This window comes from Mytilus californianus, unplaced genomic scaffold (genome assembly GCF_021869535.1).
Source record: "Mytilus californianus isolate M0D057914Y unplaced genomic scaffold, xbMytCali1.0.p SCAF_6, whole genome shotgun sequence".
In the NCBI taxonomy this organism is placed as follows: Eukaryota; Metazoa; Mollusca; class Bivalvia; order Mytilida; family Mytilidae; genus Mytilus; species Mytilus californianus.
Genome location: NW_026262712.1, coordinates 35,032,338 through 35,104,426, shown reverse-complemented (window position 1 = coordinate 35,104,426; position 72,089 = coordinate 35,032,338). Strand labels below are relative to the sequence as shown.

The 72,089-nt window shown below is 33.1% G+C and overlaps 1 protein-coding gene across 2 annotated transcripts; it reads left to right on the top strand.

The window, feature by feature from the left end:
• The first annotated feature begins 21,764 nt into the window (after nt 1-21,764).
• On the top strand, nt 21,765-45,208 carry LOC127705338 (cell death-inducing p53-target protein 1 homolog). 2 transcript variants are annotated; one of them, XM_052209651.1, is made up of 4 exons: nt 21,765-21,908; nt 38,230-38,492; nt 41,828-41,950; nt 43,730-45,208. In XM_052209651.1, the coding sequence occupies exons 1-4, from the start codon at nt 21,893-21,895 to the stop codon at nt 43,886-43,888; spliced, it is 561 nt and encodes a 186-aa protein (XP_052065611.1). In that variant the 5' UTR covers nt 21,765-21,892; the 3' UTR covers nt 43,889-45,208. The 2 variants fall into 2 exon arrangements, with proteins under 2 accessions (XP_052065611.1, XP_052065612.1); XM_052209652.1 differs by lacking the exon at nt 21,765-21,908 and adding an exon at nt 33,192-33,239.
• Nucleotides 45,209-72,089: the final 26,881 nt, after the last annotated feature.

Below are 72,089 nucleotides of genomic sequence, written 5' to 3'. Positions count from 1 at the left end.
CATTTTCCCCGTCATGTGTAACGAAATTATAAAATCTGTATTGAGGTCAATATTCAAATTGGACTCGCTTTTTCTGGTATAATTGACAGTTTGGTTCCACACCGTATCCTCTCGTAATTTTGAAGGTAAAAACATTCGCATCTGTAAAGGGAAGTTTATGGTTGGTCATCTCTTCTAAGACTATCAAACCAATATCTATAATTAAATGATTATTTTGTCCATGCCTTTGTAAATTTTCGGTAAATGATTATGACGGGACCAGTCATGTTTTTTTTTCTTGGTGTGGAGGGGTATGATTAAATGCAGGGGCGTAGGAGCCAGTAAAGGGGACCATTCCCGCTCCAAATACTTGCAAAAGTGAGGGGCAAAACTATATGCCCCACCCCACACACACACACACACTTTTGGCAATTTATTTGTTCTTATGATATAAAATCACTAGGAAAGAGGACATTTAGTTATATCTAGACTATTAGACTATCATTATAAAAATATAAATAATGGTCTTCTTATTGGTTTGTCACTTTAAGAACCCCCCTCCCCAACTTTTCAATCTTCTCCTACGTCACTGATATGTACAAAAGAAATAAGCAAAATGTCGTATGAAGTCAGATACAAAACAAAATTAATAAAAGAAACGGGATGGTAACAATCGTTGCCGTATAGTTATTCTGCACGAGTAGTCAGGTGAAGATCGAGGCGATAGCCGAGAGCCTTGACCTGACTACAAGTGCAGAGAAACTTTACGGCAACGATTGTTACCATCCCGTTTCTTTTGTTAATTTTTTTTTTTTGTTACCTTTGTTCTAGTACATATTCAAAGCATTTTTCATTAGAATTGATGACACTTAATTTCAGTATGCCAATTAATATCATATAGCTCACTGTTCAAAATCATCCCAAAGTAACTAACATTTAGGTAGGACGGAGCGAAATGTTTAAAACACTCTTATTCACTACCCCGGCAAAAAATGTTTGGACTCAATAGTATCTAATATCCGGGACGGTGACGGACCATCAACAGACAGATAAAATGTATGATTTCTGTTTATTTATTTGTTATTTTTATGATATTGAAAAAAAGAAATACACATATAACTGTTTTCGATTGTCTATTGACAATTTTAAACTTGACCAATAAAATTGAGAATGGAAATGGGGAATGATGTCAAAGAGACAACAACCCGACCATAAAGCAGACAACAGCCGAAGGCCACCAATGGGTCTTCAATGCAGCGAGAAACTCCAGCACCCGGAGGCGTCCTTCAGCTGGCCCCTAAACAAATATGTATACTAGTTCAGTGATAATGGACGTCATACTAAACTCCAAATTATACACAAGAAACTAAAATTAAAAATGATACAAGACTAACAAAGGCCAGAGGCTCCTTACTTGGCACAGGCGCAAAAATGCCCTTAAATGTAAAGCAAAGTACGATAATCATAACACAATGGAGATATATAGAACCGTTTATTTATAAAATTATTTATGAAATAATCAGTATAGCATTTTCTGAATGACCTGATACTAGTTTACTAATTTATACTAAGTATAATGGTAGAAGGAGGGGTAAACAAATTTTAACGATTGGTTATTGTGATCCATTACGCAGCACGAAAATTCATGCATCTACATTTGTCTTATTCTCTTGCTTTATAATAAACACTTAGTGTTCATAATAATTAATATTTTTTTTCAAATTAAAAAAAAAAAAAAAAAAAAGGAACGGAGAGCTTCAACCTCAAATTGCTTTACAACCTTCTCTTCTCTGGATTTCGCCGTTAAAGTACATGTATTCGTTTTTAAACAAAGCAAAATTAGAAAAAAAAAATGTTTCCGATAAAGCAGGAATTCAAGCGTTTGCGGATTCAAATAAATGATAAGTTGTCCTCTACAAAAACTGTTTTCCAACAGTCCATCAAACTCCTATTGAACGACGGATTTTAGTTTAGTAATACGATTATGTGTTATTTTCTATGAAAAACGTGGTCCTGCTTTGAGAAATTTTTAAGACGAAACCGGGCCGTACACGGAAGACAAAACCGGTTCCTTTAATTTTGACATGACCCATTTCTTTCGTTCCATGCACAGAAATACAAATATTGAGGTGCTCAAAGTGACTAGTCTTGTTATCTCCATGTTAATATCTTTCTTTTCGTACCTTTTTTTCGTACAATGTGCACAATGTATCGAGATACTAAACATATTCGACACAAATCGTCATTTTGACGTGCCTTTTTACTTATTTCTCCTTTAGTATAGAACGGTTGTAGAAAATATTACATCTCACAATCGAAAATAGGTTTATGTGTATTTCTATTCGTCAATATCATAAAAATAACAAAAAAATAAACAGAAATCATACATTTTATCTGTCTGTTGATGGTCCGTCACCGTCCCGGATATAAGATACTATTGAATCCAAACATTTTTTGCCGGAGTAGTTTAGACACAGTCTTATTGTGATTGTCTTTATAAATAACGCATATACTTTCACCAGGACAACAGTAATAGACACATTATCAAAATACAAGTAGGTGTTACATTTTTATTACTTTTCTGTTATTATAGTAGTCGAATCTAAAGCCCCAGTCACACTGTCACGTTTTGGCTATCCCGTTTTGCTACGTTTTCAAAACGTAGCGAAACGGCAATATACGTACCGAATCGTATCGATCCATACTTAAAACAGCTATATACGTAGCTATGCGTGGATTGATACATGATCGGTCCCGTTTGTATTGGGCTGCACAATACAAATGTGACTAAAAATAAAAACGTAGTAGGAAGATAGAAAAGCGCAGTAAAACGTAGAAGGAACGAAGAAATACGTATTAGAAACGTACCTGATACGTACTAAAACGTATTTGATTCTAATCACTAGGTGTTATTACGTTTTAGTACGTATCTGCCACGTTTCTTAGGTTTTTGCACGGTATATTACGCTTCATGGTAGGCATTACTAGGTTCCATTCGTTATCATAGGCGTTATTCTGGGCATTATTACGTGTCGATGCGTATTACTACGCATGTGTTTCTACGTATTATCAAACCACGTCAGAATTAATATTTTGTGTTTGCTCATTTGTATCATTTGTAATATTATTAATTCGTATATTTTAACTAATTTGATTCGTTCAGGGATAGTCACATGTTAAACTATATTTTCGAAGGTAGACAGAAAACGGCGGATAGCAAAAAGCATATTGCATAGCAAAAAGCATATTGCACGGTTATTTTTAGAATATCTAAAAACCGATATACTTTGTGACGTCATGTAATAAATTTCATGATATTGTTAAAAGTTTTATTAAAAAATATCTTTGATCGATAATTTGAAGAAAAAAAATCTTCAAATACATAGGATGTTAAAAAACAAACATAAAAAATAAATGAAATAACAACTAATATGTTATTATTGTCTAGGAGACAATATGATATCTATAAATTTCCAACAAAATCAAACGACGATTTTCATACAAATATGGTCGGAAATTAATAATATAACAATTATAGCCTATGTATGAGGTCAATACAGGATATATCGACCCAAAGAAGTATATCGACCTCGGACTTCGTCCTCAGTCAATATACTTCTTTCATGTCAATATATCCTTGTATCGACCTCATACCAAGGCTATAATTGTATAATATTATTAATTCGTATATTTTAACTAATTTGATTCGTTCAGGGATAGTCACATGTTAAACTATATTTTCGAAGGTAGACAGAAAACGGCGGATAGCAAAAAGCATATTGCATAGCAAAAAGCATATTGCACGGTTATTTTTAGAATATCTAAACACCGATATACTTTGTGACGTCATGTAATGAATTTCATGATATTTTTCAAAGTTTTGGTAAAAAATATCTTTGATCGATTATTTGAAGAAAAAAAATCTTCAAATAAATAAGATGTTAAAAAACAAACATAAAAAATAAATGAAATAACAACTAATATGTTGTTATTGTCTAGGAGACAATATGATATCTATAAATTTCCAACAAAATCAAACGACGATTTTCATACAAATATGGTCGGAAATTAATAATATAACAATTATAGCCTATGTATGAGGTCAATACAGGATATATCGACCCAAAAATCCTCCTTTTTGCATATACCCCGGCGGCGTTAAAAAATGAACGATATTCATTTGATAACAGTAAATTGGTGAAAAATACACTGGATATCAACCAATCAAAACCCAGGAATCTTACATAAGGTGTAATTATTTAAGAAATAATTCTTTCATGCCATACTTTATGCTCATTTTAATATGGGTAGGCATTATATCTGTCAATATTTTACACCTCGCTATTGCTCGGTATAAAGATATTGACAAATATAATGCCTAACCATTTTAAAATGAGCATAAAGCATGGTATGATAGAATTATTTCGATTTTGATATGAAAAATTAGAACTTTTGTACCTCGAAGCGGACCTATAATACACGTTCGAAATGCAACCATGTTGATATGATGAACCAAAAACGTTATAAAAAATCAACAGTTCCACGATAAAAAAATTAACATATATATGTAAACTTACTTTTAGAATGATTTTAATTAATTTCCTAGCGATCAACACTAACAAAAAGATCCATTTCGATCTTCGGCGTTGTTCAAAATACAATTGTTTCCAAAGCAAAAGAAGAACGTCATATTAGAATAATTAATGACGCCGTTTCATAGGTCAACGATCACATCGTAGTGACACGTGATACTGCGTAGATTAAAATAAATGGGCAAAACCATAGGAAAACGTGCGAAAACGTACTTCAGCCGTAGTGAACCGAATTAAAAACGTACTGAATAAAATTGATAATGGAAATGGGGAATGTGCCAAAGAGACAACAACCCGACCATAGAGCAGACAACACCCTTGTAATACGTAGTGAAACGTAGTAAAACGTAGTTTATACGTAATTAAACGTATTAAAACCTAGTAGGACGTGCCCCGTGTATTCATCGAAAAACCTAACAAACCGTAACAAAACGTAACAATACGTAGAAGGACGTTCCAAAACGTGGCATAAACCTAGTAAAACGTACGGACCTTTAAAAAATTACAAAAAAATACAAAAAATTACATGAAACGTAGCATTTCTAAACGTGACAGTGTGACTGGGGCTTTACAAATGGTAGTATTATAAATGTTATATTCTTGCCTTTAACTTTCATTGAACAATTAAAATTAATATTATTCTAACGGTTGATACAATTCAGATAGGGGATAATAATCTGATATTCGTGGGAGGGAGATGGGAGTATGAAAATGAATAATCTGGCCTGACAATAGCTTATAAAAATAACTTTGCCTATGACATGATTAAAATGAATATTATATCCCCCAAATTACAGGACAATGCAAGAAATGGTGAGGGAATGAAAATCAACGATTGGGCGGCGAAGCCTCGAAACATAAATAATACGGCTACGCAAAACTTGAAAATGAATATTCAACCGAGGGAAATTCCCCCTCCTCTGCAAGATTTAGGTCGTTGTGCACGTGACGGAAAAGACGGCACTGCTGTCTGTTACTAATGTACAAGATGTCTGCATGAAAATATCACATCATCAGATGTTGCGGATATATATATAGTAAAAAGCACATCGTGTGTACGAAGAGCTACTCTTATGAATTTTGTAATTCCTGGAGTGACCTCCGTTATTCATAAAGTATATTTAAAGTGCTGTTACAATTATTTCGATTGGCTGTTTCAGAATCTAAAGAATTGTGGGTAATTTAATTGTTCGTACTCCAAAATGAAAATAACGTCACGTCATTGGTTGACTTTTCATTGTTTAGGACGTTTTTAACCAATCACGACGTTTTGGTGTACACTTTTGAAAATATTACACAGAACGCTTTAGATTCTGAAAAGGCGAATTTCAAATTATTTTTCACTATATTGCTGGATATTCTCAGAAAAAGCATTTGATTATTTAAATTGGGATAAAAAGATAATGATCGCGTAATGCAGTTGGCTTAATGTTAACCAAAATTGTAAATTGTCATGGAAAATTAAAAAGCTGTAACTATACTAATTGTAACTTGGAAGAAAAAAACACTCAATGAATGAACCTCGATTCTAATCAACAAAAGGTACAAATAACCTGAAGTGTCATTATTTACCAGCAACATTGCATTTAAAGTCTGGGTACAAAAAGGATGAGGTGCAAAATTGTCGATTTTCTTTACCGATACAAAAATTATAGCGTAGAAACGTCACGTTCCGTAATATAGCGTTACTGATGTAAACAAGATTTCCACAATTCCGACTGCAAGGGATTTCCTCCTGTTAATGTGAGTTTCCGTGCAGTGTATAAGTAATTATTGTATGTAACTTGTTTATTTTATCAAGTTTTACCATTTGTTATACATTTTTCGTATTTGAGCATCCTGACAGTATCCCAATCGTGCACCATTGAAGCTAATGGAAGGCGAGCTGACGAGTGACAACAGAAAAAAATAAAAATGAAAATAAGTCACTGAGGTCAGGGCTGAACTAGTGAAAAACCATACCATGCCGTGCAAAAATTTCAGGTAACAAACCTATCTTGTTCGGATATTAGGGACAACCCCCTACCTTTCAAAGTAAACAGTCAAAACCCCTGCCAAGCAAAGATAACAGGTAAAACTTCTGTCATGAGGAGATGTTAGGTAAAACCCCTACCATGCAGAGAAAACAGGCAGTAAAAATCAAATCCCTGCCTTACACACTGGTGTCAACGTGATGATCGTAACTAAAATTACGATCATTCCAATATGGCGGACACATATTCAGGTAAATTTGATAAGACCGATTTTTCCACTTTAACAGCTTATTTTCAGATTTGTTTTATGTCAAGAAACATCTTTATAAGCATTGTCATTGAATCTTTTTTTTCCTAAATGATGAAAAAGCAACCAGAAGAACGAAAAACGAGATACAAAAAAAAAAAAAAACACGATGATGATCGTAACTTTTATTTATTTTTACAAGACCGTAACTACCATTGAGGCAAGTGAGGCAATTGCCTCACTAAAATTTCGACACTGATTTTTTTTTGTATTTGTTTATGGGCATTAAATACGAAATATAGTCATTTGTTTTCCTGTTTTCCCCAACTTTATACGTTCTCTTTACAGATAAACAAAATATAAATAATATGAAACCTGCATGGATTAGTTTTTGTCCATGTTTCTTTTACCTTAAAATTTGCATGAACATCCCGTAATCCAATTTTGACATTATTGAGGGACGATAGGACATTTAAAACGGTCAAAACAAGATTTCGTGTTTTTTAATTCGGGACTACGGGATTTCGTGTCTTTTAATTCGAGATTTCGGGATCGGAACCTTCCTACCCCTTTCATTATTCGATTGTCGACCTAAAATATCTTACTACTGACTATACTTCCAGAAATAATCTGAAATCACGGACCTACATGTAAACGGCGAAACCTCCAGTCCAATTTCCCCGTATCCATAAAACGAACCTAAAAATCAATATTCCTAGAATAACATAAAACGATATACTAGTTATATCCAATTTGCCGTATCCATAACATTAAAAGGTAGCATGTGGCAAAAAGAAAAAAATTAAAATTATATTCCTAAAATAACATAAAATGATATAGGGGGTACCACCATACCTCAGTGAATTCCGATGAAAAAGATATGATTATCTGATATTACGAGTGACGAGTGTTTGCTTTGAACGTTCATTTTCTGCCCTGAGACGACCGAAAACTTGGGAAAGAGCATGCATGCATGAGTGTAGTCCAAATAATTATGACGTATTGAAAGGCTATTATATTTTTTTCTGAGACGAAGGCGTCCTAGACAAAAACACAAAATAGCCTTTCAAGACGTCATAATTATTTTGGCTAGCATGAGTGACGAGAGACTGTGCGGTCTTGCCATGCGTCATATGTTCATCGCGATAAGGATGTTAGCAGACCAAATATTCTGAAACGATTTGACGAAACCGTCCATATTACTGTTACTATTATTATATAGTATGTATTTTTAACATTTATTCTTCAGGTTACAAACCAGCCACAAGCAATGGTCGTTGAAGGTAAAAGACCAAGGAATTGGTGTGTTCCCGCCGTTTTTGCATGTTGTTGCTTTTGGCCCATTGGAATATGTGCACTTGTGGCGGCAAACCATGTAAGTATTTATTACTCTTGATAAGGGGAACGACCGTTTGATTTTTGGGTGGGTTGGGGTGGGAGAGGAGGATTTTTAAAATATCCTGGCCTGGTTAGAGTTAAAAATAAAGGATTTTGCCCAATCACAGGATGACATGAAATAGTAAGCATGCGTAGCAACAAATGATAGTGAAATATCAATAAAGAACAAAATCCGCCTGGCCTTACGAAATATCAATTAGTCTTATTGTTAATCATCCGACATATGCGTTAAAGTTGAAGTTGTTGAATTCCTGAATAAACTAGTCATTAAAAGTATTCAAATTAAAAATATCGTTTCTATTCCTGAAGAGGTAAAAATGAATTACTTATGCCATAAAAGGGTTATTTTAAACCTTAAAAAGAAAAGATGGACTAAGACAAAAGCATAAACACACTTTCAAGGATGTTCATTCAAACATGCAAAACATAGGCATATAAATACTTGATATATACACACATAAACAAATGACCACCCCACAACGCTTTCTCGCGGAGGAACGTGTATTCTGACGGAAAAAACGTCACTACCGCTTTGCATTGCTATGTATGTATGTTACATATTATTTCATTTACAGCTAGCTATGTTGTCAAATGTGCTGATTTTTCTTTTTCGTTTTAGTTATACACAAATCTTGTATTACCTTTTCGATTATGATACCAAAATTGAAATAAAATTCTGAGGTCGAAGAGTAACAAACAATAGTCATGGAAACAAAATGACGAGATCGACTAATATTCCATCAAATATAACGCATAAATCTACAGACTTAACAACACTTACGTATACATTAAAGGACTGACCATTGGAAAGGAAAATATTTAAAACAGCGATATCATTCCTTTTTCCAGTTTTTGAATTGACTTCGCTTATTTTTATTCCATTCTATTCTATTATATACAAATGTGTACATCTCATTCATATATAATATAAACACTACTCGAGACTGGTGGATATGCAGATGTTTTTCAATTTGTATCAGCGGAATAAAAAAGGTACGCGGAAGTACTTTCAAAATAAATCAGTTTAGAAAAAGCAATTAAAAAGACTTTTATTGGACATCTGTGAAACTGATGATCACGGATATGTTCCAATTGTAGTTACCAAAGCCCCGTCGTCTATTTCTAGATTGTGACAACACAGAATTAGACTTATCACCGAATTCGTAATCAGCATGATCGACGATAAGTCTAATTAGGGCTTTGATTACGTCACATTGGGTGCCTTATGTGGAGTAGAATATGATGTACCCTCCCGAAACATATGAGACCTGCCCTGATTTTTATAGGGGTCATATTGCTATGTCTTGGTTTGTGGATTGACATTGCATTTTATGTTTAAACGTAGGAAGATAAATTTGTAAATTTTAATCTTTTCTTAATGTATAAATGAATTTCAACGAGTATTTGAAATTTCTAGTAGCATATGAAAACTTCTTTTATTATCTGAATATTCGTTTTACATTATAGCATATAATTTTACTCTAAAAAGGATGACAGTGTCTCATATGACTTAAAGGCAGGGATCTAATTTGGTTTTAAACTTAAGTTGTTATATTGTGTATAATAACGTATATTAGATTGTATAATAAACTATTTACATACTTACTTTCTTACTTTTATTTTCGTTGTAGGCAAACAAAGCAGCGGACGCAGGCGATTATGTCCTCGCAAATTCTAAAGCTAGAAGAGCCAGAAATTTTGTCATTGCTTCATTTGTGTTGGGAATAATTTGTTACGTCATCGCTGTTGTAGTCCGAGTGATTGTCAATGACAATGTGTCAGGTCATTGCCCCGAATGACGTTATATTCAACCTTCACATTCATTATCAAAAGTTATAAAGTACCACGTGACATTTTGTGAAAAGTAGATAAACATTCCATTACAGTGGTCCGGTTAGCTATAATCATAACTCTGGAATAATTTTGATTATGGTTGAAGATATCCGTACCAAATCGTTTATTATAATCTGGTCTTCCCAGACAATTTTCGTTAATTTTCCTTAAAGTAAATAAGTTCTTTTTGGTGCATTTCGTACCTAAAGATATACAGTATAGGCATCAGAATAAATTCAAATGTAGTATTAAATAGTGTATACTATTTTACTGCATATATAAATACACTTCGTTTAAAAATTCTACTGAACGTTAATTATCTAGCATCAGATACAATATGTTAGCATGTGCCTCTTGTTCTGACATTAATGGCTTGGCCAAGTTTATGTTGTCCATCAATATTTAAAAGTGTCTCCTTTTTATCAGATTTTGTTTGAATTTCTCCACACCTAAGATTATACATTGTACAAAACATGTATATATTATTAAAGGTGATCTGTGATACTAGTAGATACTTTTTTTTATTATAAATTGCATTAACTATATATAGATTTTAAATTTTTCTCGAAACAAGTCACACCTTTTTTTATTTCACATATAAATGAACAGCGTTTTGCGTGTTATTCAGATTGAATATGACAAAACAAAATCATTGAACTAGTAAGGAACGACAACGCTTCTACAAATTGAAGACAATTCATGATCCCATAAAAGACAAAATAATACTAATTTTATTAAATAATATAATGGCTGCCAATCAGGTAAAAAGAAAGCATTCAGTCCGAAGACTCAGTCTGGATAGTTGAACTTGTACCAGGAAAAAATATAAAAGTAAAAGGAAACTGTATACCTTTCAGTTTATGCATAATTTCAGAATTTGTTTTACGAAAAGTACTGTCTAGGGTAAATTTTACTAGCTGGACTGTCTTGTCTCAAACGGAAGTTCATGCATTGTAATTGTTTCACCAAGATTTTATATAGAATTATGAATATTTTTATAAAACAACTTTAAAACAATGTTGATATTGTTACTGTCTCCTCAAAAATTTATAGATAAAAGTATTAACAACAGCTTTATTCATTTTTCTATTATTTCTTTGAATTAACGTACCAAATGCATTCTGGGTAATATTTTTGAAATGCTAAATCAAAACGTGTTGATTGGTCAAAAATACCGGACTAACAATTACAGCACGCCATACTCGCACTTCGACTATATAGGACTCTTCGTTGGGCTTAAATAATTAAACTATTGGAAGACCAAAATCAATAACAAACTTGTAGAACATTGAAAACCAAAACTTTGAACAAGCTGAGTGTGATTAACAAAATACTCAATAATGGAAAATCAACCAATTATACGTAAACAACTGGATTCTGAAAAGACGAATCATGAGGGTTAGCGTTTCTTTCCGAGAAGTGTGGATATGATTTTAATCAAAGGAACAAGTACAAGTTACTTGCTATCAATGCGTGTAATAACCGACATACACATGTGTTTATATAAACACGAGGATCTTTACATCCAATAGATTTGTAACCAACGATCTGAGGCCAACATAGTCTCAATAAATTACAATCTTACGTTTCGTAGAAGGAGGATAAGAATTGCATTACGTATATTGCTTTTTTAAACAACAATTTAGAAGACATTCAAACATAAATTAAGAAGACTCGATTGTTGCATGAACGGTTTTTACTGTATCATTTGTGACGTCAGCATAATGTCATACTTATGTCAAATTTAAACTTGCATAAAATGGCCGATTATTACAATGGTGGCATAATGGTAGAATTTAATATCAGCAACAGCCCTATCCAAAAAGATAATCTACACATGTCAATTCATTCCATCTTAAAGGAAACTATTGTTTTTGGTAAGGCTGTGTCTCATACATAAATATTAATTACACGATCTAAAAAAGAGACATACGATTGAGGTTTTGACTTAAATGCAAACAGCTTAAAGGCTGACCGGAAATATATATATAAGGCATACATAAACAAATCGAAAAGTGATAGATGACGGATCGACTTATGTCTTGTGAACATCTATAAGTCATTGTAGTAGTTGTTCTCCAAGTTCGTTTTATTATTTTCTTTATCTGGCCGCTTTCAGTCGGATTATTCAGTAACTTAGAATTAGATGCATTCTTAGTAGTAATTTCAAAACTATACAACTCAACATTTCATTGGTTTGCAATGCCTTGAACAAATGTAGATATATTTGTTCAGTGTATATTCAATGGTGTTAATATGTCCTTTGATTGAGTTAAGCTGTTTCAGTTGATATTTTATAGTGTGTCTTTCTATGTTGTGATGTTACACTATTGTTTCAGAAAAAGGGTGAAGGTTTGGTACCATTAAAACGTTTAAACCCGCTGCATTTGTTTGCACCTTTCCTAAGTCAGGAATCTGATGTTCAGTAGTTGTCGTTTGTTGATGTGGTTCATAAGTGTTTCTCGTTTCTCGTTTTTTATATAGATTAGACCGTTGGTTTTCCCGTTTGAATGGTTTTACACTAGTAATTTTTTGGGGCCCTTTATAGCTTACTGTTCGGTGTGAGCCAAGGCTCCGTGTTGAAGACCGTACTGTGACCTATAATGGTTTACTTTTATAAATTTTTACTTGGATGGAGAGTTGTCTCATTGGCACTCATACCACATCTTCTTATATCTATATACCCCACGACGTTATTTGTTTTTGGTGTACAATAACTGAAATTACACACAAAATATTATAATGACAGAATGTTCGAGTTTTTTTATTACTAGAATATAATTTGACATTTAGTTCAAACAGGTATCTGTGAAAATATATGTTAGTACGACACGGATACCTGCAGCCTTTTCTGTTAAATGAACATTTCTTGAAATTCATATGAACAACAAGGTGTATTGGGAACAAGTTCAATGTTCATGATATTTTCTAAGTAATACATAATACATATAAATGTATAATCTTTATTGCAAAATGACACCCATTATTGTTAAGCAATAGCAAATAAAATACATACATACAAGAATACAACAAATAAACAATTAAGTGCCAATCTGTCTAAGAATCAGATAGTGGTGAAAACATGACAAACAAAAACCCGCTCAAGTTTACATTTAAGTTCAGTTTGTATAATGGTGAATGAATATAACATTCGCTTCCTTTTCCTGTTCTAGTATTTCAAGATATAATTTGGTTGAAATGCACTAGAAATTAACAATTAGGGGAGCTAACTCCGACTTTTTGACAAATTGTACATCCTCACGTAAATCATGAAAATTTATAAAAAGAAAAAAAGAAGGCACATTTGAAGTGAGTTGACATTCTAGCACAATGTGGTTTTAATTTCATCTGTTCAATATTTACAGCAGATATGATAAAGCAAAACAAATAAAACAAGACTAAAAAAGAAAATAAGCTCGTTCAGTTTCTTTGATGTCCTCATACAACAGCAATAGATCTTGCCTTGAGTTGGAGTCTTCTTTTTCCCCCCTGTAAATAGATACATTAGTGATACAAAACATTGCTATAAGTACCAGACAGAGTGACGTACCATTAATATGATATATAAACAATATAGATATGAAGATTTTGTATGAGTGCCAACGAGACAACTCTCCATCCAAGTCACAATGTATAAAAAGTTAGCAATTATAGGTCAAAATACGGCCTTCAACACGGAGCCTTGGCTCACACTGAACAGCAAGCTATATAGGGCACCAAAATGACTAGTGTTAAACAATTCAAACAGGAAAACCAAAAACGAGAAACGAGAAACACCTATGAACCACACCAACAAACGACAACCACTGAACAACAGGCAGCTTACTATCTTTACTGCATTGAATGTTTCACTGAAAGTGTTTCTGATACGTTTCTGTTATCGTCACTCTGACGTTGATATTAATAAATGGAGAAAATTTAACTAGCATAGAGCAAACTTGATATCATTGTGAAAGATTACGAAATTCTGATATCCGAGTATACATTTTATGGAGGTTTTTGCAAATAGAAGTTAAGTTTTAAACATTTAATTCAAAGCAAATGTACAAAATAAAAAGGCGACAGATACCAAAGGGACAATCAAATTTTATAAATCGAAGAGATACCGACAAATTCACGTCAAAAATTTAAACACGACCAAAATACAAACATAGATTGATTGTTGTTTGCTTTACATCCAGTAGCAAACATTTATGCATGTTCAGACCGTGAACAAATTAGTCATAATTAATACAATTGGTAGGTCCTCCAATAGGGGTCAACAAAGATGAAAAGTGGAAAATTCAAAATACCACTGGAAAAGGGGGTATATTGGATAGAAATAGAACACAAGCCTTGCATGCACAGGTGTTGCATGTTTTCCTTAACATGGAAAAACCGTGGCACTCTCTCAATACGTGGCATTTGATATAACGTCCCCATTCAATCTCCGACGCAGAAATCATATCCGTTCCGTTCTATACTACGTAACACTACATTCAATATGTCATATTAAATGAAATATTGCGACAATCGTCACTACTCGGCCATTCTCGCTAATAATAATATTGTAGGCGTAGCGAGAATGGTCGAGTAGTTACGATTGTTATTGCGAAGCATGTATGGAACGGATACGAACTCCGTCGGAGATTGACTTACGATTACAAATAAAAAAGGGTGCTCTTTTTGACAGCCGCGTTAATGTCTAACAAAAAGAATCTTTCTTTCAAAACCCGGAAGAAAATGTGGGTGCCTATAAATAACGAAAAGAAATAGAAACAAAGCAAAAAGAAACGAAATCAATGATAAAACCAAACGAAACGAAAAGAAATAAAACGAAACGAACTAGAAATTTATCGAATTTATTACATTAGTAGCATTGAATTACATTGATTTATTACATTGGTAGCAATGAATTACATTGATTTCCCAGTCAAATAAAAACCGATAATTTCACATGTGAAATAAACGTGGTTATTTCACTCTCTGACGTCATACAACAATAGGCGTTGTCAAGACGTCGATAACGTCGGATCAAAACAAATTGTGAATGCGTAGGAAAAAAATATAGTTCCTTACATTTTCTACATTAATTTCATTTAAAAAAGCCATTTGCCAATGTAATATAAAGAATAACTAATCAAAGAATTCAAATATCGAAAAATATTCAACTCGTGACCGAACAACACTGATAATTAACTCATGCGCTACGCGCAGTCGTGAATTAATGTGTTGTTCGGTCACTCGTTGAATATTTTTCTCTATTTGAATTCTTCGATTAGTTATTCTATAATTCCCAGTCAAATAAAAACCGATAATTTCACATGTGAAATAAACGTGGTTATTTCACTCTCTGACGTCATACAACAATAGGCGTTGTCAAGACGTCGATAACGTCGGATCAAAACAAATTGTGAATGCGTAGAAAAAAGATATAGTTCCTTACATTTTCTACATTAATTTCATTAAAAAAGCCATTTGCCAATGTAATAAAAAGAATAACTAATCAAAGAATTCAAATATCGAAAAATATTGAACTCGTGACCGAACAACACCGATAATTTACTCATGCGCTACACGCATTCGTGAATTAATGTGTTGTTCGGTCACTCGTTGAATATTTTTCTCTATTTGAATTCTTCGATTAGTTATTCTATAAATATTATAATGACGAAACGAAATATATATATATTTATTACATTGGTAGCATTGAATTACATTGATTTCCCAGTCAAATAAAAACCGATAATTTCACATGTGAAATAAACGTGGTTATTTACTCTCTGACGTCATACAACAATAGGCGTTGTCAAGACGTCGATAACGTCGGATCAAAACAAATTGTGAATGCGTAGAAAAAAGATATAGTTCCTTACATTTTCTACATTAATTTCATTAAAAAAAGCCATTTGCCAATGTAATAAAAAGAATAACTTATCAAAGAATTCAAATATCGAAAAATATTCAACTCGTGACCGAACAACACTGATAATCAACTCATGCGCTACACGCATTCGTGAATTAATGTATTGTTCGGTCACTCGTTGAATATTTTTCCCTATGTGAATTGTTCGGTTAGTTATTCTATAAATATTCTCTCAATTTTGCACTTCAAGCCTTAGAATGGATTCTTAATTAGAAGCATTGAATAAAAGTAATGAAGTGTTAAAATCCAGTGACAAATATTACATGCATATCGGAACGAGTACACGTTATGGTGTTTATGGTGTAAAATTGATTTGATTCATATTTCATTCATAAGTGTTCAATGGCACCATTCCGAATTGTATTAGCTTATCTGGCCAAAAGGGCCATCGGAACTTTTGCCATCACTTTCCGTCCGTCTGTTCAGGTAAAGTTTACAAATTTTCATCTCTTGAAACGTGGACCAAAATATAGCCAAACTCGCTAGAAAATTCCGGATCGTACATAGAAGGCCTTAACAAGAAATTTTCTTTTATTTAAGCTCGATTTAAAAACATGGCCCGGTAGACAGATGCATTATTTGATTCCGTATGTAAACCGAATTTTGTCGAAATTAATAAAAATGACTGTTATTACACGTTACACTTATTTATCTTAATAGGGGAACAATAACGAAATACATTATGGAATATCTATTTCACAGATGACGACAGATGTGTTCCAATTGTGGTAACCACAATTTCGTCCTACATTGTATTTCCACTGAACGTGACATCCCCGAATGAGACTTATCACGCACCGACCTTGTACATGTACTTACATAAGCAACACGAAGAGTGTCACATGTTGACCCAGATCTGCTTACTTCTTCCTTGAGAGTCCTTGAGATTACCCCTGTTTTGGTACATTGGTTCAAATCAAGTCCGTGTTGCTCAGTCTTGAGTTTTGAATTTTGTGTTTTATACACTTTTCACTTTTTTGCCATGACGTTGCTAGTTTGTCTTCTGTGACTTATGAGTTTTAATATTCCTTTGGTGTCTTCCGGCTCTCTAAAGAAAATAACAATTTGCCATCAAACAATGGTTCTAACCGCTTGAGTTGTCACGTGCCCACATTGGTGGCGTGCTTGCCAAAATTGCACAACTGAGGTGGCCGTTTCGATACCTGACCATGCCGTATGAGACTTATCACGCACCGACCTTGTACATGAACTTACATAAGCAACACGAAGAGTGCCATATGTTGATCCAGATCTGCTTACTTCTTCCTTGTGAGTCCTTGAGATTACCCCTGTCTGTGACTTATGAGTTTTAATATTCCCTTGGTGTCTTCCGCCTCTCTTAAGAAGATAATAATTTGCCATCAAACAATGGTTCTAACCGCTTGAGTTGTCACGTGGTGGCTAGCTTGCCAAAATTGCAGAACTGAGGTGGCCGTTTCGATACCTGACCATGCCGTACGCGTAGTCGGCAAACTTGAAATTTTTTATTTCTGCTTCACCACTATAAGCGGTATTAAGGAGAAAGAGCAACAATGTGTCTGCTCAGAGTAGGAATATAATGAGTCCTGATATTGTGAACTTTCGTCTTTTGGACTGTTTCGTGGTGCAGTAACACGTATAAAATCCACCTCATCATGCCTGTCTTGTACAAATCAGGGTTCATACTCAAAACGCCATAACGTGTTCTCGTTCCGATATGCATGTGATATTTGTCACTGGACGTTAAACACAAATTCATCACTATCATCCGAATGCTTCTCATTAACAATCCATCTTAAGATTTTAAATGCAAAAGGCGAGCATATAATTATATATAATGATATAAAATGTCTGAATACTAGCCAACGATAAATCTTACGGGCCGATGGATCATATAATTATGATACAGTACACTACAACATATAATATATAATATACAAGTCTTAAAGGGTACAACATCACAAGAAAAAAGGGAAATAATGAACAAATGTTTAATATTTCGGATAACTAATATCATTCATCAGTAAGATGTCAAATGATTCTTATCTTGACATGTGGTAGTCAAACTTTTTTTATATTTCAGAGAAGCCTTAGAGCCTGGACTGAAATTGGCTGTCACCCTTCGCCATCTCGCAACTTGCGTTTCTTATGCAGAGCTCATGTAATCATTCCGAGTGGCTAAAACACAATTTGCTTGTCCGTTCAGGAAGTTTTGGAAGCTGTAATACATGGGTACTCGGAAGAGGTGATGCCAGCCGTCATAAAATCCATACAGTGGCAAAAGATTGCAATGACTTCCAAGTCAAGTGGAATTTTCCTTATGCATGTGGAGCACTAGATGGCAAGCACGCAAGGATAAAGTACCCAACGAACTCTGGTACACTGTACTACAACTTCAAAGGATTGATTTCAATCATACTACTGACCATCATCGACGCAGACTACAAGTTCATAAAGGTCAGTGTTGTTGCTAATGGAAGTGAGTCCGACGCCCAGCTGTTCAACCAGTCTGAATTTAGGATATTGATTGAGGAAAACAACATCGGTATGCTGCGCCGTCACCTGACCCACTGCCTGGCGATGACAAAAGCACTCAATTCTTCATGACTGGAGATGATGCATTCCCTTTGAGAACCTGGATGATGAAGCCATACTCCAGACGTAACCTAACCAACGAAGAACGCATAGTCAATGACAGGTTAGTCTTTTATAACAAAGTTAGGAACTGCTTTTAGCAAAATAAAGTAAGGTTAGTTATAAAATATCATAATCCTTACATATATCTTTTGCTGTTTGAGTGTATCATTTTTTTATTTTTTTTTTCAAAACAATTTTTCATCATGGTATTCCCTTTTTAGTCTCTACCGGTACTGATGAAATGCAAAAGAAAAGGAATTCTATTGATTTAATATAACGACGGATTTTCAATTGTTTTATTGCTATTAATTTGCGAAATGAACAACAAAGTTATCAATAACTTGTGATAAAATTCTTGCATTTGAATAAATTTTGTATAATTACACATTGTTTGTTTTTACTTTGCAGACTTTCCCGTGAAAGGCGATTGGCGTAAAACGCATTTGGTATCCTTGCCATGCGGTTTAATGGCGCCTTCTTGGCAGCTTGAATCAGTCTCCAGAGACCATTGATTCCACCATTCTTGCATGCATTACACAGCATAATCTTCACAGAAATTTCTCGATTGCATGTTTATAAGGAGATCCCTAGAGTTATGGAAATCCTTAAGATAATAATAATAATAATAATTTGAACCTGTTTGTATTTTCTTATTTGTAAAATTTACTCTTCTTTTCATGAAAATGACATCACCAAATAAGACATGTCACCGGATTGGTAAGCAATACTACAGGTGCAACGTGTATTACAGCTTTTGTTTACCCTTCCGGAGCACCTGAGATCACCGCAGCAGGTTATGGGAGTTGATCAGATCTCCACACCCTTTTATAGAATCTTGTAGCAGTCATGTGTCCTCGTGTATGACCGAGTAGAGATCGAAAATTGGTCGAATTTGGTCGAGTAGAGATCGGGTATTTGTCGAGTTGGTCTGGTATAAAAAAACAATAGGAGTCGCAGGGATCGGGAAGCGATCGGGCATTGGTCGAGTTAATCTGAACCACAGATGAAACAGGATGGCGTTGGTCAGGAAGCGGTGGAATATTAGTCGAGAAAAGGTCGAGATGATCGAGTATTGATCGGTAAAATATTTTGCCCATGATTCCTTATTCTTAAAACCCCATCCAGACCCTTATGAACAAACGGGTTTGAAGGCTTCATGCATGCTAGATACTTGCTCGGAAGAATAAAACTAGATTATATGGTATAAAGGTTCAGTGTGTGTTCCCGAGCCCCTTCCGAAAGATGATTCCCGACCATACATTTAGGACTTGGGTGATGTGTTTTTAAAATATAGCGCTACTTAATTGTACTTAAAAGGATACTGTACCTATACGATCAAAGGGTGAAATTAAATGACGTTGGTCTAAAGGTCCATCAGTGATGCTGGACCAAGTTTTAAATGTGACACTAAGGAATATGGTTTAGAAAGGCGAAATATAACAGTAGATCAATTATATATATTATCAAAGAAACCAAAAGATGACACTGGTCTTAATGTTTGTTAGGATGAAGATGTGAAAAAAAGTTACATTGGACCAAACAATCATGGAGTACATAAGATAGAAAAAAGCGGTACTATTCAATATTATTTAAATGTATTTTTCGTAAAGATTATACTAAGAATGGTATTATTGTAGTTCATGGTAATATCGATCGCATCAAACAGTGATACTAGACCATATGTACTTGAAATCGAAGGCTGGAACATAAATGAAAGGTAAAAATCAACTTATGAAACCATACCTTTATACTATAAATTCTAATCTGTGATATCCTGATGCAGTGATGACAATAGCCATAGGCTGTACGGTTATAAAGACTAATGTAAAGATTCTGATCGACCTCATAAGTATAAAAAAGCTTGAGATCATTCGGACCCTTAGTTAAAAGAAACAATCGCAAAAAGAATTTAACCTACCGATATAGAAATCGTGCAATCCTGTACTGTAATATCGGCGGCTGTACATTTCAGAAGATTTCATTAAGCAATATCGTACACAGTGCGGGGAGACAAGACCTTATGCAATGCCTACAGCAAATGATAGAGTTTTGATACAGAAAAAAATAACGTTTAGTCGTGTAAATAAGCAAACTGATACTTAAAAATGAATCAGACGCAATGGTTGATCGACAACAGTAATTGTATATCATTTCCGTATAAGACTACTAATCGCCCCAAGCCTATGAAAAAAAGGTTGTGAATAAAAACAGACTTTAAAACATCTGCTGCAAACAACCAAATCCCACTGACTATAATTACTGCTACGGGTAATAGCCTCCTTAACCAAGTCGTAGATTCTGCTATATATTTGCTTTCCAACAAGTTCCCAGTTTACAGGAGAAGTCAATGTGTAAAACATGTGTGCTGCAATCCAAAGTTACTACTATATACACGTGAAACTTAAAACGTTTAAAGCCTGCTTGAACTTGGTAAGTATAAACAATTATAAACCTATTGGAATTTAGTGGTCTATTATATATATCCCATTTCACCATCGGGGATATGTGGTAATTTAAAAATTGAAGTAAATGAAATAAGCACTGGATAGTAAAATTGAGAATGGAAATAGGGAATATGTCAAAGAGACAACAACCCGACCAAAGAGCAGACAACAGCCGAAGGCCACCAATGGGTCTTCAATGTAGCGAGAAAATCCCGCACCCAGAGGTGGTCCTATTTTAATATGTAAAAAGTTACTTTCAGTAGTTAAAAAAAGTTCAATAAAACAAATAAATTTGGTGTGGGAAATAGATTATAAGGTTCAATGGCCAATACAAGTCATCAGAGTTAAGATGACACAATTAATTGCGAAATTCATGACCTTTTTTGCCCTCAAAAGAATCGGGATATATAAACATTTATATATGAGGGTGTGGATGGTGTTTACAGAATAGAGAATAATGAACCAAATCTACAGAAAAATGGACCAAAAAATAAAGACTAGAAAAAAATATGGCCTAAAAATAAAGAATAGAGAAAAATGGTGCTAATTTATAAAGAATATAGAATAATGGACAAAAAATATAAAGAATAGAGAAAAATATGACATTAAAAATTAAAGAAAGCATACTGAAATGAAGGACCCCCCCTCTTTTGCACCCTCAGTCTCCAGACCCTCATATATACATTATCGACAGAAATCCGGTTTTCTTTGATCATTGTCAATATACTAAAACACTTTTATTATTGTCAATATTTTAAAACACATGTGTAAATCTAATTGACGCACCTCACAAATCAATTCCGTTATCTCCACAGCACGTCAGACTATTTACCTGATAATATATTACACAGGTAAACACACTATTTTGAAATATTCAGTCTCTGAAATATTTTCACAAATAAAAGATGGAAAAAGGACAAGGTAAGGCAAAGTACAAAACATTATATTATATATCATATTGATTGTTGAAGAAATTCAATCATCTGACTGTTGTTTTATTTTGTCACCATCTTTTAAAGAAATCGATGTCATTTTCACATTCATATTTCTCACTCCATGTCAAATATTACAAGATTACAAGATATGAAAAACGTAATTGTTAAAAGAATCACGAACAAGTTTTGCAAGTTTTTTTACAATAACATATTTTAACACCGTACACATACAGATTATATAATTATTGTCATTGTCAGTGTTGAATATAAGCGAAAACGATTAGACTTGTTTTATTCTCTGGTCTACGTGACCTTTTTGACCAAGATAACCGTAAATCAACATTGATTTCATTTCACAAAGAAAAAATACAACATTCCAGTTATAACTTGCATTATGGATGGAAAATAGAACAGGCAAAGCATTATGTCTTATCAGAAAATTTCAGATATTCGACCTTCTTTTTATAATCTTTCAGACCTCAATAAATTCCATGTCATATTTCGTAGTAATGATTATGAGGTCAGTAAATATTGCATTATAAAAGGTATTGGTGAATGTACTAAATTAGATATATCCATTGACTGACTTGAAAAGTTTATTATACACATATTATATAGAATTATTCGGGATCTTCACATTAGACATGGGCTCATATTTCCCGTTATTATTTTAATATTATTTTATACCTCATAAGCCACTAGGCAAAGGGGATTTAGGGTTCTGAAAGGGAATATATGAATTACTGTCCCAGAGTGTCCTGATTTCAATATTAATCACAATTCTGATATTCGTTTTTGTTCAGAGGGTATATCGGCTCTTGTCATCCATACACTGTCCACATAAACAACCAGATTGCAGGATTAGCTGAAATATTTCATTCGAGTATAATGCCATGCTATTATAATTGAGCTGCGTCGGATAAAAATCGACCTTATGCATATCAATATCAATACATCTTTTAAACTTTTTCGGTTTGAAAAATCTGTACGAAAATAAAATTGAGAATGGAAATGGGGAATGTGTCAAAGAGACAACAACCCGACCAAAAAGCAAAAAACAACCAAAGGCCACTAAAGTCGTACACTGTTGGAAAATTGAGTTGTTTTAAAATCCCTATAACACAGGCCAAAATGTATCTTTTATTTTGTATATAAATGTTCGAAAATCAGTCAAAGTCTTACACATGCACATCATGGTGCATACGTGCACTTGAACAAGGTCGATTTCTATCCAACGCAGCTTATAATTCATTATATGTATATGTTTAATATTTCAAAACATTAATTTATATGCTATTTTTATTTGAACACTGATAACTGTCTGTAAGCTTTGCACTTCCTCAGTCACATTTGAAAAACAAATAGATTTCTTTTTATCATTTTTTTTTATATACTTTTTGTCTTGAATCTAAAAGTTTATATATATATTATGATTAAAATCAACGATTTCATATCTATAAATTCTTTGACTTTGACTTTAAGAACAAAACGATTTTCATAGGATATTCTCAGGCTAACCATCATGGAAATACCGAAAAAGTTGATATATGAATTGAACATAAAAGAATTTTATTCACAAGGATGTTCTTTCGAAAACTTTAACAACAAATTAAGGAAATACCGCAAATTTGACCGAACCCTTCAAACGTATTTACGTTTATAAAGGAGGAAGTGCTTATCCTTAAATAAGGTCACACCGCTAGTATCAGAAATCCGGTATTGGTTTTCTTGTTTATATTCAAATTGTACCAGGTTGACAAATTGCAATCATTATGAATGTTATCGTGTAATTATTAATAAAATGAGAATGTTAAATAGCCCCATTATATCTTATTAATTATATTGATCGTCATATGGTCTTTAAGAGGCTATATATATAGTTATATTTTACGCTGCTACGTATATGTAATAGAAAATTTAGGTCATTTTCACATGCCAATGTCAAACACTTTTTGTGTGCTCAAGTTTTAAGTCCTTAAAATGGAAACTTTTCAATTGTTTGGCATGCAGTAAATTGTCAACCTAGCTCTGTCAAATATATTTATTCTGCCTGACAGAAGTTACATGGGAAACTTTCTTATAAACAATGCTATATATTATGTCTGTTCCTGTTTGAACACATATCACACAATCTATGTTCTTTTGCGTAAGGGAGCTACCATTTGATTTTTAAGGGGGGGGGGGGCTAGGATGAAAAATGTTGTCTTGCTTTTTTTTTGTTGTAATCTCTGTCCTGTCTTTTTATTTTTTACTCTATTCGGTCCTGCCTTTTTTTTTTACTAGTTTATCCTGAATTTTTTTACACAAATTGTCATCCTGCCTTTTTTTTTACCAAGTTGCTCATCCTGCCTTTTTTTTACTCAAAACTCCTGTCCTGCCTTTTTTTTTCAAATTTCATCCTAGCCCCCCATAAAAATCAAATGGTAGCTCCCTAAGGAATTTGATCCAGTGCAGCAATAATACAGAACATTTCTACCATTATGTTATGAAGGAACTTTCATTTAGTAGTACCTCAAATATTTTCAGAATGAAAGCCTTCACTTGGTACTTTTTGATAAATGTAAAAATTAAATTAAACTTGTTTTACACTTGTGTAAGCCCCAGTGAGAACGCACCTTAATTACACGTCAAAACTCTAATTTGGCATATCATAGGGAACATGTGTACTAAGTTTCAAATTGATTTGATGTCAACTTCATAAAAAACTACCTTTACCAAAAACTTTAACCAAAAACGTTAACCTGAAGCGGGACGAACGGACGAACGGACACACAGAACAAAGAACATAATGCCCCTAAGTGGGGCATAACATAATCATTTGACTATCTTTATTTAGGTTTTGTTTTTTTCTAAATTGGCTAGAGGTATAGGGGGAGGGTTGAGATCTCAAAAAACATGTTTAACCCCGCCGCATTTTTGCGCCTGTCCCAAGTCAGGAGCCTCTGGCCTTTGTTAGTCTTGTATCATTTTTAATTTTAGTTTCCTGTGTATAATTTGGAGTTTAGTATGACGTCCATTATCACTGAACTAGTATACATATTTGTTTAGGGGCCAGCTGAAGGACGCCTCCGGGTGCGGGAGTTTCTCGCTGCATTGAAGACCCATTGGTGGCCTTCGGCTGTTGTCTGCCATATGGTCGGGTTGTTGTCTCTTTGACACATTCCCCATTTCCATTCTCAATTTTATTCATATCGATATAACAAGGGACAGCAATATTTATGTTCCTAATCTTCACAAATTTTTAGAACAATGTCGAATAAAGGATTGTTTCCATTATTTGTTGACGAAGAATTACAGGAGAAAGGACCATCGGACCTTTTAGCATGATCTTTTGCAAGGAAAATCTTAATCACTAAGAATGCTGCGTGTGTAAGGGTGCAAATGATTACGCTTTAAAAGCTTTGACCTGTTAGACGAGGAAGATAAAGACTGGGTAACAAGTAACAGACCTGTACGACTTTACTGTTTGTTTATCAATGATATTATTTGAAATAGTTATCTACGTTCATATCCTCAGATAACTTACATCGGTAATACTGTAGTCCAAATCAGTAATCTCACAAAATGCAATGTTGAAGCCAATTTTTTTTCTGTTATTTAGATAAAAAAAGATGATTGAATAATATTTTTATTGGTTGTCGAATTCTTACAGGTTTAAAAAAATAAGACCTTACAAAAGCATAGGCGTTTTTCTCATGTACTCCAGCAAGGTAAGAAGGTCGGAATAACAAGCCTTGATCTAAATACTTTAAGAAATTTGATCAAGTCGTTTCACATTTAAAATGTACAATTCAAGTTTTTTATTAAATGCAATCATGCACAACCCTTGTTTTTATGGGTTTCCTGTTAACCAGACTTTGGTTTTCTAGGTCGTGTTTCGTGGATTTTTGTTTGTCTTTTCATGGTTTAACGTTTCTTGTCATGGCGTTGTTTGTCAGTTGGTCTTCGGCTCAGACTCATTGCGAATATCATTTTGGTACCTTTCGCCTTTTTTTTAAACCCGAAGTGACAAATACATGTAAATCATAAATGTTCCTTTGAATTCAATTTGGAATATCATTAGTAAAATCGCAGTTTTTCATTAAAACCAGAAAAGTAATGTTATTTATCCACTGTCTATACATTTGTAGCTGGTTATATATACTGAGAGCCAATGAAAACGCAACACTTGTAAATTTCAAATATTTAAAAAAAATATAAATATTTTTTTTTAAATGATTACCTATATCGGTTTAAAAATGAATTCTCAGACTTCTTTCGACAACTTTACGCTTGAATGATTTTAGAAAAAAATTACGTGCTTGATTACCGAAAAGGGGGAGAGTCGAGTGCACCGCTATTTTACGCACGAGTGATTTTCTCATGTTTGTTTTGGAAAGCCTTGCTTAAGAATTGAAATTTACCATCCTTTTTTGTAAGCCATTGCAATAAACTAAGGTGTAGATGCCAAGACTTTTAGACTACCAGAGACATGAAGTTTGGGGCATGGTGCAAGGAGGCATTTCAAGTCGTGAAATTGCACGCATAATGCAGTGTTCGGCCTCAACAATTACCAGATTCATCCAAAGATTCAACCAAACTGACTCTTTGAATGATAGGCCACGTCCCTGAAGGCAGAGAGCAACTACTGCCCAACAGGACCGATACATTCGTCTTCAGCACCTGCGAGATCGTTTCCGTACGGCAGTCCAATCAGCACGAGAGACTGTCGGCGTTCATAGGAGACAAATTGGAGCAAACACGGTAAGACGCCGTTTGCGCAGCAGTAGATTAAGAGCACGGCGGTCTTTCCGTAGTAACATGCTGACAGCAGTACGACGCCAAAATCGCCTTAGATGGTCACAACAACGTCAGAGATGGTCACACAGGCAATGGTCAACTGTCTTATGGACGAACGAATCAAGATTCCATCTTCGCCGTAGTGATGGACGAACTCGTGTGTGGAGACGAAGAGGAGAACGCTATGCAGATTCATGTATTCAAGAGGCAGATCGTTGGGGTGGTGGTAGTGTCATGGTATGGGGAGGAATATCGTTCAACCATAAAATTACACTCATCACTAGCAATAGCAATTTAAACGCCCAACGCTACATTGATGAAGTTTTACGGCCGACCGTTATACCGTCTATGACTAGGCATCAAGATGTTAATCTTTTTCAACAAGATAACGCTCGTGCACACTCTGCACGACTAACAACTGCGCTCATCAATAACAACCATGTTCAGACATTACCATGGCCAGCCTTTTCGCCGGATTTGCGTCCAATTGAACACTTATGGGATCAAATTGGACAAGCCGTAAGACTACGACAGCCACCACCAGTTACTCTGCGCCAACTTGAAATTGCATTGCGGGAAGAATTGACAAACATTCCACAATGCCGTATCCGACGTCTGGTCAGGTCAATGCCACGTCGTTGTAGAGATTGCGTTGCAACACGCGGTGGACACATTCGTTATTGAGCCTGTGAGTTAGTGAATTGTAGCGTTGTGTTGCATGAACGCATTGCATTCGAATCGTGATAATTGAACATTTTTGTTTGACTTTTATCTTTAGATACACCCATTAACTGTCATTAACAATTACTGTAAAGAAAGTATTATTTTGTTTAAAAATGTTATTTTTTAAAAACAAAGTGTTGCGTTTTCATTGGCACTCAGTATATTTTGAATTTAAAATTTCGTGGTATATGATACAATATTTATTTTAAATGCATTCATATCCATTACTCATTTTTTCTCTTGAGGTTAATGATTTGTGACTGCATTTGTCTAGTTTTCACATCAATAATCTCTAGAAAGTTCGTGTCATTTGTTGTGATTTATCTTTAAATTCACCTTTTGTGGAACCCCATCATTCCCTAATAATGTATCGCATATAGTGAATTTAACTTGGAGATCCTAATCAACATATTATTACTTTTATCTTATATAGAATAATTTTAAGATCTTATGATAGTAACGAATATTTGTGGACGACTAACTGAAGATACATAAATAGGCGTTATAAAATGGTTATTCTTGTCATTTAGATTTCAGATTATCGGTCATGTGATATGATTTTAATTCAGTCAATTAAAGCTTCATAAAGCTGATGTTGTTATTCTATTCACTCTGAATCAAGATAAGAATTTCGTATCTCATCTTACATGCACATGTGTCTACTTCTATAGTGCAGGGGCTATCGAGAACTAATTCAGTTTACATTGTTTATCTAGAATTATTAATGTATTAGTCCAACGTTGAGATGTAATTCAAGATTTAAGCAAACGTTAGTCACGTGACAGATTTGTGCATCATAGAAATACGAATTATGTCATATTTTTGGTCGGTGACAGAGATAATGCGCATTATGAACTATACATTTTTGTCTTCTCATTTGCGTCGATTACCATCGTTTACAATGGTAAGTAACTGGAAAACATTGACTGTCCCTCTGGTATCTTTCGTCCCTCTTTTAAATCTTCAGTGTAAAGTGATACAAACACAAGAGGGACATGAGAGTTTAGATGGAGATCCTCATTTCTATATTCTTTCTCTATTCATTTCTCTATTCCTTATTTAGTTTCCTATTATTTTCTATTCATTACATTTTAGCACCCCAACCATTCTCTGTTATTTTTTTATATTTTTTTTGGGGGGGGGGATTATTTATTCACTGTTCTTTTACGTTTTGCCCGTTGCCTTGCCCGTTTTGCACAAACCTCTATTTTCAGACCCAAATGCATGTATAGTGTGTCTGTGGGAAGAGTTTTACGAAATATGTTTTTTTACGCAATAAGTGTTTTCTTCTCTATGTGGAGTATTGCGAAAATATGAAATTATTTATTATTTGATGTTTATATCTGTCATCTTCCAATCCATGGTTTTATCCGCTTCCGTTCATTTATTTTTACATTCAAATTATAGGGGTCATCCATAATTGTCCATAATTGGAAACCCCCTTTTAAAACTGGCTGGATCCGCCCCTGATCTGTCAAACTAAATCAGAATGTCTCAGTTATCAGTGACTGAACATGTCCAAATGTCCCGCCATTTATCCCTGTCGACCAACACAACACCTTTCAGAACCTTCTTATTGATAATTTGTTCTCCACTTGAACAAGCATATACTGTTTACACTGGACGTTAAGCAAACAACAGTCAATCAATCCAACTTTCCCGCCCTTCATCCTCGTAGTCAGGGATATAGGACACTAGCTGATAGAGAATATGAGTCCACATCCACTGTTTAGCTCGAATAACAATAATATTTTACTGTAATGTCCTGATTTAACATTATTTACCATTCTTATCTTCATTTTTGTTTAGTACATGGTATATGTATGGTATTATATACCCTGTCAAAGTATAACCAATCAAATTCGGGATTAGCCGAGTATAATATTAAAGATTTCATATCTACAAAAGTAATATACTTGTAAGTTACATATACATGTGTGTGTATCAAACAACAGATTTGTGTAGAACGAGATTTAGTGATTTTATATGAAATTGAGAGTGATTAGTTTGCTTAATGCAAGTTTAATTTAACAACTCCACTAAGGGGTCATTCATAATTGTCAACCATTTTCCAAAGTGTACAAAACATACACTTTTTCAGACCCCCCCCCCCCCCCCCCCCCCACCCTGCCTCAAAAAGTGTCCACCAACCATTTTCAGATTTCGAGACAAGAATCGATTATTCTTAATAAAAAGATAATCCTGTCTACTATAGTTTAGTTAAATATAGAAATTAGCATTGAAAAAAACTGAAACATATCTGACTGTTTTATTTTTATAAAAAAAAGCGTACGGTAAAAATGTTGATTTTTTAATTCCCTTCCCCCAAGTGTACCTTTTGTACACTTTGGAAAATGGTTGACAATTATGAATGACCCCTTAGTGGAGTTGTTAAATTAAACTTGCATTTTAATAAAAGCAAACTAATCACTCACAATTTCATATAAAATCACTAAATCTCGTTCTACAAAAATATTTTGTTTGATGCACACACATGTATATAACTAACAAGTATATTACTTTTGTAGGTATGAAATCTTTTATATTATACTCGGCTAATCCCGAATTTGATTGGTATACTTTGACAGGGTATATAATACCATACATATACCATGTACTAAACAAAAATGAAGATAAGAATGGTAAATAATGTTAAATCAGGACATTACAGTAAAATATTATTGTTATTCGAGCTAAACAGTGGATGTGGGCTCATATTCTCTATCAGCTAGTGTCCTATATCCCTGACTACGAGGATGAAGGGCGGGAAAGTTGGATTGATTGACTGTTGTTTGCTTAACGTCCAGTGTAAACAGTATATGCTTGTTCAAGTGGAGAACAAATTATCAATAAGAAGGTTCTGAAAGGTGTTGTGTTGGTCGACAGGGATAAATGGCGGGACATTTGGACATGTTCAGTCACTGATAACTGAGACATTCTGATTTAGTTTGACAGATCAGGGGCGGATCCACCCAGTTTTAAAAGGGGGTTTCCAACTCAGGATAAAAGGGTGTGGGGTGTGTGTGTGTGTGGGGGGGGGGGGGGGGGGGGGGGTCCAACCATATGTTCCCATTCAAAAGCATTGATCGTCAAAAAAGGGGGATCCAACACTCGGAACCCCCCGGATCCGCCACTGACAGATCCTGTGTCAAAGTTTTGCTTAAAAGGATGTGACAACACTCCGTTTTTCTTTCTGTTCTGGTACATGTAATTATCGCATCAGCCAATGACGTTTCAGCCTTCTAATTTTTGAAGATGTATATTAATCCGACACAACCAGAGGATATCGAGAGATCTTTAAAACAGAAAGTAGAAAGGAGCGTTTTTAGATCCTTGGAAGCAAAGCTTGGACACTTGATTTTTATTTTATCCAAATTGGAACCGAGGGCATGTTTGATACAGACACACATTTTTAAGCAACACACCACCTGTTAAAGAGCTGTTGCAAGACTTATTTGACGTACAGAGATAGACATTAGTGACAGTTTCCACATCTGATTATACGTCCCAATTCTAACCGGATTGTATCAACCCTGTCTGAAGAGCCAGACGTATGCATACTTTGGCAATGGTTTTACTGTCGATTTGCAAATGATTATGGTGAGCATACTGATTTCTATATACAACTCACCCAAAGATAAGAAAGTTGGGCTGCCACTTGAAAAATGTGAACTTTTCCTTCACGAGGTAGCATAGGTAACGACCCGATCAAGATCGGACGTGAACACATTTTACATACATGTACCTCCATAGTCAAACGGACAACATTTCATATTTTTATCATCTTTTAATTATAGGTTCTTCAATATAATAACTTAATATTTCAGTGAGTTAATTGGAAAAGATAAAAAGAAAGTTATTTTGAAGTTAAAAAACAGAGAACTCCTCTTAAAATCTACAGTTATCTTTCGGGAACACACGTCCTGATCTGGTTAATTATAATTAATAATCATTATTCTGTATGGTTTTATATAATTTGAAAAAAAATACAGTGGATTGTGTATCATCAAGTCTATATGTAAACATTTCTTACAAAAATGGTCTTTAATTATGAGAAATTAAAAGTCATCATATCTTAATTGACCTGTTTTTATCCTCACATCTGTTTTTATGTTCAAACCACTTTTAAAGGTACACATGTATGATACATGTTTACACATTGATATCAAGATCTAATATCACGTGTTATCGAATGTAGGACAGCTCATATATATTATACTATTGATTCAACTTGATAATGTCCCCCACAGTCTCGCCAATTCATTTGAAGGTGAATTAATATATTTTCTTATTCATGTTTTCAATACATTAAATTCTATGCTGCGTGTATGATATTCAGTATTATCATATACTTAGACTTAATAACATATGATTTTTAACGTATGATAATAGCATTAAATCTACGTAAATTCCATATTTTTCGAATTGGTGCTTAGCGGGTTGATATGAAAAGTTTATCACATGCTTCGACTTTTATCACATGCCTTTCCGTTAGGTTATCGCATGGCATTCCGGTGATACTCGGCAAATTCCGGAAAATACACCTCAATGGTACGTTTTCAGTGAAAAACATTACAAAGTAGGGTACAAAACAATTATTTGGATACTGGAAAGTATATTGTGTAAAATTGAAAAAAACAACAAAAAAAACAACAACAAAAAAATGATAAAATAAATGCATTTTTAAAAATTTCAAACTTAATTTAGAAAGTTACTTTAAAATGTTGACTTTCCAAACAGTATTCATTATGTGTATAGTTGAATTATTTTTTTTATCGTCCATATTAAAATATATCATACTTCTGTTTTTCTTCTCTGTTGAGGCATATGATTGAAAGATTTCATATCGAATGTACTACATTTGGGGTCCGACGTCCGTGAACTTTTCACTCTTTGAACTTCTATAATTTGAGAACCACGTAAAAGGATCATTATATTAATCTGTTATGTTTATCCATTGTTGAAGCATATGATAAAAAGATCATAACACGTCCTTTTTCATATCGCATGTATTATCAGCCCTCGGTCAATATTAGCCCTCGAGCCATGCGGCTCTTGGGCGGATATTGAACCTAGGGCTGATAATACATGCGATATGAAAAATGCCATGTAATAATCTGATATTATTTTTCTGTGTTAGACGTTATATATATTTTCCAAATGATGAATATAATTTGTTAGCGACTTGCATATGCGTTGAATTGGACCAACACGTTAATCTTGCATGTTAAGATAGGAGGCAAAAGAAACATTCGTTTTGTTACACCAAGTAAAGAATTGACACAACCTTTACAACTCGCTGCATGCGTTCGACTACGTTCTATCCGCACTCGAAGCGACCTAGCCATTACGAGACCACACGAAGAGACGTTAAACTTTATTAATCAAACATATGTATCGATTACAACATAACCTCATATGATGTATGCAGTACATATCACAGATAATTTTTCGTACGCTACTAGGCAACTTCATCACTAACTTCAATACTATGCCTAGGTGTAAGTCAAGTTAATTTTTGTTTATAATATGTTCTAAAGTCGATTTTGAAATTAACGTGTAATCAGGTCTGATCATCTGATCATGGTTGTGTCTTGATTATTCATTATTATTTATCTTTGTTTAAAATGCACATGATACAGTTATATTACAAATATGTTTGTATATTAAAATGTATCCGCTTAAGATTTTGTGCGTGCGTCATAAAAATTTCACGTGATACTTTTTCAAATTTGTCAATTACAATCATCATTTGTATCTATTTATAACCATTCAGAAAAAAATCTTGGATTTGATCAGATGGAAAAAGGGCAAGGTAGGGAAACCCGTAAACAATGCTTTAATATATGGTTTGTATTATTGACATGACATTGAAATATTTACGTATCGAAAAAATTGTGTGTTTTATGGTTTAGTTTTTGTGTTTATGATAAACTTTTGTGTTGTTTGTCAACGTTTCTTGGTATAGCTGTCGTACATTAGATATTAGACATTATTCTATGTACTAATCATGGGCCCTTGTCAGCTAGCAAGATGCATAAACATCATAATACAATTATTATTATTAAACATGCATGCTAAGTTTTTAATGAAATAAAACAATACAAACAGAAATAAAGTAAAATATGAGCAATATAGGATATTAATATAGTATGAAGTGTTTATATATATATAGTGTAATGAGGTCATTATAACAAGTTTTATTGAGGTGTGATTCATTTTGATTTAAAGAAAATACCGAATTCAAAAGGAAATTCAAAACGGAAGGTCCTCTATAAAATGGCAAAATCAAAAGCTCAAACACATCAAACGAATGGAAAACAACTGTCATATTCCTGACTTGGCACAGGCATTTCCTTATGTAGAAAATGATGGATTAAATCTGGTTTTATAGCTAGCTAATTTAAAACCTCTCACTTGTAATTACAATCTTACACAAAAAACACCAACATATTCAGTAACAAATCAAATAAGCCCAAGTTCTTCTGTACATAGGTTTTTTCAAGAAAATTCCATTTGATTTAATTTCTATAACATAAAAGTCTCTTAACTACATCAGATTTAGTAGAATGAGGAAGTATTGATTATCATCTCCTTTAAATCATGCACAGTCAATGGGTTATCTTAAAATATACTGGACTTTCCTAAATACAAATGTAAAATTACGTAATACACGGATTGTCAAGTGTAAAACATATTTACATTTTATTTTAACTAAAGAATTGTTGAAATCTCTATATATTTTGAAATCTCTAAATATAATGGACTTTCCTCCTAAATACAAATGTAAAATTAAGTAATACACGGATTGTCAAGTGGAAAACATATTTACATTTTATTTTAACTAAAGAATTGTTGAAATCTCTATATATTTTGGGTGTGTCAGTATCTAGATGTACAAATATGTATTTACGGACATATAGTACCGTGGTATATGATACATGTAGTTCATATGAACATGTGTCTGCTATCTAAGTGTATGATGTATTTAGGGGTGTTTAATGCACTGATGTTCGGTTGTTTCGTTTTTAGGTATCTAAACTTTAGTTTCGTATCAAGGAATATTCCAGTAAGCGTTACATACCAGATATGCCGTAAATCAACTGCCTGTCTAGCAATAAAACTGCTGAGATTGATGTTCGAACGGTCGAGCGTCGCCAGAAAGGAAGCAAATGATTATATTCGTATGGTATTTCACTCTCTATCGAGAGGTCTAGCTTTGAGACGGTCTTGTAAGAATGAGTTTCCAAGACGTTCCCTTTTTAACATCTCGCCAGCATCTTTATTCCTTTTGTTAGTAAATTCATTTGCGTTTGTTTTTTTTTTCGTATAATCTTTACTCAAAAAGAATTAAATAGTGTTTGATTTACGTATAACTTTCAATTCAGTTCAAATATTTATTGTCACATAAACTCTAAGCAATAAGTTTGTGACAAATTTAATGAATGTAAATACACACACAAGACATTTCAAAAAGAAAACCATATGAAAACATATCCCATAAAACATATACAAGTAAAAAAGCAAAACAATCCATTTATATATATATATTTATATAAATAAATCAAGAGTCCCCTGTCCCCGGTTTTAATGCCTGTATAAAAAAGGACCCTAAGCTTTCTACTTCTTTTGAGGTTGATGGGCAAAGAAGATATTTAATTTTCTCATTTTCTTGCAAGGACATAAAATCTGGCATATATTTAACATGTTTAACTACATTTCCTAAAAAGTGATCTCTTAGTTTAGAATTTAATAAAATGAGCTTCATCCTCCAATGTATTACAGGATGGGCATATTCTTTTTTGTCGAGCCTGCGACTTTTGTCGCACAAGCGAGACATAGCGATCCTACATTCCGTCGTCGTCGTCGTCAGCGGCGTCCACAAATATTCTCTCTGTGGTTAAAGTTTTTGAAATTGTAATAACTTTCTTAAACTATCCTGGATTTCTACCAAACTTGGACAGAAGCTTGTTTATAACTATAAGATAGCATCCAGAAGTAAATTTTGTAAAAATAAAATCCTGTTTATCCGTATTTTACTTATAAATGGACTTAGTTTTTCTGCCAGGAAACATTACATTCACTCTGTGGTTAAAGTTTTTAAAAATTTCAATAACTTTTTTAAACTATCCTGGATTTGTACCAAACTGGGGCAGAAGCTTGTTTATGATCAAAAGCTAGTATCTAAAAGGAAATTTTCTTCAAGTTAACATTACATACAGTCTGCAGTTTTGTTATGTTACTTCTCTTTTCGAAAGAGGTCTTTCTTAAAGATAAGACATATTTAGAACTAACAAACATAAAGATAAGACATCTTTAGAACTAACAAACATAAAGATAAGACATATTTAGAACTAACAGACATAAAGATAAGACATCTTTAGAACTAACAAACATAAAGATAAGACATCTTTAGAACTAACAAACATAAAGATAAGACATGTTTAGAACTAATAGACATAAAGATAAGACATCTTTAGAACTAACAAACATAAAGATAAGACATGTTTAGAACTAACAAACATAAAGATAAGACATATTTAGAACTAACAGACATAAAGATAAGACATCTTTAGAACTAACAAACATAAAGATAAGACATCTTTAGAACTAACAGACAAAAAGATAAGACATATTTAGAACTAACAAACATAAAGATAAGACATCTTTAGAACTACAAACATAAAGATAAGACATCTTTAGAACTAACAAACATAAAGATAAGACATCTTTAGAACAAACAGACATAAAGATAAGACATCTTTAGAACTAACAAACATAAAGATAAGACATCTTTAGAACTAACAGACAAAAAGATAAGACATATTTAGAACTAACAAACATAAAGATAAGACATCTTTAGAACTACAAACATAAAGATAAGACATCTTTAGAACTAACAAACATAAAGATAAGACATCTTTAGAACAAACAGACATAAAGATAAGACATCTTTAGAACTAACAAACATAAAGATAAGACATCTTTAGAACTAACAGACAAAAAGATAAGACATATTTAGAACTAACAAACATAAAGATAAGACATCTTTAGAACTACAAACATAAAGATAAGACATCTTTAGAACTAACAAACATAAAGATAAGACATCTTTAGAACAAACAGACATAAAGATAAGACATCTTTAGAACTAACAGACATAAAGATTAACATCTTTAGAACTAACAGACATAAAGATAAGACATCTTTAGAACTAACAGACATAAAGATAAGACATCTTTAGAACTAACAAACATAAAGATAAGACATCTTTAGAACTAACAAACATAAAGATAAGACATCTTTAGAAATAACAAACATAAAGATAAGACATCTTTAGAAATAACAAACATAAAGATAAGACATATTTAGAAGTAACAAACATAAAGATAAGACATCTTTAGAAATAACAAACATAAAGATAAGACATCTTTAGAACTAACAAACAAACACATAAACATGTTACTTTTATTATTCTTCCCTTAGTTTATTTATTTTGTATTTACATTGTATCATAGGTCAGATTTATTTGTTCAGTGTATGTTCAATGGTGTTAATATGTCCTTTGATTGAGTTAAGCTATTTCAGTTAATATTTTATAGTGTGTCTTTCTATGTTGTGATGTTACACTATTGTTTCAGAAAAAGGGTGAAGGTTTGGTACCATTTAAACGTTTAAACCCGCTGCATTTGTTTGCACCTGTCCTAAATCAGGAATCTAATGTTCAGTAGTTGTCGTTTGTTGATGTGGTTCATAAGTGTTTCTCGTTTCTCGTTTTTTATATAGATTAAACCGTTGGTTTTCCCGTTTGAATAGTTTTACACTAGTAATTTTAGGGCCCTTTATAGCTTACTATTCGGTGTGAACCAAGGCTCCGTGTTGAAGACCGTACTGTGACCTATAATGGTTTACTTTTATAAATTTTGACTTGGATGGAGAGTTGTCTCATTGGCACTCATACCACATCTTCTTATATCTACATTAGAATGTAAATGAAGTAAAAATGACTTGCATGTCGATTCTAGAGACAATTGAAAATAATTGAAGTGATTAATTGTACTTGAAGAACCATCGCATACATTACAAGACACACAACTTATTCAGTTTATAAATGGTTCTGGAATGATTGATTGTAAGAGGGGATACAGTTGTCTCTATTGTGTTTATATACTTTGGTTCCTTTTATCCTTCTAATGTATTATTAAGATAATTTTATTTTCATCCTATTTTTTTGATAATGCAGGGTTAAATCGATTCAGCTGCAAACAAACTGTCTTGGATCATACAGAGAAATTTACTTAGATTTATTGTTCTGAAATGTTTAACTGCCTAAATGCTGACAACATAATTCGACTACATCATCAAATAAAGCCATGTTAATCTGAATGTTGGTCCCGACGGAGGACATTTTAGCGAAAAAATTCGGACGTTTTAGCGCCAAAGTATTACCCATTTTTGCGCAAGATTTTTAACCCATTTTAGCATAAAGTTAAATGATCAATGCCCATTTTAGCGCACGATTTTAAACCTCCTTTTAGCGAAAAGTGAAATTATGAAAGCCCATTTTAGAGACAGTAATAATGAATAATAAATTTCAATAGAATTAGTAGTTATAGTCAGTCCATAATCGAATATAAAATAATTCATATTGTCACTTGATTTGAGTAAAATGTATTTCATTTAATAAAATAAAAAAGATAAGAAAACATTAAATTTTAACGAATTAAGTACGAAATCTATTTGGTAGATAAAATTTAGCTTATTTTCTGATTGTATGTGCTGCACAAGGTTTTCTTTTATTTCAGAACAACCTCCACCTTATCCGAACAACCCACCACAGAATTACGGACAACCCTATCCGCCAGCTCAAGGATACGGTCAACCTGTAACACAACCACCACAAGGTTATGGCCAGCCACAGCATGGATACGGCCAGCCACAACAAGGATACGGTGAGCCACCAAAAGGATATGGCCCGCCCGCTCAAGGATATGGTCCCCCGCAAGGTTACGGTTCCCCGCAAGGTTACGGCATGCAACAACAACAACAACAGCAATCAACTGTTATAGTAAGTATTAGTCAGTGGTATATAGTTCCTTACTTTTTAATTGCACTTTCCGTCTTATTTCCTTGAGTAAAAAGAACAGTCCCTCCGAAATAACCTTCTCATATACTATAAGTAACCTAGTACGAGATAATGCGATTCGTTCAAAGATGTTGATTAACTCAATTAATTTGCGAACTTAAGACGGCCACCTTTAGTTTTTAACATATACGTTATTGGTCTCTGGTGGAGAGTTGTCTCATTTGCAATCCACATCTACATCTACATTATACGACAATCCATCAGCACATTGATGATTATACGTCGGCGCATCGCAAACAGACACTTATTAAAAAATAACAACTTTATGAGTGCAATAATCAAAAATAATTTTGTGCAAAAATTAAAAAAAAAACAAAAAAAAACACATTTATATATTTACAAACAGGGTAGATGTCTAAATGTACTGACTTTGGGTCAGTATTTTAAACTGACCCAAAGAGTTAACGCTGATGATGTATTGTGGAAGTAAATTCAACAGTACAACTGTACTTAAAGTAATCTGTTCTGGTGCTGAGTGTTTGATATTGTAGTTTTTTATTGGCTGTGGTGAAAGGTAAAGGTTTGGATCTACTGCTATAAGTTTGTGTGTAATTTTGTACATCATTGTTACACGATTGATGTTTCAGCGAGTTTCAAGTCACTTCCATTTAAGATGCTCAATCATGGAAGTGACACTACTGGTGTTATGGTACATATTGGTGACGCAGCGTGATGCCCTTCTTTGTACTTTTTCAATGTTTTTGTTTTTGGGTGTTAGGAGACCAAACTGAAGAGCAGTATTCTAGGTTTGATCGGTACATAGATTTGTAAGCCAAACTTTTTGTTTCTTCCTGATTTATTTTAAGTTTCTTTTTAAAAAGCCCAAGTTCTTATTTGCTTTAGCAGTGATGTTGTTAATATGGGTATCCCATGACATGTTGTTAGATAAGGTGATACAAAGATGTTTTGCTGTGCTGACGGATTCTTAAATGTGGCCTTTTAGTACATAATCATGTTGTATGGTGACTGTGATCTTGTTACACTGAGGGAGTTGCATTTTTCTGGGTGGAATTGCATACCCCAAGTTTGTTCCCATTTGGCTAGGCAGTTTAGTCATTTTGTAGGTACAATCTTGCTGATTTTTAATTGTTCTGTATAAACTACAGTCATCTGCGTACAAGCGTGTTTTTTATGTGACTGTTGCAGGGAGGGAGGTCATTTATGAAAATCAGGAAAAGTAGTGGACCCAAGACTGTGTCTTGAGGCACGCCACCGACCACAGGTATTTTACCAGATACTTCCCCATCAGGGACAACCTGTTGCGTTCTATTATTAAGAAAGGCTTATATTTCACCTTATGACATAATCATCCATCTTCCTTATTAATGTTTTGTGAGGTACCTTGTCAAATGCCTTGGAGAAGTCTAATATAACAAGATACGTTTATATGCCATTGAAGGTTACTAAGTAATTCACGACTTGGTGTAAGAAGTTGTGTTTCACAGCTGCGTTTTGCTCTGAAACCATGCTGATTGTCTGCTAGAATGGTATGTGTGTCCAGATGATTTAGGATGTTACTTACTACAATGAGTTGTAAGAGTTTGCAGCTTATACAGGTTAATGAGACAACCTGTAATTTCTGGCTATTTTTTTTTTAGAAATAGAAATTACATTTGCCTGTCGCTAGTCTGATGGTACATCCCTTTTCAAAAAAGATGTGTTAAAAATGAAAGTGAGATGTGTTGCAAATTCTGATGCAAATTGTTTTATTATGCGTGCTGGTATTTCATCTGGACCTGGAGCTTTTATAGATGAATCTAGATTTTTTAGGAGTTTTTCTGTATCATTTGATGTTACATGTATTTCTGACATAGATGGATAGTTGTCTGAAAGAGTTGGTATTTGTTCTTTATCATTTGCTCAGGTGTAAAAACCAGTCTGTTATAAATTGTAGTTGTGTTTTGTGATATACCAATCATACTAATAATGCCACTTCTTCTTATTTTTATATTAAGATAATAATTGTCATATGCATAGCTCTAATCCATGTTAGGCTCTTCTGTTTTGATCTTTTTCTGTTGATCCATGTTTCAAACTTTTTCCAACATTTTGTATTTAATTTTTTTTGTCTCATGGGATACATAGTATAATTTGGAGTTTAGTATAACGTCCATTATCACTGAACTAGTATACATATTTGTTTAGGGGCCAGCTGAAGGACGCCTCCGGGTGCGGGAGTTTCTCGCTGCATTGAAGACCCATTGGTGGCCTTCGGCTGTTGTCTGCTCTATGGTCGAGTTGTTGTCTCTTTGACACATTCCCCATTTCCATTCTCAATTTTATGATTGTTTATCACAAATTAACTGTCGCGTGTTTGATCATATAAATTCTTTGATATGTACACATCGTTGGCTTTCAAATTTTTGGTTTGGAACGTTTTGTATAAATGCGTGACACGATGAATATTAACTGTTATAAGAATTCATAATATGAACTGCGTTTAGTTTAATTGTGAAAGAACTGTGAAAATGTTAAGCTGAGATACTTTAATTTTAATCTAATCTATATATATTGTATTCCAATTTTTTTGTACGTGAAGTATTATTTTGAGGCCCCGAGAATGTCGAGAAGACCGCGAGATCGGCTACGTCTCGAATTAACTTTGTATATCCTAAGTCGATGTCATACATGTATCGGCGACGTCGCCTTAGCTTTGGTTAGTAACAAGTAAAACGTCAAACTGAATAGCAGTTGTTTGTTATGTCTGAGTAACATAATAAGAAAACGTCCCCAAATGTAGAGGTAACGGAATAAAAACCCTGTATCACACGGGAGACAGGTAAATCATATGCCACACAGGCTCAATAGTCAAAACACCTGTCATGAAGAGATAGCAAAATACAACACTGTCATACAGAGAAGACAGTTAAAACCCTGCCATACATGGTCAATAGTCAAAACACCTGTCATGAAGAGATAGCAAAATACAACACTGTCATACAGAGAAGACAGATAAAACCTTGCCATACATGGTCAATAGTCAAAACACCTGTCATGAAGAGATAGCAAAATACAACACTGTCATACAGAGAAGACAGATAAAACCCTGCCATACATGATCAATAGTCAAAACACCTGTCATGTAGAGATAACAGAATAAAACTGTCATACATATTTGTTTTGGGGGAAAAGCATTTAATTGTCGGGGCCTTATCGTACAACTATTATACCTCTTACTTTGTAGTTGAATATGAGAGTTATGTGATGAAAATGAAATTAAATGATAATATAATGTAGTTTTGTCATGTATTCTTCAGGTTACAAACCAGCCACAAGCAATGGTCGTTCATGTAAGACCAACCAATTATTTGATTCCCGCCATTTTTGCATGTTTATGCTTTTGGCCCATTGGAATATGTGCACTTATAGCGGCAAACGATGTAAGTATTTAATACAATATTCATGGTAAGGGGACGACCATTTGATTTTCAGGTTGGAGGAGGAGGATTTTGAAAATATTCTGGCCTGATAAGAGTTCAAAATAAATGATTTTGCCTAAGACGGGATGACGATGAATAATCGCAACACAAAATGCAGAAATTAAATGTGAACACAAAAGTAGGAAAAAATAAACATGCGTAGAAACAAGTCAACAAGTCTTTTAACGGTGATGCTGATTTTTTATAATCGGATGTACGTTAATGAGACAATTCGGACAGAAGACTTTCGAATTCGTGCACTTTCCCGTAATTTTCTATGTCACAATAATTATCTTACAACGTCACACGATTGTTCAAAGAATGTCGTTTACGCCGATTAACCGCGGGTCAACCGGTGAAACTCATTCATAAAACACTACTCGAGATTGGTGGATAAGCAGATGTTTTTCCATTTGAATCAGCGGAATAAGAAAGGTACGCGGAAATACTTTCAAAATAAATCCGTTTAGAAAAAGCAATTAAAAAGACCTTTATGGGACATCTGTGAAACTGATGATCACGGATATGTTCCAATTGTAGTAACCAAAGCCCCGTCGTCTTTTCTAGATTGTGACAACACCAACTCAGACTTATCACCGAATTTGTAATTAGAATGATCGACGATAAGTCTAATTAGGGCTTTGGTTACGACACATTGGATGCCTTATGTGGAGTAGGATATAATACCCAACCGAAACGCATGAGACCTCCCTCGCTTTTTTATAGGGGTCGTGTTGCTATGTCTTTATTTTCCTTTGAAGTTTTGTGGACTTGTTTGTCATTTCGTCGTTTTTCGGGGTTTTTGTTCGTGGCGTTGTCAGTTTCGTCCCTTTGGTATCTTACGACTCCTTTTAACCACTATAAAACGGGAATTGCAAACGGATAAAAAAATGTTGAACAAGACAGTTTAGTTAAAGGATTTAGTCATGTGAAGCTAAAAAAATCTGGAACTCAAAATTGATACTATAAATCAGAAGATCATTAGTTAAGGAATAAAATAAGCTAGAAATATTGATAGGTTATGAAAGTCCTTTTCGAGATATTTGATTTAAAAAAAATGGCGGGAAAAGACTGACTCGGACTTTTACCTTATATTTAGCATTGACATTATTTGAGTTTCATATCGCAAGAAAAGAAATCTAGAATCTGTTTAAATTTCGGTAAATGACCTTTTCTGAGCTATTGAAGTCTTATATGAAAAGACAAATGGGTGATATGGGGCAAAATATTTTACCCTGTATTGTAGGAAAAAGTCCAAGGAGTCAGAACACTAGATAAAAATTCCTAAACCTGACACGACTACATCTTTAATACAAAAATGCTAACCTTTATCGTATATGTTATTTTCGTTGACTAAATCTATGCTAACCTTTATCGTATATGTTATTTTCGATGACTAAATCTATGCTAACTTTATCGTATATGTTACTTTCGTTGACTAAATCTTTGCTAACCTTTATCGTATATGTTATTTTCGTTGACTGAATCTATGCTAACCTTTATCGTATATGTTACTTTCGTTGACTAAATCTATGCTAACCTTTATCGTATATGTTACTTTCGTTGACTAAATCTTTGCTAACCTTTATCGTAAATGTTATTTTCGTTGACTAAATCTATGCTAACTTTATCGTATATGTTACTTTCGTTGACTAAATCTATGCTAAACTTTATCGTATATGTTATTTTCGTTTACTAAATCTATGATGACCTTTATCGTATATGTTACTTTCGTTGTAGGCAAACAGAGCAGCGAACGACGGCGATTATGCCTTCGCAGAATCAAAAGCTAGAAATGCCAGAAATTTTGTCATTGCTGCGTTTGTTACGGGAATTATTGTTTACGTCATAGTTATTGTAGTACGAGTGGTTGCGTATTCGTCTATCTACAGCTACTGATGACGTAATATTCGACTTTCACGTTGAACTTCATTAACAAAAGTTCTAAAGTGCCTCGTGACATTTTGTTGAAAGTAGATATACATTCACAATAAACATGCCATTACAGTTATCTGGTACACATTTCTTGAATTATTCTAATTATAGTTGCAGATACCAGTACTAAATCGTTTATTATAATCTGGTCTTCCAAGACAATTTTCTTTAATTTTCCTTAAATTAAAAAAAGGTTCTTTTTGGGGTATAGGCATCAGAATCTGTTCAAATGTGGTATTTAATAGTTTATACTGTTTAACTGCATACATAAATACACTTCGTTTAAAAATTCCACTAAAAGTTAATTATCTAGTAATATGTACAATGTAAGTATTTGTGGTTGTTAATTTTTGCCTCTTGTTCCGACATTTGAATTGAACAAGTTTATGTTGTCCATCAATATTTAAAGATGTCCCCTTTTTGTCAGGTTTTGTTTGAATTTCTTTACACCTGTTCTTTTGAAAAAGTTTATACATTATACAAAACATGTATATATTATTAAAGGTGATCTGTGATACTTGCTACTTGTTTATTATCAATTTAATTCAATATATATAGATTTTTAATTTTACTCGACAAAATTATATATTTACTGCAGATATAAATGGTACCACATTTCCTTATTTTTATAGTGTTATGCATGTTATTCAGATTGTTTTAGGTATTTTTGAAAGGTGATTATTTGAAGACCCAAAAATAATTATCATTGGTTTTGCTTCTATTCATTTAATATTTTTTAGGAATGTTTAAGACTTTACTTTTAAACTTTTATTTAACCTTTAAGTCCTAGATTCAAGTGAGCTGTGTGATAAGGTTTTGTTTATTTTCATAGATTTTATTTGTTTTCGTATCCATAAAGCAATGTGACGTTACAAAATCATTTAGGACTATTAAGGAACGACAACGCTTCCACAAATTTGAGACAACCCATGATTGCATAAAAGACAAAATGATACTAATTTCATAATATAATATAATAGCTTCTAATCGGGTGAAAGGAAAGGATTCAGTCCGAAGACTGGATCGTTGAACTTGTAGTATGGAAAAATATATTTTTCGTTTATGTATAATTTCAAAATTTGTTTTTGGAAATGTACTGGTACTGTCTAGGGTAAATTTTGCAAGCGGGGCTGCCTTCGTCTCAAATGGAAGTCTATACATTGTCATTGTTTCACCAAGACTCTATAAAGAGTTATGAATATTTTTATAATATAACTTTTAAAACAATGTTGATATTGTTACTGTCTCTTCAACATTTTTATATAAATAAAAGTATTAACAACAGCCGTCTCCTTTATTCCTTTTTTTTTTAAATTAAAATTAATGACTTCTACATTGTAGTGCGTGTTGTTATTCACCTCGTTGGAACCAAATGCATTCTGGGTAATATTTTTGAAATGCTAATTCAAAACGTGTTGATTGATCAAGATACCAGGCTAACAATTACAGCATGCCATATGCGCACTTCATTGGGCTTAGGTAAAAACTATCAGAAGGTAAAAAATCAATAACTGTCACGGATAGACGAGTGCTGGCTTAGAAGGAGTCTATACTTATATAAAATAATGACTAATACGTTGTCATACAATAATGTTGCTTAATACCATACTGCTCACTCTAGTCCGGCAGATCGGTGAAAAAAGTGAGGGTTTGATGATAAAAGCACCAAATTTAGCATGGTAGAGGTTCTGGGTGTTTCAAACAATATTAATTATGGGCCCACCTTGAAATTTCAATATGACGGCTTTTTTCAAGATGGCCGCCATAAAATATCAAAATCAATATATCTTTATAAGGTCAAAATCAATGCCAAATTTGGCATGATTGTAGTGCGCAGTATTTCGAAAAATGTAAGCCATGAACCAATCTTGAAATTTCAATATAGCTGCTTTTTACATGATGGCCGTCTCAAAATATCAAAATCAACAAATTTCACTTAATAATGATATTCAAATCCAAATTTTGAACGTAAGATGCTTCGAACAATATAACTACTGTTAACCAGCAATTTGTGATCGCGACTTTAGCGAGTAGAAGCATTACCACGAGTATATAAAACTTTGATCTTCCCGAGGTTTGTACAAAAACATAACATAAAATGAAAATATCGCGAAAAAAATTCCGTGAAATCATCTAGATCAAGCTAATCGCAAATATTCAATTAGTTGAAATAGTTCTTGCCAATTTGTTATCATTCAATATGTTTCTAGTTCAATTATAAAACATATGAAATGAAAAAAAGTATACAAACCGCCATCTTCACTGTTAAAACCAGCAATAACCTTTTCTTGATTAATTCAATACGACCGCCCGTTTGATGTCGCGTCGTCCAAATGCACATCGCAGTCTCTATTTGTGTACTCTATGTCTGCAAAAAGTATTGCTTATATCAGCTCACATATTTAATTGTTCATTTGTTACATTATTAGAGCCGAACATATTTTTGAGTATTTTTGAACTGTGAATTAGATGCTAGAGCTGTTTGTGTATTTTTAAAAAAAAATATTACATTCATCATATGTGATATTATTATCTCTTTTACTTTTTATAGCGTGCGTTTGACTTTAATATTTATTGACTCGGATTGTCAGTTTATCTACCGAAGGTCGGTGGATCCCTCCGAGCACTCCGGCTTCTTCACAACCAATAAAAACTTACCGTCACAAAATAGCCAAAAGTGCAGAAAGTGGCGTTAAGCACCAATCCATCAATCAGTCAAGGAGACATTTGATCATGTTGATGATCTGTGTGCTTCATAAAAAAATCACATTGCTATAATTTAAGAATTTAATGTTTTTGTTATTTAATTTGGGTGTTTAATAGCATTGGCCATAGCTCATTTACAACAACAAAAAATGGCGGTTCATTTTTAACGGTTTTACATGTTCTAGAACTCGATTGAATTAAAAAACATTCAATTCCTATTAATACACTAAAAAATATTACACTTTTATCGCATGCATATCATACGTCATACTTTTCTACAACAATGTCATGTTTTTATATACTGTACTTACTATTGTCCTCACAACAGCGAACGTTTTCACCAAATCCTTCTAAATATTCCCATCCACTTACATAGCCATATCCAGGACATTTGAAAGAGTTTTTCAAATTATAAACTACCGAAATAAAACTTAGATAAATTTATTAAGTTGATACAGAAAAAAATACGGCATTTAAAGATTGATTGGACAAATGCTCATTCAAAAGAGGAAATGGGTTCGGTCCATAAAACTGATTTGTTTCCATTATTTGTTTGTTCCCAGAACACCAGTGGTAATTAATGTTACTTATTGATTATCACTATCAAGTGTCATGTCACTTTAATTTTATTGGTTATCTTGTAAGACCATTTGCCCTTCATTTCACGAAAAATTGCATTGTTAATCCAGTAGCCAATTTAAATGCACATATTGTAAACCATAAAGAAATGCAACCCAAACGATGACTGGGAAATAGAAATGTGGTAACGTTTTGTATTCGTTGGACCAGAACTAAAACTATTACTAAATTTGGGTGTTCGTTTAGAGAGAATGCAACGTTCTCTGCACATAAAGACCGTTGCAACAATCATCTAGGGGTCCGTAGATGTCCTTTTGCAGGCCTATATTTCTGTTTTTAACTAATTACCCACTTTTGATAGTGGCAGTCTTAATATTCCGCCCTCCATTCCAATAGACCCTTGAACAGGTCCTGTATTATGTATGCATTGTAAATTGGTTAACGTCATGTGACATATCTTCCCGTGGACTTACCTTGTGAACTAGCATGTTTAAAATCAGGCTCAGCGTATCGGTCTAATACAAAGCGTGGTTCATATTCATTTTGCATTAACATTTTCTCGTCCTGCCTGATTATGCATGTAATAAGAATCATAGATAGCAAGATTATAGACTTCGTATATACTATGTAAAAGAGGGGCGAAAGATACCAGAGGGACATTCAAACTCATAAATCGAAAATAGACTCACAACGCCATGGCTAAAAAAGAAGAAGACAAACAAAAGTACACAAAACACAACATAGAAAATTACAGACTAAGCAACACGAACCCCACAAAAAACTGGGGATCATCTCATGTGCTCCGGAAAGGTAAGCAGATCCTGCTCCACATGTTGCATGTAAATAACAAAATCGCTAGTTTGATTTTCACTTCTATGAAACTTCAACTCTCTTTTTTTTTTGTAACGCTTATATTTGTGAGGACATATCGTTTAAGTACCTTTAATATACTTACAATAAGTTTTGCACACTACACTTTTTCCTGGACCAGGATAGCTTATCAAGGGAATCTCCGTCGCAACAATACTGCCTATATGTTATTGGTCTCGATGTCTTTTCATTATTATGGTAACCAAGGACAGTGGAAGCAATAACAATTAATATCGAACCTATAGGTTTTAAAACAAAAACAAAATTATTTTCTTTCATCAATGATTAAAATAAAGCATGGACAAAACACTTTACAGTTTTTGATATTTTTAAGTCGCAGTTAAAAGTTAATTGCTCGAAATTATATCATGGAAATAACTACATTTCAGCAAAATAATCAACAATATAAATGTCAACTATTTCTGGCTTGTAATATTTTTAAGACTCGAAAATGTATGCAACATATTCAGTATTCATATCAAGATGCTTACTTTTCTTATTGACAAAATATTTTTGTTTGTGTTTTTTCAGCAGGGAATAGGCATTCCTATTTAAACCAAATGTGCTCTTGTTTTCTATTAGTTTATTTATGTTAGGTAGATTTTATACAGCATCGTCTAATGAAGAATGAAAAGAATGAAGAGAAGATTGTATAATCTCCTCCTAGTATATAAGATATCATCTGAGTAAATAATAAGAGAGATATTAATGATGAAAAGAACATTATTCTGTGTAGTTACAATCCAGCAAGATTTGCATATGGAGTATGTTTCTCACATTTGATATGATATCCTTAAGCATGTTCTACATGTTCTATCACCATTTCCTTCATAGAGTGTCGAAGCTTACAAGTAAGCGATTGATCAAAGTGGTGAATTTGGATTCATCAAGTAACATATCTTTGGAATGGTAGAGACGAACGATTTCCAAAAATGGACACCCAAACGTTGAAGACCGTATAGTGACTTATAGTTGTTAATGTCTGTGTCATTTGGTCACTTGTGAAGAGTTGTCTCATTGGCAATCATTCCACATCCTCTTTTTTATACCCAAACGTATGAGTCGAAAACAAATTGACGAAGACATGTCATGGCAAAAAAAGAAAAACTACCAAAAGAAAATGAACAGTATACAAAACACAGCATAGAAAACTAAAACCGAGCAACCGGAATCCAACCAATAACCGGGGTGATCTCAGGTGCTCCGGAATGTTAAACAGATCCTGCTTCAGATTGGAACTCGTCGTTTTACTCCTATGAAATACGTTAAGTTATACCAAGTGATTAGGCATCACACAATAGCGAATTGGTTATTGACTATAGAATATAATATGAAAAACAGTCTACAAAGAAAGGGCAAACGAAATATCAATTATAATGAGCATAAAGAAATTTTACAAATAATGATTAATGTTGACATTAATCTGTTAATAAAATGAATATAAGTGCTTTCGATTTTGATATATTCATTTGATGTTCTATGCACGTAGAAGAAGTCTATTAAAACATTGAATTGATATTCATTGGATTTTCATGAATGCAAACGTTTCCTGAAGTATAAAATTTCTCTCATATAAAAATTATAACAAGAACAAAAACCTAAACACTGAAGTGGACTCATCTTTAAAATAAACTGGATAAAACTGAAGAAGACGTACCTTAGCCATAAATCGAAATTAGATTTGAACTTACAGTGAGATGATAATGTGTGCTCTTAATCGAAGTCATCGCTGTGAACTTCAGATGAAGTACAAAAAAATAAAAGCAATTTTCCCTGAATTCGTTTTTGTCTGATGCGCAAAGTGATTTAGTTTTATGATTTGTTTTTCTTATTTCCCTTACCTTTGTAACTCTTAAAAGCCATTGCAAACTTTAAAATTGTCTTAGTCGAGGTTAACTCAATATTCCTTCCTTGAGTAACAGAGTTGTAGTTGAAGTAATAATATACTAATGAAATCACCTTGCTTTATATACTTGTTCAATTTAAGACGTAAAAGCCCGTGAGTAATGTAACAAAAAAAAAAAAAAACAAGAGGCGATGTTATATTTACTGAAAGCAATTCAATATTTCACTTGATCCACCAGAAAGCAATAGAATGCGTCGGTGACCTTACCATGCATTTTACAAATTAAAAATCGTTGATCTTGAAATTGGAATTGAATTCACGTCAACAGGTAGAAAACACATTAGTAAACACAAAATGTCAAACTATTGTCGACGAACCAATACACAAGAACTAGAAATATGATAACACGATCCATTAACAGGAAAATTTGTGCCACAGAACAGTTGCCACTACTAGAAACAGATATAAAAATTATTAAAAAATAGCAAGGGGTAATGAAAAAAAACATAAGCTTCAAAAAATCAGTACGCACTATGGTAAACAAAAAAAGACATATAACTTTCCACAAATTAGCCGTTAAAAAAATTTGAACGAGACCAACTCTATCCAAATCTGAGACTGGACCGAGCTGCTCAAGACGGGTAAGCAGTTTCTGATCTTCTAGTATCACCTGGTCGTTTGCTAATGATAACTTAAAAAGTCGCATCAATGATTTCATGATTTTTTTTAAATACTTTACAATTTGCAATATGACTTATAACGAAATATCAATAACTATTCAAGTACGTATGAAAACAATTTATAATCAATTCATTCTAAACATTCCTAGGGATTGAAAGCCATTTTCTATTACCATCTTTTAACTGTTAACAACTTGCTTAAAACTTAATTTGAAATTATCTAACTAAGTTTTTAAACTTTTTTATGAAACCAAGATACAAACTCCGTCAGACGAAGTTGACCTCACCATACGTCATTTTGCATATGTCCCGTTTGGTCAAACTATTCACTTGGTATTGAAGTATCATACATGTCAAGCTTATAAATGTTTGGAATTATGCATTCCTTCGCCTTACATCTTCTGAATTTTTGTTGGGTTCATGTTACTCAATTTTAGATTTATTTATTTATTTGTGTTTTGTTTAGTTGTTTGACTTTCTGTTGATTGTGTTGTCATGCAGTTTTCTATTTTATGTGAATTTTTGTGTTTTCGGATACCTTTGTTTTCTTCCGGATCCTCTTTGTTCATGTACTTCAATGCATCGTTTAAATCATAATAATAGCGAATCACATACATATTGCGAGTTCGAACCCTGCTCGTGGCATGTCCACTTGACTCGGATCCTTATTGGCTAGGGTTGTCAGTTTGCGCGCTTAAGGCTGGTGGTTTTCCTCCATATAACATATTGTCTGAACTACCTACAGTCAATCAATTAAATCACCTTAACACAAGTGGTGGGCAAGGAACATGTTTACAGTTTGTTTTTTTGTTGTGTTATTACACCAATGTCCCCGGTTAGGGGAGGGCTGATGGCACTGAACTTGTCAAACCAAGCCTAATTCTATATTTGTCGTTGGTTGCTTTCTGTAGTAATTGTTTTTTGTTTATTGTTTGTCATAAGTCAAGCCGTTGTTATTTTCGTTGGAATTGTTTAACATTTTGTCATTTATAGTTGACTGAATGGTAATGGTTTTGCTCATTGTTAAAGGCCGTAGAGTGACCTAAAATTGCTTAAAACCACATTATTCAAAGAGTGTTGGAAAGTTGTCCCATTTGCTATCATACCACATCTCCTTATTTTATATTGAAATCAGTATCATACACTTTCCAAAACTTTTGTGTTTCTCATGTGGAATGATTGCAAATGGGACAATCACGTTTTTAACCAATTGATTTATTTGCATAACATATGTAGCTGATCATTTGTTCTGTTCAAAGTATTAGTTTTTTTGGTAAAGCCTTAAAGATATGACTAAACATTATGTTTAGATGATTTAATCTCCAATATGGAAAATTTCGATCATTTGATCCATAAGATATATTTATTTGCTGATCATGTTTGCTGTTTCTTTACATCGTTAGTTTCAGCCAATACTTAAAAAACATGTGAAAAAATCATCATCAAATGACTATTTACTTAAAAAAAAATCGATTTCGAGCATGTTGATTTATTTGTAGACCTGTTGTACTGACCATAATAACTGTTATAAAGGTTTTGTACAGCTATATATATATATATATTTAGTTTTCAATAAAACAACCCGAAAATAAAAAAAAAATTGGTAAATATCGCTGTTTAATGTATCGACTGACCACATCAGGCATATTGACAGTTTTTTCCTTTATGAACTTTTTGTAATTCAACTTTTCACTATCTATTCTAAGTTTATTATGAAATAACAAGGAAGGTGAAAAATCGTGTTTTAGGGGAGTCATTCCATAGATTTCGTTGAAGGTAATTTTTGACATCCGTTCATTTTTGCTGCTATCATATTGTATCTATCTTTATCGATTTTAAAATATACTTGCAGATAAATCCTAAATTCTACTGATAGACATGACATTAATGTTGGTTGCTAGGCGGGTTAATCGGATGAAATATCTAATTTAAATACTCTAAGGCTGAGTATAGCAAAGATTGGTTGTAATTGGCTTGGCAGTTTTAGAGTAGACTGTTTGTTTTAACGGACAACGATGGCGATATGTTTAGAATAGCCTGCGCAGGATAACTATATGAGCTGAAACGAGAATGTAGGACAAGGTTTTGTAATTTCAAATTGCAAACACAGAAATTTAGTATCAAATCTATCATTGACCTTTAATCGCATGTGTTAATAAAAGATACATTACAAAAAAAAAACAAACAACAGGTGCTTCCAAATATGATATACAAAATATTAAATAAATCAAAATCACATTACCCCTGTTCATATCGAATGTCATTAGAAATACTTTGCCCATGAACCAAGAATTTTGTTGTATTGTAACTAAGGTTCACAACGAACAATAAATATAACTGGCTATTTTTGAATTAGAACTATGTGTCCTTAATTTAGATAATGTCATTAGTTTACCCAAGGGCTTGTAATATTCTCTAACTCAAAGAGTTGGTTTTCAAAAAAAATATATATTGACAAGATTAGATACTTAAAAAAATAATTTTTGTTTGATACTTGATCCCAGGATGATGCAAATTTATGATTGTGGGCTTCCGTGTACTTACTTATTAAACAGAAAATGCATGTAAAATACCAGAATGTGAAGGAAAGTTCAAGTAATTAAATGGGACAAGGAATATCAAATTTATATGAGAAAAATAATAATAAAGTCACATAAAAATAATTGTCAGAGATTTATAATTTTTGCGATCCATTTGATTTAAAATTTTTGTGGTCCCTTTCATTGTGAATAGATGCACATGGAAACGTCTGAAAGACATAAACAATCACATTAGTCGATAGGTTGATAAAATAACGAGGATTTAGATTTACAGTAAAATTGTATTAAGATATTTTCAAACGTAATACCGTATGTTGTGTTTTGTTTAACGTTGTTTGTCTTGTGGTCGTTTTTCGGGTTTTGCTTTAGACTTATGGGTTTGAATATCTCTTTCATTATCTTTCGTCTATGTTTGATATTTAATCTATTGTTAAATGATATTTGAATACATATGCCACTAGACAAAGTATGGGGTATAGATACATTTTGATGCATTTTGATGCATTTATTACATAGCTATTGTGAAATAAAAACACATTCACCAAACACATGTAGAACCCACCTGCTAATATATACCTATTTCTGTTTTTTGGTATTTATTGCAACGATAATTCTAATCATGTATCAGCGGTAAATAAATACCACTGTTTTGATTAGTAGCAAATTGATAAAATTGAGAATGGAAATGGGGAATGTGTCAAAGAGACAACAACCCGACCATAGAACAGACAACAGCAGAAGGTCACCAACAGGTCTTCAATGCAGCGAGAAATTCCCGCACCCGGAGGCGTCCTTCAGCTGGCCCCTAAACAAATATATATACTAGTTCAGTGATAATGAACGCCATACTAAACTCCAAATTGTATACAAGAAACTAAAATTAAAAATAATACAAGACTAACAAAGGCTAGAGGCTCCTGACTTGGGACAGGCGCAAAAATGCGGCGGGGATTGTCTCCGATCATCCTTTATGACACTTGAAAATTAAAATGTACAAAACGTTGAAATAGTTTGAAACCAATCAAATCTATTTTTAAAGAAAAATAATTGATCATGCATAATGGTGAAAAGTCTTAAGTCATTTATAAGATTATTATGACTTTTCGTGTTTATTCCGCAAATACTTTTTTATGCTTAAATAAACTCTATGTATATTTTTACTTTAATGCTGTTTGCATTTTAATTCATATAACCAAAACCTACTCCTGATTTTTTTTAGTCAAACGATTTTGTCAAAATAAGCATAAGAAAACATGTATTTCATCTAGAGAATATCATTTTAACTGGAAAAAGAAAGATGTATATGCATTACAAAAAAGTAGGGTATATGTGGAAGTAATCCCGTATTTACGGAAGTGGGAGGACTACGATTAGTTGTTCACAAATAACATTGGAATTAGATAAATATTCTAGATCAAAGTAAGGAGGAATAAAGTATACTATCAAGAGTGTTGTGCTTAATAATGCGATTTTGTTTAACTGTCAAGGTCTTTAAGTATTGATGCATGAGACACATTTTGAAAATAAAATTAACGTTATGTATTCTGTGTTACCGATAAATATTTACTTTTTATTGCATTATTTATATGATTGTCATATTACTGCTAGCTAAAAGTGCTTAGTGGTCAATTTATCTAAGTATATGTGATTTCTCCAAGTCTTGTCCTGATGTTTATGATACAAGCTTCTAAAAAGAATTGAATGTAAAATAAAATGCATGTATGTTTAAAGATATTGTACTAAACTAAAACAGCCGACAAAATATTGAGGTCTGTATGCAAAACATATATGTCTTTCAAAATCCTCGACAGGTACGCTCAAGAGCAAAATTTTGAAATTTTGAAATATAAAACAAAACCAGAAATAGACTGAATAACATAAAACTGGTCACAATGCGCTATATGTTAAACGTAAACTGTTACTAGTGCTAATAGAACATTATCATATAAAATGTAATGCATGCATGTTTTAGGATTTTCTACTCAACTAAAACAGCCGACAAAATATCGAGTTCTGAATGCACAAGATATATGTCTTGAAAAATTCTCATTAGGTACACTAAAGAGTAAAATTTTGGAATCCGAAACAAAACCAGAAATAGCCAAAGCAACACAAGACTGGTCATAATGTGCTATATGTTAGACAGAAACTACTAATAAAACATTAAATGTAAAAGCATAGAAACATATAAAGAATATGAATACGGAAACAAAAGTAAAAGTTAAATTTGCATCTTTAAATTTCTATGTAATGTTTAGTGAACTTGTTTGTCTTCCATCGTCTTTCATTTTTACTGTGATGTTGTCAGCTCATCTCGGCTTGTTATTTATGCACGCACCATTGGTAAATTTCGCCTTTTTTTGCTTTGCTACACATTTTACAGCAATATTAATCACAAAATATAGAGAAAGTACCATGTAATTTCAACTTCTTTCATATATCTGTTCTTCAACAAACGTTTAATATGCATGTAAATAAAAACATTTTTCAAATACAACTCTGCTAAAATTGTCAACATAGCATCTGTTACCATCTAGCGGATATGCGTCTTACAATGCCAATTTCACCATTTTTAAATTTTTTTTAGTGCGAATGATTCTCTGTAAACATTCAGCTCATGTCATGTACTAGTTTTTCGGTAGTATATTAAGTCAACAGTAATTTATTGATGTTGAAATCTCATAAATGGATTAAGAAAACAATCAGGGTAGCATAAATCGGTAATGAAGACAAGGTAGTAACATAAATCGATTGAGAAGACAATCAAGGTAAAATTAATCGATTAAGAAGACAATCACGGTAACAAACGAAAAAATGAGAGGATGGCATGACTTACAAAAGGACCGAAACAGGGAAAGTCGACTGTGTAATACAAATATTGGTATGTTGAAATTAAAAAAAAAATATATAAAAAGTAGAGATATTGGTGGAACGAATATTACACATGATGGTATTCATTTATCTTATTAAGATACTGATATTTGTTCTTTATCGGCAATTTTTACATTTTTCTCTTTCGTCTTACTGCCTAATACATAGACAGACCTGATACTCGAAAATACTAGGCAATGGCGTCACGTATCAGTGTAGCAATGTCATACGTTCCTGGCAATCCCCGTCAATTTATCAATGAAATGCATGCATACAACCGAACAATTATCACAACGGGTTGAGTGCTCACAAACATGCTTAACTCTGCCACATGCTGTACGTGCCTGTCCAAAGTCAGGAGCCTGTTATTCAATGGTTGTCGTTGGATGCTTTCTGTTATATCTGTTTTTAAATGACGGTATTGTTATCAATCAGGATGTTGGGTTTTTGTTTTAATTGTTTCGCATTTTGTTATATCGAGGCCCTTTATAGCTGAATATACGGTGTGGGTTTTTTTAATTGTTGAAGACCGTATGGAGACCAGAAATGCTTAAATTCACGATATTTTGGACTGATGTCTCATTGGCAGTCATACAACATCTCCTTATTCTATTTTACTTCAATCAAGAGCTTCTTATGAAGAATGCAAAGAAGCTAGCTTTGTCCTTTAAATTTACTTTCTGCTATAAAGACGATGTACTCACACCACTAAATAATTCAAAGTTTGGTGACTTATTTTGAACGCAGCTATCCAATCGAAATTGAAATAAAAGATACAGCAGATACAGTTAAGTCTGCCTCATATTCTGACTAACATCTAGAAAATGACAACGAGGGTCGCTTGAGAACAAAACTTTTCGACTTAATAGATGATTTCAGCTTCCCAATTGTGAACTGTCCATTTCTATGTAGCAACAACCCAGCAGCGCCTGCATACAGACAATATCTTGCAGTTGCGATATTCCAGAGCTTACATTTCATATCATTATTTCCTCGATAGAGGGTTGCTGCTTACAAGAAAGCCATTTAACCGAGAGTTCCAAGTGGTGAATCACCCCAGTTTTTTTTTAGTTGTTCGTGTTGCTCAGTCTATAATTTTCTATATTGTGTTTCGTGTAATGTTGTTTGTCTTTTGGACGTATTAAGGTTTTTGCCATGACATTGTCAGTTTGTTTTCGACTGATGAGCTTAAATGTCCCTTTGGTATCTTTTGCTATCTTTTATTTAAGATAGCAGTAGAGATTAAAATATAATATATTTAATATGAATATGTAGGACTCTAAAGTGCAATTGGGACGCTTAAAAGCGATGGTCACGCTAAAGTGCGATGGTTTGATACACTATTGACGATAGTCTGTGCTATTCAATTGAACACGGGAAAAAAGTGGATTTTTTTCAGGGTATTGAAAAAACGGACTTATCATAGAAATAGAAAATGAAAATAGTAAGTAGGAGGGTTTATACCGTAAAAGAGAGAGAAAAGAGCAAAATACATAAAGTGTCAATGTATTTAATTCGTCCAAATTTTAACCTCCTATGTTTGTAATCCCATGTCATGTACTTGTGTGAAATAAAGTCTATATTTCTACTTTCTTATTGAAATATTCCATAAAACAAGGTTTTATAACATCATTTCAGTTAAAGAGAACGATAAACGTCAACTAGACAGTAACCTAGCGACCAGATGTGTAGTATCGTAATATGATTGCCAATGAGACAACTCTCCATTCAAGACCAAATCTCATAAATGTAAGCACCTATAGGTTATCGTATGTGTTTTAACGCGGCGCATTGGCTAACACCACAGAGTATTCTATAAAAACCAATTGAGCTAAAAAAGACCAGTGTAAATTAATTCTAAGGAGAAAAATAACGGTCTAATATATTTGCAAAACAATAAACGAAAAACAAATATGAAATACAGCAACACACGATTAGCACAGGATTTCAGGTTCCTGAGACAGGTTCATAAAGTATATACTAGCAACTGCAATGCAACCATTACACTTTTTTGACAAACATCGTACTTTGAATAAAATAAGAAGATGTGACATGATTGTTAATGAGAAAACTACATCCCAAGACCAACTGTCGTTGATGTATGCAGGTGATAACCGTACAGCCTTTAACGTTAAGCCTTGGCCCACAACGCATAGCAAGCTATATAGGGCCACACAATGACCAGTGTAAAATAATTCAAAAGAGAAAGACAACGGCTTGATTTATAAACAAAACAATCAACGAAAAATTAATAGGAACACAGCAACAATCGTAAAGCATTGCCTGAACCACATCCCTTTTACAACATCGCACTTTAGCGTGCTATATCATCGTAATTTCTTTAGCGTGTTATACCATCGCATTTTAGCGCGTGTTATACCATCGGACTTAAGCAGTCATACCATCGCACTTCAATGTGTCATCTGATCGCTCTTTAAAAAATCAACCATCGCACTTTAGCGTCGAACACCTTTGCACTTTAGCGTTGACCATCGCACTTTAGCGTGATCATCGCACTTTAGAGTACCATTGCACTTTAGAGTCATACAAATATGATTTTCTTATGCAATTCGATTAAAACGATATTTTTTATTGGACGTTGACAAATATTTTGATGGGTTAGATTTTTTAAGTTCTACCAGTCTGTAACTAAGGAAAGCCACCATTTTGAATCCCAATTTTTATGGTATGTAGTTTCTAAAAAAATAAACAAAAAAGTCACATTTTGTGCCTCAAAATCTTCTTTATGTCAATATTTAAACCATTCAGTAGCGTACGAAAAGTATAAATACGTCTAGTGTTTATATTTGACATCGGGAGTATACCTATGACGTCACATTGTTTAAATGCTAAAGACGATGTAACAGTTGCATGGACTATTTCATATAAGGCATTTTTAAGCCAAATATTTACTAAAATTGAATTCATTTTAATATGTGGCATTCGAATGGAGATAACTGTACCGTATTTTAAGATTGGCCTTTGTAAAACTTGATTTTACTGTCGCAAAAATCTGTTTACCTAGCTCAACTACGCGTCGCTAGGTAAACTCAATTTGCGACTGTAAAATGTACTTTTTACAAAGCTAAAAATACAATACAGTTATCTCCTAAATAAGTATCACTTTAATTTGAAGGGAAATGGAAAACTACATTTTTCTACATAAAAAAATGCCTGTACCAAGTCAGTTGTTATCCATTCGTTTGATGTGTTTATTTTTTTGATTTTGCCATTTGATTGGAGACTTTCCTTTTTGAATTTTCCTCGGAGTTCAGTATTTTTGTGATTTTACTTTCTACTTTCTTACTTTCTCCATTTAAGAAATCCTAATACACTTGATTGGTTAGACAGAAAATATCCCCTCCTTTTCCCGCTATGTTGAATACTGCATTGAGGTAATTTTCCAACGAAGATCAAACGTTACATTAACTGGTCACTAAATTCACATTCGGTCAAACATCTTGTATGTTTTAATTTTTAAAAATGACTTTACAGTCGGTCGACTAATGACTGAAGAATTAGTATGAACAAAGTACGACATTATAACAAACAGCATCAACAATGTACAAAGGCACTTATAAAATCAACATAAAAGAAATACAAGACAATCCAGCTTTTTATTTTCTTTCTACATAGCATTGACGTTTACATAAGCCGTCCTAAGATATTGCAATATATGAAAATTCTTTCCTCCACAAATAACATAAATATAAGATAGATTAGGACATATCATTTTAACATGCACTTTACAACAAATGAAGATAAATATGTGTGAGGGCGGGCTTAAGAACAATATTTTTATTGGTACATTATATGAGCATCATATAATGTTTTTAATCGTTTTTTTTCACTCCATTCGTATTTATTTTTTTAAGGTTTTTACGTTTGACCTTTTATTTGACCGAATTTTTTTCTATTTACTATTCTAAGGTCTTTATTCTCTATTAATCAATTGCCATCAAATCCCTTATTTTGTATGCAAGTACTGTTAACGAACTCAAAGCAAACTGCTTGATCTATAACAATTCAAGCTAATGTTTCGGGTAAATCTAAAATCAACTGATGCTTGTATCTTTTCAAATGACAGCAACTGTATGCTGAGCGAACTTATTTTGTCAAAGGTATATGTCATGCAAGTTAAAATAAGGAGATGTGGTATGATTGCCAATGAGACAACTATCCATTAAATTTTAAATGAAGTAGATATTAGCAATTATAGGCAAACGTTCGGTCTTAAAAAATGAGAAAAAAACCCATACGTATAGTCGGCTCTAAAAGGCCTCGACATGAAAAATATGAAACAATTCAATTGAGAAAACAAACGGGTAATTTATAACAAAACAATTTACGAAAAACAAATATGACAGACATGAACCAACGAAAACCACTGAAAGACAGGCTCCTTACGTGGGACATGAACATAAAGAATGCGGCGGGGTTAACCTGTTACTCGAAATTTCGCCAATTGTTTAGTTAAAGCTCAATTCTCTTAAGTTTGATGTAAATAAACTCATCATACCAAGATTAGTATCTTGTACGCCAATAAATTATAAACTTCTTTTTGTATTTATGTCTGACTATTAAGATCGTTAGTTAGTTTTTGTCTTGCTTAAATGTTCATGTACAAAACAAACAAAAACTGTCCTCTCACAAGACATCTTCGTTCAACGAAACATTCTTTTGATAATGTTACCTTCCAAATCATAGAAGTCAACACCGAGTGGGACACCACGGCGAGAAGGAGAAGAGAAATTTTTTGGATCCACCAACTCCACACTTTAGAACCTGATGGTCTTAACGAAAAAGATGAGAAAAGATACAGGAAAGATAAAGAATAATTTAGTACACAGCATCGTCCTTATTATACTGTAATATTGGCCAATGGACGTTGCTAACTTCAACTACCAATTTTGTAAAAATCTTGAACTTCATCCAAATTATGTATTATTTTCAAGGCAGCTAAATTCAAGTGCAACATATACATTGAGCTGCAAAAGTTTCTTATCATCTACATCCGATTTCACCTGGATAGATGCACGCTTGATAAAGCTAGTTAGTCTAGCGAAATATTGCGTTTATTTTCATCATTTTGTAAATATTTTAAACATTCTTATATTTACATACTAAATAGTGTGTTAAAATTACATTGTTAGGCAATCTATAATTTTATTTGTGTAATTGAATTAATCTCTGTACTGATTAATCCACACTCCCATAGATTTGTATGTCATGTGCTGCTATTTATAGGCACTTATATTATTATCTTCAGTAGCACGCATTTCACAAATGTTTGTGTAATCCATTCAAATCTATCGCTATCTTTACAACATGGATAGCGCACTGCATTTCAAGAAATTAAGATCTTTAACTAAAAAGAAACTACAAACTGAACATCATTTATCAAACTTAAAAAAATATATTCAAAGTAGAACTGTACCAAAAGGTTTAAACATCAAAGTGAGTCCCCAGGCACCGGGACATAAATCCAAAAGATTCATGAGCCGTTGGAATGAAATTCTGTTTAACTGTTCAATCCAGCTACTTCAACTGTTACTTTCTTTTACAACCACAAATTACAAACAAATTGTAAATGAAATATCAGATATCATCAACAATAGTAACATTTCACGTGACGATTTACCAATAATTAAACGTCGCCTCGCAGATATTGAAAAAATTGAACTATCCAAACATAAAGAAAAACAAAGGAATAAATTTCAAAGAGATAAAATTCACACTGTCTATTTAAATCAGGATATGAATGATATCAATACAACAAACCATAAGGTCCCTAGAAAAAGAAAATTCAAAAGACGGAAACAAAAAACTGAAAGCATTGTTGTAAATTTGTCATCTAAAGAACTTACACGTGCTGAAGAATCTCTTTTAAGTAAAGGTTTAAACTTCTGTCCTATCCCATCAAATGTAAATAACTTTCAGCTAGACGAGGACTTAGACCAATTCGCTAGACGTTTACGCTTGAAAGATTTTTTCTACAATAGGGGCAAGAAAAACCTTGAAGAAGCTGGATTAACAGATTCAGATACTGACACCAATGAAGAAGTCACGCCCATCCCAAAATTTAAGAAAAAAAGTTCATGGAAACCACCTAAGAGTAAAAATGATAACTTGGAGTCATTCATTAACTACGTGAGGTCTGATATAAAGTCCTGTATAACAAATACGAGAAATTATAATTTATCCAAGTCAGAAAGCATTGCTTTGAAAGCGTTAAAAGATCAAGAGGATATCGTAATAAAACCTGCCGACAAAGGGGGCGCTGTGGTTGTCATGAATAAAACAGATTACATAGCAGAGGGAAATCGCCAACTTTCAAACTCCATTTTTTATAAACAATTAACCACAGATCCAACACTAAATAATATTCGAAGGATCAACACCATCCTTCAAGAGATGTTCGACAAAAAGCATATAGACAATGACACCTTTGATTATCTCCGACCTCTTGAGAACAAAGCAAAGGCTGGAAGATTCTATATGTTGCCTAAAATACATAAAACGGGCAATCCAGGTCGACCAATTGTTTCAGCAAATAGTCATCCAACTGAAAAGATATCAGAATTTTTAGACCATCATCTAAGACCTCATGTGAAAGAACTACCCTCTTACATCCAAGATACGACTGATTATCTAAAGAAAATGGAAAGCCTCAATCCTCTACCAAGCAATACTATACTTGCATCCATGGACGTGTCTTCTTTATATACCAACATTCCACAAGACGAAGGAATAGCAGCGTGTGAAGAGGTATGGAACACTCGTAGTGAAAAAAATCCTCCAACTGAGTGCCTTGTTACACTTCTGAAACTAGTGCTAGAGAACAACAACTTCTCTTTCAATGAAAAACATTATCTCCAGATAGACGGTACTAGTATGGGCACAAAAATGGCCCCGTCATATGCCAACATATTTATGGGCCAACTTGAAAAACGCCTCTTGGCTAGTGCTCCATACCAGCCCTTATCATGGTCCCGATTCATTGACGATATTGATTTCAAATGGACAGATTCACAAGAACATCTTAATGAATTTCTAGGACACTGTAACTCTTTCCACCATTCAATAAAATTTACATATGAATCATCTATGGAGAAAATAAACTTCCTCGACACTACGAGTTACATCAAGAACGGAACCATTATAACGGACCTTCATACCAAACAAACGGACAAACATCAATTCCTTTCTCCTAAAAGTTGCCATTCTAAACACTGCTCCCGTGGCATCCCATTCAGCCAGGCATTGCGAATCAAGAGAATATGCTCTACTGAAAATACGCAAAATGCTAGACTTGGACAACTACGTAAACATCTTGTTGTTCGAGGATACAATAACAACATCATTGATAGCGCTTTCGAAAGAGCAAACAAAACTAGTCGCCAAGAACTTCTAGAGTACAAAGATAAGAATAAAGCAGCTAACAGAACACCCCTTGTACTCACTTACCATCCTGATTTTAAAAATGTGTCTTCCATTGTTCAGAAGCATTGGAAAATTATAGAAAATGATTCAAATCTTAAAAAAGTATTTTCCTCACCACCAGTCATGGCCTTCAGAAGACCTAAAAACATCCGTGACAAATTAGTGACATCTGTATTAGCAAAGCAGCCTACTCCATCTCCCGGTTGCTACAAACAATGTGGTCGAAGGAACTGCTTGTGTTGTAAAGCTGCCAATACAAGCAGTTCTTTCATCAGCTCCGTTACTAAACAAAATTATATCATCTACTCAAATTCCAACTGTAAAACGGAGAACTCAATTTATATATTAACATGTGACACATGTGGCATTCAGTATGTGGGAGAAACAATGGACAAATTTAATATTCGGCTCAATAACCATCGTTCATGGTACAAAACAAACAAAAACTGTCCTCTCACAAGACATCTTCGTTCAACGAAACTTTCTTTTGATAATGTTACCTTCCAAATCATAGAAGTCAACACCGAGTGGGACACCACGGCGAGAAGGAGAAGAGAAAATTTTTGGATCCACCAACTCCACACTTTAGAACCTGATGGTCTTAACGAAAAAGATGAGAAAAGATACAGGAAAGATAAAGAATAATTTAGTACACAGCATCGTCCTTTTTATCCTGTAATATTGGCCAATGGACGTTGCTAACTTCAACTACCAATTTTGTAAAAATCTTGAACTTCATCCAAATTATGTATTATTTTCAAGGCAGCTAAATTCAAGTGCAACATATACATTGAGCTGCAAAAGTTTCTTATCATCTACATCCGGTTTCACCTGGATAGATGCACGCTTGATAAAGCTAGTTAGTCTAGCGAAATATTGCGTTTATTTTCATCATTTTGTAAATATTTTAAACATTCTTATATTTACATACTAAATAGTGTGTTAAAATTACATTGTTAGGCAATCTATAATTTTATTTGTGTAATTGAATTAATCTCTGTACTGATTAATCCACACTCCCATAGATTTGTATGTCATGTGCTGCTATTTATAGGCACTTATATATATATATATATATATATAGGTTTGAACGTTGTTTTCAATATAGACTTGTATATATATATATATGAATATACCAAAAGTATGATAGCGTACCATTTCTATGAACTGACATGTATAATGTACAAAGAAAATACAACCAATTAAATTTGACCTATCACTTACAGTAATCGAGAGAGAGCGAGAAAACACAATCATTAAAAATGGATATACTTCACTAAAGCCTGATAACGATATCAAGGATATAATAGATCTACCAATTGTTATATTGCATTTTACAGAATGCATATAGTTGACCAAATTTCCTATAATTATTCAGAAAGTTACCTTATCACGAAAATGGATACACTTCACATATCCGTGAAAATGATGTCTATTGAAGACACCTACCAGTCTGACATGTACATTTTTCAAAATACACACATACCAACTATAATTCCTCCAGTGATTTGGAAACAACTTAATTTAGCAGAAATCTCGACAAAAATCACTTTGGCAACATAAGGTTTACGTTCCCATAAGAACAAAAGTCTAAAATTTAATTCAGTTCTTCTTTTTTATATATTTAGAAAGCAATCGACATTAAACATGTATACATGAGTTAACTAATGCCAACAACATAAAATGTTTAAAATCTAACAAGTATTAACACTTATTCATGTTTTTGCTAGTTAAAGTGGTACACGTGGAGCAGTCAATACACAAATTACATTAATGTCAAATCACTGCAATTTAAACAGAGACGGAAAAGCAAACAATACATTTTCTTACCGAGAACACGTGTTCTTTAAGTAAAGGATGGATTGTACTTCTTTTAATTTATTAAGGAATGATCCCTTATCAAATGGCAAAATCAAAATCTCAAACACATCAGAAGAATAGAAAAACAACTGTCATATTCCTGACTTGATACAAGCATTTCCTTATGTAGAAAATGGTGGATTAAACCTGGTTTTATGGCTAGCTAAACCTCTCACTTGTATGACTAAACTACAATTTTTGGAGGGTGTATTTATGGTATTATGGCAATTGTAAAGCAGTCCTCAAATGCATGAAACAAATTTATTAATGAACTTATAACATAATCAAAGGCATAAAAAAATGTTTTCGGATATTTTATCAATCGTGCAAATTGCATATTTTATCAGAAAATAAACAAACAAATATATTATCAATTCTAAATGACTGCATGAACAAACAATTCAAATGTAAAAAGTTTTATTTATGTTCTGTGTCATTCATCGGGACATCAAATAAAAATACTGTTCCTTTGAATCTATTATTAACCAGCAGAATGTCTTTTTTGTCGAAATGAATACCAATCGGTCTATTAAGTACATTTGATACCGTAAGCATTTCTTTGAAATGTTTACCATCATTGGACACTACTACATAAATGTGCGTGCAATCATCAGTCACACAGACATTCCCCTCATCATCAGTTGTCAAGCCATTTAAATTTCGAGCAGGGGCAATAAGGTTTTTACTTGGCCCAACTATTGGTGCAAATTTAAAAGTTATCAAACATATGTGCGCACCCAAGAAACAACTTCATATTTGGTTAAATTTTGTCAATAGTTATAATAAAGCTTCTCTTGAATTATTTTGTTGTTTCCTGGTTGCTCACAAAGTTTCCGCAATGGAAATAACGATGGAAAACTTCATAAATTCTGTATTTGTCATTATTTTAATAAAAACGATACATATTATGATGAAATTGTGACGTCATCAGATTAAAAAAAATCATGTTTTTCACTTATTGTTCTTGACTTTATGTATTGATAATTATTATGTGCAAATTTGAAACAGTTGTCAAACATTTTATTTTCTTAGGAAAAAATCCTGGCCTTAATGCCCCTACATGTACTGCTAAACTGGTCAAGTTATAATCAGAGGCACCCTCTCGTATGCTTGCACTTCATCTGTGAATTATTTGGTTTCTGTAACAACGTATGCGATCTACATCATTTACTAACTTTGTATCTGTTGTGTCTGGAACGTTTCCGCATCCTTTTGTTTAATGCAATATTAGTGAAAACAGGTCTTAATAATTTGTAAATCAATGAAATATCTAACAAATCATACGTATTTAACGCTTTTAACTCATGTTATCTAGTTTGTTGATCCAAAGTGCAATTTTGGTACAGGTTAATGGAAAGAATATTTGATCCGTTTATATCTCTAAGAATATTTCTTAAAATTTCAATAATAACCAGCGAATTTCTGGGGAAAAAAAGTTATATGCGTAACTGCAAGAACAATACAATGAATACTTCATCAACGTTCTTTTTCGTTGTTGTTTTCAACTTTACTTCATCTATATTATGCTCAACTACTTTGGAGCAGGATCTGCATAACCTTCCGGAGCACCTGCAATTATCACCAGTGGAGTTTGTGTTGCTCTGCCTTTTTTTATGTTAGAAGTGTTTTGTAAACTTTTTTGCTTTTTTTTTTCTAAATGTATAAAAACGTATTAGTCTAAGAAAAAGACAACACTGTAAGAACAGAATAAAAAGATGAAAGACAAACAACACCAGAAAAATAATTTGTTTTGTTTTGATTTTTCTGAAACATGTATCGGCACATACAAATTATGATCATGAGCACTGCTCGTTCTGATTATAATGTTTGCATTGTATGTTCTGATTATGATGTTTGTATTTTATTTGCTGTATTCCCGCTCTTTATGAAGTTAAAGTAAAAAGAAAAGAAACATCAACCACATTCGACATGCAGAAATACAAAAATCGCAGTTCATAGATTTTTGAATTATGTTGTTGACTGCTGAATTCTAAAAAATAATAAGATTTTTTCCAATCAATGCAAATACACATATTAAGTATTAGTTATAGAAGCACTAACCATTTCGTTATCTATCTGTTTGTTTAAGTTATGTTTATATGAAGTTATAAAATTGAGAATGGAAATGGGGAATGTGTCAAAGAGACAACAACCCGACCATAGAGCAGACAACAGCCGAAGGCCACCAATGGGTCTTCAATGCAGCGAGAAACTCCCGCACCCGGAGGCGTCCTTCAGCTGGCCCCTAAACAAATATGTATACTAGTTCAGTGATAATAGACGTCATACTAAACTCCAAATTATACACAAGAAACTAAAATTAAAAATGATACAAGACTAACAAAGGCCAGAGGCTCCTGACTTAGGTCAGGCGCAAAAATGCGGCGGGGTTAAAAATGTTTTTTGATATCTCAACCCTACCCCTATACCTCTAGCCAATGTAGAAAAAACAAACGTACAACAGTACGCACAGTAAAACTCAGTTTAAGATAAGTCCGAGTCCGATGTCAGAATAGGAAACAAAAGAAAATAAACAAAATGACAATAATACATAAATAACAACAGACTACTAGCAGTTACTGACATGCCAGCTCCAGACCTCAATTAAACTGATTGAAAGATTATGTCTTCATCATATGAATATCAGGCACAATCCCTCCTGTTATGGGTTTAGTATTATACCATCATAAAATATATGAGAAGAACATAACCCGTGTCATGACAACAACTGGTTTTAGAATAAATATGTTTAATTCCGATGCAAAGACCCTATAAATGAATCAATATTAAAGCCAAAATATGCAATCTTTAATGACCTGACAACAGTATCGTAATTATATCCCTTCTTAATAAGTCTGTTTAAAGGTTTTGTTAGCTTTTGAGGTGAATACTGACATTTTTGTGCTATGTAAAGAATATTACCATGATAAAAGATTGGATGTGAAATACACGAACGTATAAGATGTCTGCATGTTGAGTTATATTTACGAATGATGTCCTTATACCGATGATAAAATTTAGTAAATGTTTTGACTAGTTTATGATATCGAAAACCCTGGTGTAATAATTTTTCAGTAATACATAAATTTCTCTCGCTAAAATCAAATACGTTGTTACATACACGAGCGAATCGTACAAGTTGAGATGTTATGTTTGTTTTGATTTTGTTTGGTTTTGCTTGATGCTCTGGTAGTTCTACCTTTTATGATACTATTTTTGTTCTGGATAAGTACATTCGATAATGTTTCTACTAGTAATCATACCTATCAATTGACCATTTATGTTTTGTCCCTAATGTCTATTTTAAACAGTTTAATCAATATTAAATGCATGTATAAAATTACACAAGCTAAAAAAAAAAAAAAAAATGACAACAACTGTATTTTTGTCAATGGAATAAATAACAATTTGAAGTATATGAATTTTGTGAAATGCATGAAAATTTCCAAAAATAGACGGAAGCTGGAAGGTGCTGTCATTTCTGTATACAGTTGACAGAAACCATATTTGAATATTTGACTAAATGTTGCTATTTAAAATCTTATTTAAGGCGAAGTATACGTAATTACACGCCTCTAGCGGAATAAGGGATAAAAAAAACGTATGTCGTTAGTTACGCAAGTTATCTCCCCTACTCCAAGAACGGGAAATGGGCACATGAAAGAGAAATGACATCGTGCGGTCTATCATGAATCCAAACAAGTATCCCTGTCCTTCCTCAAAACTTCAAAAAAAATATCAGAATGACTCCAATTAGAAATATGAGTATACTATTGTGAGTTAGTCTGTCTATATTACCACTGTTTTTGTTTTAGACACGCAGAAGGAGCAAGTACACAATACGACTCGTGTTTATTTCAACAACAAGTAAAAACGCCTAAACAACAAAATTATAACCAAATAAACAAATAAACCAGTGACAATTTCTACTTATAGTATCAAACTCGTTAAAATCAAATCAGAATTAACCCCACAATTTTATTTGAAAAATAATAGTTTTGAATGAAATTCACAGTGTAGCGTAAAATTGTAGGTAACGAATTATTGCATGTGAATTTGTGTGGTGAACTATAGAAAGACGTTGGCATGTCTCGTTTTTTAAGCAATTGAAAATTTTAGAATAATTTATATTTATGTGAAAAGTATAAAAGATACTATGGGGTAATCGACCACTAGTGCAACATTTATAACATGTACATGTATAAGTCGAACAACAAATTTAAAAGCCAAAAAAAAAAAATAAATAAAAACCAACATGCATCAGATTCCATCCACAAAACATTACACATGAAATAAGAATTGAGCAATATGACATTTATCTCAGAATAAGTAAAATCTATGTCATCCAAATCTCAGTTCTGCAAAATAAACAGGTGTCTTCTATTCCATCCACAATTTTTGGGGAAAGTAAAATCTAAATTTAGAACCATGGTTGAAACTGAAACTACACATGTATGATAAAAATAGAACAGTCATGTTGTTTTTTCTTGATCAAATTCCAATTTCGAAGGGATAGCGAAATTTGTATTCTTTTGTTGTCCTTTGATATGTCATTCATAAGTATTGAATTATATAATTTTGAAGTAAAAATTTTCTTCTCAAGTCTCAATATTGAAGATTATGATAAAATAGAGTATAAAGTAGAAGGTAGGGAAGAAGGGGGAGAGTGAAGAAAATAATGTTACAATGTCAGGGCCTTTTATAACCGACTATACGTTATAGATTTTGTCAATGATGAAGGCCGTATGGTTGCCTATTATAATTGCTTACATCCACTACAGTCAGTAAGATAGCTGGGGTGTCTAAATGTTCGACGATAGATTATTCGTAAACTTCTGTAAAAGACTTCTCGGTCAATGAAATTTCAAATTTCAATATAAGAACCGAGGCTTACGGACCTTGATTTTTCGTAATAGTACATTGAAATTAACGACATTTGGGGTATTTGTTTTTTGTATATATAAGGGAAACTTAAGTTTTCCTTATTGAGGAAACATTAAATGATAGAATTGGCTTAAATTCGATGAGATAATTGCTTTTCATTAATACTGAAATATAAAAAAAACAATAGGGGGTCACGGGCCTTATTATCTTAAAAACCAAAAACATTATTGATAGTTCAATCTTTAAATTTCAAGTTTTATGTATTTGTTGTATATTGAATGATACTTGGTAAAATGTTTTTAAAACAATAAAGTATTTTTGCAACATGACCAGAACGGACGCTCAGATAAAAAAAAAACCCGATCTACCTTTAACTGTGGCAGATAGTTGTCTCATTTCTAATCATACCACATATCCTTATTTTTATATTATATTAAAAAAAATAAATTCATTTGCGTTAGATACAGGCACAATTTGTATTGCCCTATACATAAGGTAAACTCGTATAGTATAACATAATGAACAGTCTCCTTGCCAACTTCCGAAGCAAGGTTGTCGGCTCTCCGAACTTTCCCGAAGTCCTGAGTTTATTGCCGACTTTATGTGTTTCGGTCCTTGCTTGGAAGTTGTCTCCTTGCATTACACTGGATACATTCTAATAAAATTACACTAGGTACATTTTTTAGCACCATACTGTATGGATACATTCGTACATTTATAGCATTACACCAGTACATTTATAGCATAAAACTATACACTATACAATACGGCTATAGCATTACAATATACACAATGCTAAGGCATAACACAAGCAATGATCTGTGCAACGGGAAGTTATATATATAAAAAAAACTCCGATCTGTTTTATTTTGCTGAAATTCATATGCGGGTTCTTCTTTTGACGTTCTTATAGCCAAAAAAAATCACAAGATAATATGCATATGCGATTTCTTATATTTTGGGAGTCGTACATCATGTACATGTGGATATTAAACAAATAATGGTACAAGAAATTATTTCCCTTGTTACTGAAACTCCATCAACCATTATATCATGCTTTGTCATGTTGTTAAAGAAAAGGGAAAGCGATCGAGACAGTAAATTTAAAAATAAATTTGCAGAGTTGTGTCACGTGCACATGTGTAATCCTGACAAATAGAATGGGTTTTGTACGCAATATCTCGAATAGCATCGGAAATACTGAAAATGAAAAGAAGCAGAAAATTATATTTACCTTTTTTTCAAAAACAAACACACAGAAATAAGATTTAAAGGGCACTAGCTGTCAAATTCATGTTCACCGATTTGACTCAAATTCTCATATTTGATTTATAACAATGTAAAACATTTATCCAAATTATGAAAAGTCTAAAATAAACAATATACCGGGCATGGGCTCGATGATATGTAGCTTCGTTTCGTGTTTACTTTAGTCTAGACGCCATCTAATTAACTGTCGAGTTTACCCCGAAGACCTCCGATTGCCATATAAGCTATATAAACATAAATATAGATAAAAATAGATATCAGATTCGTGCATTTGGATTTTTCTACATCTGTTTAGTTTCATATCATAGATTTAAAATATATGTTTATCATCGTTTTTACCTGTATAAGAATGATTTATTTTGTGGATCGAATCGGTCAATCAAATGATTTACCTTTGTTTCACTTTCAATGTTGACATTCTTTTCCTTAAATAATTGAACACGCACAATGCATGCGGTATCCATCTCTAGATAATGAATAATTCATCATCATTGTTTCTTAGCTTATTTTGACAAAATTGAACCATACTGGCTGCTAAAAGCGATATATTGTTTCACTATTTCACTTTCATTAATGATTGAACAAAAAAAAAAAAAAATCATATTTTATATCTTTTA

What these genes read in the sequence shown, in the direction of transcription:
- LOC127705338 (XM_052209651.1), top strand. An exon ending in AACAGCAATCAACTGTTATA is followed by an intron (nt 38,493 to 41,827) that starts GTAAGTATTAGT and finishes TGTATTCTTCAG; the next exon opens with GTTACAAACCAGCCACAAGC. An exon ending in CACTTATAGCGGCAAACGAT is followed by an intron (nt 41,951 to 43,729) that starts GTAAGTATTTAA and finishes CTTTCGTTGTAG; the next exon opens with GCAAACAGAGCAGCGAACGA.